This window comes from Cyprinus carpio, chromosome A5 (assembly GCF_018340385.1).
Source record: "Cyprinus carpio isolate SPL01 chromosome A5, ASM1834038v1, whole genome shotgun sequence".
NCBI lineage: Eukaryota > Metazoa > Chordata > Actinopteri > Cypriniformes > Cyprinidae > Cyprinus > Cyprinus carpio.
Genome location: NC_056576.1, coordinates 18,732,781 through 18,803,863, shown reverse-complemented (window position 1 = coordinate 18,803,863; position 71,083 = coordinate 18,732,781). Strand labels below are relative to the sequence as shown.

The following is a 71,083-nucleotide window of genomic DNA, read 5'->3' as shown; positions in this document are numbered from 1 at the left end:
TCTTTTGGCTTCTCTAACTATCACATTAGACAGAAATCAAATGAAAACTAGAGCTGGAGAAACTGCTAGAAATACTGAAAGGTGTTTGTGTCTGATTTCGGTCAGAGGAGAGTCCCAGTGTTGTGAAATAGAGGAAACACACACACACACACACACACACAGAGGACACACACACACACACACAAACACACACACACAAACACACACACACTGAGCAATCCCTCTCACCTCCCCTACAGACAGCACAGACAGTTTTGTCAGACGGCACTCGTTCTCACCATGACGGCCGCGAGACATCACACACACATGGCACATATCTGCCAGCCCGCTCAGTGACATACTGCTTCCACTCACAAAAATCTGAGTGAGAGAGAAGGAAAGAAAGAGAGGAAAATCATCTGTATGAAAGAGTAGGTGGTGCAGAAATATCACTGTGTGGAGCTTTTCATTCATTTCTTTGACAAATGTGCCAGAAGAGCAGTTGGAATGACATTCCCCTGATGATGATTCCCCTGGAGTGACATCTACAGGGTCAGAGGTGAAGTCAGATGGAGATTAGTCACAGCATATGCAGCAAATGACTGTAATGACTGATGTCATATAAATTTGAACAAGTTCAAGGAGACACCAAACAGGTGAATCTTAGTTAGGACACACACTGTAAGGACGTATTTGTGGCATTATGACGCACATGCTTGAACTCCATGTGCATAATGATTCATCAATGGATAGAAACCATTTTAAGGAAATTAGTGATTTCTGTGAGGTTTTGAGATTTCCTATAATAACACAATAGTTCCGTGGTAGTTTTGTGTGTGTGCGTTATAATCCAGGTCACTAGTTTTTCTCTTAAAGAAAAAGTTCATTCAAAAACACAATCTTGGCATCGTTTACACATCTTAATGAAACACAAAAGATGATATTCTCAAATATGTCTGTGTTTTTATCCATACAGTGAAAGTCAGTTTTGGAGCTTTCATTGTATTGACATGAACAGTTTAAAGCTTCAAAATATATATATTTTTTGTATTCTAGAGAAGAAGAAAAGTCAGTTTGGAATAACATGAGGGTGAGTCAAACTTTTACACTGTGACTAGTTTATTTATCATGTCTTTACGTACATGCATCACAGAAGCATTCTTTTTTTTTCCTTTTCTGAAAGTCATGAACATTTCTTCCACATTACCATCTATTTTTTGTTAATAATTTTTCTCTGTGTTTATTTTTGGTCTAACGCAAGTCATAATAAAGTACTTTACCAAGAGAATAAGTAATATTCACATACTAAGAGTGAAAATAATAGTAAATCATGCAATTTACTCCTTTTAAATTGTCAGCATATTGAAGTATTGCTTCAGACCAACAAATGAGACCTCAATGAAACGTCAACCCAACTAGGAACTAGAAATGTACACATCAAATCTTGGGTGTCCCATATTACTCAATATCCTAGATTACCTTAATTCACAATGGTTCCCACACATACTTCTAATTTTAAGTATGAGTTAGACTATTTGTCAGACAAAACAGATATCCATCCTGAATGCTAAAAGAATTAAAAATATAGATACAAACTAATGTCTGTTTGTTGATGCCTGGAACATCATTGCATTGCTATGGAAGCAGTCAAGTGAGGGATCAGCAGCTCTGCACATTAGCAAGAGAAGCATGTCAAAACTGCACAGCGGGAAATCAGTGTGTATATATTTGTCTGTCTGCCTGGGAACAGAATAATAAAAGTCTTGCCTAAAAATAGAAGTAAAAAAGCAATAGAGATTGAACTTACTAATAAACTAATACCATGGCAACACTTAGACTTGCACTTAGAGTCTGCAAAGCAATGGAAACTACATCTGCGGAAACCAAAACAATCTCAAAACAGTATGAATCAAAATCACTGAAAGCAAAAAAAAAAAAAAAAAAAAAAATCAATCTAAAGACAATCTTCTATACTTGAGAAATACTGAACTAATCCTTTACAACCTGTGGTTTTAATATGGAAAAAGAACTGAAATCTCAAGAAATGAGAAAATGAAATATTTTGAATGAAGCAAACATTTTACAGTTAATAACCTTAGATTTTTATTCATCTTTTAAATTTTTGCATTGTGCTATTACAAATGACATTTTAATCCTAAATTCTAATTTCTCTAATGCATTATTTTTATTGTTGATTCTTATCACAGTCATACAAATTACTGTAAAAATACTGTAAATAATTGTTTTGCGATTTTTTTTATTCAAACCAATTTTTAAATAACTAAAAACAGTACATCAAATGTTTCCATGATATATAAATACTATAACATTTATATATTAATTGTTTCTTCATGTTACAGCAATAAGACTCAATTTCTCATAACAAGAGAGTTGGGGAGAGGGGGGTCAATGTTAAACTGTTTTAAAAATGTAAAATACAAAGAATCAAAGGGTTATAATAGTAGATTTTTTTCTTTTAAATTAATATAAAATGTGACCTCGAGACTCCTTCGTGAGATTGTAATTTAACATCCTGAGGCTTAGATTGAACATGAAATTTTCAATCAGTAAATGACTTTGCAGCTGGAAAGTGTGTGAGAGAGAAACTGCTGGGAACCAGTTTGTGCCCCTGGAGCTGTTAAGCTTTGCTGTTTGATGCAGCAACATCTTTTAATGTTCCTGGAAATAATCCGCTAAACTCACCAGAGATGGAAAAAACTAAGCCACAAGTGCCAATATTAACTCCCCAAATATGTATCTTTCTCCTCTACACATCCGTTTTTCAACACAAACTCACCTTGTATCAATAACACCTCTTTTATGATACTGTTCAGAGGGCAGCTGAAATATGCCACTTTCAGGCCAACATAATCAAACAGACGGTTCACCCGTTGAAGAGTCGAAAAAATTGAAAGGGTTTGAAATACTGGCATGAAATACCAGGCATGGTGTGAAACACTGCTAGCAGATACCAAGGATACCTCGGGGTAATTCATGGAATGGTCTGCAGGATTTGACGATTCGCTTAAGAATGCTCAACACTCGTAAATCACATGGGGGGAAAATCTTAGAGCGGTGGATATGAATTATTTTTGCAGTTGAGAATTTTGCAAAGGTTACAGTAGGTATGTCAGGTCTAGAAAGAGTAGACTCAACAGGAATTCAAACAACCCTTTGTGTTTGTGTGTGCACATTCTTGTCTGGATATTTGGAGATTCCTTCAATTTCCACTTATAGCACTCAGAGAGCGAAGGGAAGTTTATCGAGTGTTTGTATGTCTGAGTGAATACACATACATGAGATTCACTGTGTATACCAGCTTGTGATGGATAGAGAAGTTCAGGTTCCGTCTCACCCTACACTGGCTGGTCTGTATTCAGTGCCGGGGGCTCTCTGACAGGCTCATGCATCATCACAGAGCCGCCTCTGTTTGTTTGCTTCTGATGAGCCCTGTGCCCAATGTGTACAGAGCATCCCAACTTTTTCCACTGACAGTGCTGTGCAAAAAGACATTCCTCAAATGACGTCTGTTCAGAATGCTTCATTTCATTTCAAAACTGCCACATTGATCACAATCATTTTTGAGCCAAGGTAGACTTCTGGAGTCAGGCTGCCTTGAGTAGTCTAAATAAGTTGGATTTTTGTGCCGTCAATTGTTCATTATCTGAAAAATATTACGGTATATCAATACTGAAGATCTAGATCTGAGGAAATTGTCACTACAATTGGTAACTATAGCTGCGTCTGAAGTCGGATACTGTCTAGTATAGTCATGTGGGTTGAAACTTCACAACCGTAAAAAAAAAAGGTTTTATAATAGTATTAAATATAAGACATATGTATGAAATTCATATGTCCAGTGTTGTCACTGTCATGTGATCAGCATCAGTTGCGTTGCTTCACTGCCATTCACAACCCCTCTTCTGTGGACGGGATAGTAGTGTCCATTGAATACTCCAGAATCTTGGCAGAAGTGGTAGGTCATGGGAAGGGTTGTGTCAATCTGAAACATGGCGGAAACACTGAATTGTAATATAGAGAATACAACATATCTATAATTTATATAGAGAGATAAGTGAGCAGAAACCATATCTCTTGTAAATTGTAAAGAGTTAATCTCTTTTGAAGGTTTGCTTAACAAAAACATTTTGTTTTGATACCATAGGCTAAATAAGTGTTGAAAAAATGAATAATTTTCATCCTTTTGAATTCAGATGTAGTTGTTTGGGTTTATTGTTCACAATATAATTATTTTGTCTTGCTTCCTGAATGTGTGACGTGATAACGAATGTCCAACTCAGGGTACAAGCTTTCAACATGCACTTGAAGGCAGCCTGACAGAAAGATCATACTTACAAATTGATTTCACAAGAAGAACTTTAAAGTCATAATCATAAGTTGGAAATGAGTTGTTTTCCAAGTTGGGGGCATAACAGTAAGAAAAAATGTTGGAAGCATTGAATGCAGCATCTGTGGTTGAGGTTATTTGAAATGTGTGTGTGTGTGTGTGTGTGTGTGTGTGTGTGTGTGTGTGTGTTTGTCTTCATTTACAATAACACTAGGCTAAGTCATAAAATATGAAGTCTGTACAAGTGATGCCTGAAAAAAAAACCTAAACATACTCTAATTCAGATCTAATGTAAAGTATATTCTAATCTGAACCTTCACTCCCCACATTTCTCACAGACCATGTGAAAATGTTCTTTGCAAACAGAGACTGAACATTTCACACAAGATTTGCACCTTTCTAAGCATAACTTATGGGCAGAGTTTGGACCTCTTCCTTCGTTCAAGCCTTTAGCTTTCGTTTCCTGTGGCCTTTCTCTACTCATCTATGTACTGTAACATTGCTTACTGTCTGTGTAGGTTCTACATTTAAAAAACTTCACAAATGTGTAAAGTTAGTGTCCATGGATACGATCAGAATCTTGGCAGAAGTAATAGATCACCAAAAAATGGCATGATTGGCCAGCTGTGTAATACCAGAAAAAAAGGTTTGAAAGCTTTCACGTAGAGAGATGTTTGTTGATGATATTTCCTGCATATTCATAACCACATGATGTGTATCAACTGTGTCTTCACATGGAGTTTTCTGTCCCTTGTATCATAGCATGTGGCCCCTTAACCTCATAAATAGGTCAGAAGTTCAAACAGGTGAAGGTGGTGTTCTCCACAGGTGTGTTTCAATGAGGTTCATTCAGACATTCACTTCTCCTCTTATTCATTCAGTCTGAGTTCCTTCACTCTGTCAAAATGGAGGTGTTGACAGCCGTTGGGAGAGCAGAACCACCCTCCTCACTCCTCCACTGCCCAAACTTTCAACAACACAACTGTCCTCTGTGAAAGACAAGATCTCCAGGTGTGCAGTAGATATGAGGGGTAATATAAGATGCATGGGTGAAGATGAGGTCCCTGCTTGAGGGAGGATTAGAGGCAAGGCTGGGGTAACCGTTGACGGCAGTTTGCAAGCAATGTTTTGGTTCTGTTCTTGGAAGCTTAAAATATGTTGTTATGACAGCGAGAAACTCAGACTGCATAACATTTTTCATCTTGCAAAACCTGGATCAATCAATGTAATTAATAATAGAAAAATGTTAAGAGTCCATAATAGAGCACTCAGTAATTTTTTGTTAATGTTGTGGCGGCCAGTATGTAATCATTTTGGATTGACACCTAACAGTGTTGATGCAGCAACATGCAAAGACGATAGATTTAGTTAGTTAATCCCATTATATACTTATTATTTTAGTAGTCACCCATAAGTCTTTGATTCATTTTATTAGCCCATGATGTGTGCTGTATCTACAGGCTGCTCCAAGCAAGCAGTTGTCTCTTTAATGCTATTTACAGTTTGTATAAAAGTATACAAAATGTCAAATTAGATTCTAAAAAGACTGTTTCCACTCATGAAAACACTTTTTCCCACATGGAAACGGTGACTCAAGATGCACGAAAGAAAGCAGATTTTCATAATTTTCATTCACGCAAATGATGTTTATAATCTTTTAAAAGGCTCCATGGATATAGTTTTCATGTATTTTGATTGATTACGGACTCAATGAAAGCAATCTTTGAATAGATAAAACAAAACGGAAACAGCTGGCCGAGTAAAAAGCGAAATAAAAAGTTGAAGTTATGCAATACATTACAAATACAAATATATAATAAAAATAATTTTTGACAAGTTCACATATTCATTCCCGAATGTACTGGAATGAAACAGATTTGTCCAAAATAGGGACATGTTTGAATGCATTTAAAATGCCATTTTACTGACTTAAATATTTTGACTTGCAAACAGGTGTGAAGGCCAATCAGAATGCTGCTATTCATCGTCAAATTCATTTGAGACTAAAATATGAGGTGAAACACCATATCTTTTGATCCTATATATTCAAAGTACAGAGCACTGATATATGAAAGTAAATATTAAAATAAATGAGGAAAATCTGTACTATCTGCAGCCAGTGAACATTAAATAAGACCACTGCAATCTCTTCGTTAAGATAATTACTATGATATATTCCAATGCAAATTTCCATCAACATGAGCCTTTAGGTGACCTCTTGAGCAAGCAGAAGCAGACAAATGTCCAGACAATGATGGCAGTATTTATGTGTTCTTTTGGTTGTGGCCTTTCCTGAGAACATCTATTGGAGTGGGCTGCTTGATGGACTTTCCTGTTTCTATTCAATCTTTCTTGATTGAAGGGAAATGAATGAGACTGGGAAACTCGGACTTCCTATCCTTCCTTAGGAACTGTAACCTGTGGAAGCATGTGACTAGGAGTTAGAGTCATAATAATAATTGATGGCCTTCATTGTTTATGGGTTGTAAATCTGACACGTACATTCTCTGAACTCACGGGAACACACTTTTCAAGAAAATGTTTGAGGAGTTGTTTTTAAAAGTAATGCATTTAAATGATTGGTCTACATACTGTATGTTTTAGTTCAGCTTAACCATACTTGTAATCAACTTTTATTTTCTTGTTGGAAATTTCCATTTAATTAAAACAACAATTTTGCTGTGTGAAATCCTGACTTAGTTCTACATCTGACCAAGCCTATACACTTACCTATTTTTGTCACTGTATTAGTCATCTGAATTAGTGGGACAATGGGCTTTATTGTGGAATCCAGATACTAAAATGGATTAAATTTAGTAATTTATATTTACCAATTTCATGAAACTCCTAAAGACTCTTAAATTAAGTCCTGATCCACTGGTTAAAAGCAACGGCAACAATCACACAACACCCTTTAAAAAAATAATGCTTTTTTTCTCTGTTCCTTATAGTAACTTTATCTCACTACACAAAAAACACTTTACATTAAGTTAGAAATTACAGCTGAATAGTTGAGAAACATCTTTCACTTTTGAATTCTTATGAAGTCTCGTGAAACATTATGGTGTGGTCTTAAAAGACGTCTCAAATGAAAACAGAATTGCCTCAATCCTGCACTATTTTAAGCAGAAAATTGAAAATCATAAATGCTCTATGAAAATAACTGGAAAAAAATAAACTCTGAATCAATATCTGAAGGTTGAGTAACACACTAAAGCAGGTGTTCTGTATTCTATACATGTAACTTTTTAATAGAAATAACATGGAAATCTAAATAGTCTCCATGTCACATAATATAGTTCAGTTGAATACAATGAATTTTTAAAAAAATTTATTTTTGTAGCTGTTTTGTTTAGAAACTCGAAAATGAAGGAGACAGTTGCTTTGGAGGTGACACAGCGACTTTGCTTTAATTATTGTGAAAGGAAAGCAAAAGTGAATTTTCTGCATTTTCCTGTCAACTTCACCGAAGGTCAGAAAAATAAATAATTAATTTTACTAATTAATTAACCATTATTCCTACAATAGGGATGGTCTTTATTATAAGAGAGAGAAAGGGGCCGATCTTAACACTGCTGCTATTAAAAAAAGAAGAAGAAGAAAGAAAAAACTACAGTATTAGTATTATTAGTGACACCTGGTGTTGCTATCATACACTACCACCATGATACCAAAATCACAACCACATGTTTCTGTTGTCAGTCCTAAATGTGATTCAGGTGTAAAGATTGGTAGGAATATTAGTGTTTATCTAAGGATTTCTCATTATAAAGAGAGATGGCATAAAGGAAAAGACTTCAGACTCTCTTTCCACACCGTGGCAAATTCAAATGTATGATTTGTGGAATTTGGAAGGCAAAACTTTGACCTCATTTGAGACTGACTCTGAACATTGTCAAATGTGATGCCCTTCGTTAGATCGAATTAGATTCCTGTTATTAAGTCTGGTTTATCCTAATCAATCAAAACTTAGTTCACAAGTTAGTATAGTAAACTGCAGCCATACCAAGAAATATTAAGAGCTAAAGAAGTCATTAAATGTGTGAGCATTTCAATGACATCATTGCCAGGGGGTGAAGACAATGAACGAAACTTAACCAATCTCTATAAAAAGACAACATGGTGTTAAATGTTAGTTGCTTTGTGAGCTAATAACCTCAACCCATTTGATGAGCATCAAAGAAAGAAGGGAAAAAAACTTTGCCATTTACCACACTTGAGGTTGACACAATTGTATGGCAAACTTTGATGGGTGATGAAGATGTAAAAAAGCCACGCCCACCAACAGTTCACTTTTATGTGTCTGTTCATTATGGAAAAATCTACATGAAATTTGTTATAAATCCTAAACTATTTCAGGGGGACCACACATGGAGACGAGAAAATTATGCTTTATACAGTCATTTATTTTTCTTTTTAAAATCCATTTTAGTTCATAAAGCCTCATCATTAATTAACCTATATTAATATTAATAATAACAGTTTTCCACCATATCCTCCTGAGACCCATGCCTCTGTAGTGGACATTATATTTTAGTGAATTTCTCTGAGACCTCTCATGTCACAGTTTTAAGTCTGGATATCATATACAGAGCACATTCAGGGCTTTCCAGAGATACCAAATGACTGGATGTTTCACCATGAACACTCCCACTCCCTGGTTTTTAAAAATGGCTGACATTAATTCAGTGATAAAATTGTACATCCTTATAGAAATATGAGAATATTTTGTAAATATAATTTAAATCGGATTAATTTTCAAATCGTTTGTCATAAATCAACATCTCAGGAAAATGTTATGGTGCTTCAAATCTAAATATGACTTCCTGTTATGAAACAGGACATCATGTCATACATGTCCACTGTAGAGGACACCGGGACTAAAAGCATGTTTACTATGCATTTTGGAAGATGAAATAATTGAATAGGAAAAAGATTATATATCAATATTCTGATGAATATTAGATATTATTATGAAAATCTGGCCAATTACTAGTTCCATTATAAGACTTCTTTTTTCAACATGCTGTCCCAACAGCAAATTAATAAACAAATGTGACCCTGGACCACAAAACTAGTCTTAAGTCGCTGGGGTATATTTTTAGCAATAGCCAATAAAAAACATTGTATGGGTCAAAATTATCAATTTTTCTTTTATGCCAAAAATCATTAGGATATTAAGTAAAGATCTGGTTCCATGAAGATATTTAGTAAATTTCCTACCGTAAATATATCAAAACTTAATTTTTGATCAGTAATATGTATTGCTAAGAACTTTATTTGGACAACTTTAAAGGCGATTCTCTCAGTATTTGGATTTTTTTGCACCCTCAGATTCCAGATTTTCAAATAGTTGTATCTCGGCCAAATATTGTCCTGTCATAACAAACCATACATCAATGGAAAGCTTATTTATTCAGAAAAATTGACACTTAAAACTGGTTTTGTGATCCACGGTTTTTCAAAAATGTTATTTTACCATATATATATATATATATATTTAGTCTAAACAATGTAATGACATGAAAAAATACTAAATTCACAAAGCTTTTTATTTCTGGTTCTCAGGAGGATATGGAAATAAATATATAGATTAGATACTTTAGGCAAATCATGAAAAATGTGATGCTATTGAAAAAACTTTATAGGCCTAGTAACATTTTTCCCATTATTTGCTTATATGTTCCAGCGAAGCAGTGAATCATGTTTCACATTCATACTCAAGCAAGCAATAATCTCATACATTTGAACATATGCTATAAATAGAGATGATCTGAGAACATTAACAAACGCGATTGCAAGACCATGAAATTACTACAATATACATTCCGTGTAAATTGAGCAATTGCACTGTATTGCTACGTGACCAGTGCACATGCTTCCCACTAATAATAAACACATTCATGTGGAATGGTTTTGCGATAAGATGAGCAAGAGGGAAAATTGTAAAGAAAGAAAGAAAGAAAAAAAACTCAGTTTGTACAGAGGTTTAAATGCGTTTATACTTCACACGATCTGAGATGCAGATATATTAAATTGCCATCTAAATGCCGTTGAGTGGCCCAAAAACAACAGCCCACAAGTCAACTGAAATGAAACACTGAAACAGCGAGATGAAAACCCCATGCAATTCTTCATATAGGCACACTACTAGAAAAATAAAGATAAAACCCAGAAGACAGTAAATAAACATGTTTGTTCCTCGGGAATTTCCAATGATTTTTTAGAAGAGAATTTTTTAATTTATGACTAAAATACGACCTGTGTCTAAACCATTGTGATTTTTTTTTTCTTTTTCTAATAAGGATTACACACACAGGACTAGAACTGCCACCAGGATGTGAACCGTCTTAGTAATTGTATTGTTAGCGACATTAAAAAACAAACAAAGCGGCTTTGAAATTCACATTTGAGGTATTCTTTGTAATTTATATTACAGTTAAAACGTGAAAGTGCGCAACCATGTGCACAAATCTGGCGCATATGTTTCAGGTTTGCCTACAAATTGACGTCATAGCTGAGCGGCTATTGGTTGGCGGGGCAGAGCGGTGAGGGGTGAAAGGTTAAAGCCTGGGTTTGGATGATCAAGCGGGGTGCAGAGCATTGAAGCACACTCGCTTTTGTCCGTATTCGCTTGTTCTGTAAGCAGTTGATTTGCTGATAAATCAGCTAACGCATATCTAAGGTAACGAAATTCGTTATTTAACGCGCTTCAATCGTTTTAGATTGTAGTTGGTGTCAGTTCACCCTCAGATAAGTTTGGCGGCTAAGCTAACACAAAGTTTTCGCGGTTCAGTTTGACATCTGATCACGCATCTTAATCAACACAAATCGGTTAATATAAAACAAAAACATTACGTCGTCGTGTTGCATCTCTTTTAAGTGTGTATTCAGAGTAACTTAATGGCTGAGAGACCAGAGGACCTCAATCTTCCCAATGCTGTCATCACGCGCATTATAAAGGAGGCAGTAAGTTAATGTTATTTATTTTATCCATAGAAATGAAAGCGTTACTTAAATTCTCTTTCAGTCACTGTAGTCTATTATATTGTGTTTTTATTATACAAAGCAACTTGTTTTTCTCGTGTTTAGTTGCCAGATGGTGTTAACGTGTCCAAGGAAGCAAGAAAAGCGATATCTCAAGCAGCCAGTATTTTCGTCCTCTATGCAACATCTTGGTTAGTAGCACGTTTCGTTTTGTATGAGAAACTCTATTCTGGCAACCTACCTAAATGTAATCTCTGTGTTGACCCCAGTGCAAACAATTTTGCCATGAAAGCAAAAAGGAAGACTCTGAACGCTGGAGATGTGATGTCAGCTATGGAGGAGATGGAGTTCGAGCGCTTCCTGCAGCCCCTGCGGCAAGCACTTGAAGGTAAAGGCTATGAAGCACTGGAAGGCGTTTATTAAGATGTATAACTATTTCGTGCTGACATGCATATTTATTTTTTTAAACAGCTTACAAGAAAGGTCAGAAAGGCAAGAAGGAGGCATCTGAGCAAAAACGTAAGGAGAAGAAGAACATCACAGATGAGAATGACAAGAGTAGAGATGAAGAGGAGGACGAGCACATGGATGATGAGCAGGAGGGAGAGAATGAAGGAGAGGAAGAGGATGTGGAGAACTGAGATGAAACGGGATTGTTTAATTCAGTGGTTCTCAACTCCAGTCCTCGGGACCCACTGCTCTGCACATTTTGTTTGTCTCCCTTATTTATCGCACCTGATTCATATCATCAGCTCAAATCCATGGAACTGAGTTTCAGATTCAGAAACATTCATGTGCAAGCAGTGTCCCCCTATAGTTGAGAACCACTGGTTTAATTGTTCAATCCGTCCTGGTTTCCATCAACTTTGGCAAATGGCAGTTTCCACATTAACAGTGGGACAAAGACAAGCCTATGGTACTGAATGGGTTTTACTTCATGAAATTGAACAATTGTACAAAAATAACTGGAAACATTCCTGCAGAGAGCTCCTTTGAATTCAGTAAGGTATATTTCAAGAGAAACTGTACATTGTCTCTTCAAACTCACTTTAATCAGTTAGATACAACACATTAGTGGCCGTAGGATTTTGAGCAAATGAATGTACTGTTACCTGGGTCAAGAAATGGGGGAAGACGTGATGTTAATGAATTAGGATGAGAAATAAAAGGTGAGCATCTTGAAGTACTCATTTTGTTAACAAAGTTCAGCTGTTATTAAACATTTTATACTACGCCAGTTTTTACTTTCCAGTTTTAAATGTCAGGCTTTTGTTCTAGGGCAACACATACCTAAGCTTACATACTTTTGTACTGCGTCTTTGAACAACTTGGGAATATTTGAGTAGATTAGCTATTTTTTCAAATAAATGATTTAATGCTTTCATTTTGTAATCAATTTATATGCTTTGGCTTTTTTTTTTTTTTTGCAATAAGACTGTCTTCAGTTGATTGCCCATGTGTAGTTCCAAAATATGGTACCCCACTAAATATAGTAATGTATACTTCTGTAACCAATGAAATTCTGCTGGTCTCTACAGCCTCTGATGCAAAGGTCCCTCATCTTGTCTTAGATGTGTCCTCTAGTATTTTTGCTGTAATTGACAATGCTGCTCATTTACAATCTTTAGCAGAAATTGGGAGTGTTTGTTACCTCGTTATATGAAAAATTATTTTTCAAAGAAATATGAATACAGTTTACATCTTGTTTTTTCAGCATTTTAATTAAGCCACCTGTTTGAGAACCACTGAAAGAAACCACCACATGGACTTGTCATTTTAACAGTTTTATTTTGTCTTGAATCCTCTTACTCCTGGAAGAAAGAAAAAGTACAGATAAAACCAGTGAGTGAGAGACAAAATATATATTTGTTTCCAAAGCATAATGGCACTTAATACTAACCGCTGGGCATTCAATTTTGCCACTGTTGATGTCATCAATGACATCATGGGGAGGGCGACCATCCATGGTGCAGCCCACAGACGGAGCTGTGCCCAGAATCTCTTTAATGGTTCCTGAGAAACAGAGGACAAGATCAGTTTGTACTGTCATCTAAATCAAAATAACTCAATCATACATGGTTACAATACATGTTCCAGGCTTTTTGGCACAGGGTTAACCACTGAGTTAAGTATTCCTGCTTCCTAGAACTGGGTTATTATTAGCCTCCTCTGGACAGTACACAGTCCCTTTTACAGACTAGCACAGTGGCGGGAGGCTGATTGATAAATATTTCTTCCAGAAGCATAAATTCTTAAAATTACATACCACTAAGTTCCCTGGCAATAGATCGTGGCCTCATGACATGGGCAATGTTGATGATTTCATCTAAAGTAACACTTCCAGAGTGCTTAACTACAAAAGAAAAGGGAAAGACGATACAAACATCAGGACATATAGAATATGCTAGTCACAAACTAATAGCATGTACGTTACCTTTCAGAAGTTTGGGGTTGATGAGATTTTTAAATGTTATAAGCAGAAGTATCATGCTTAAAAACTTCTGTAACAAATTTTGCTTTTGAAAACTTGAATGCATCCTGGCTGAATTAAATCTTACTGAAACATTAAGGAGCTAACGTTTTGATCAAACTATTTAGCAGTTATTTGCATATTTCTCTTGCTGTAAGGCATGCTAATGGTGTGTTATTTGGTTTCAAAACTAATGTAAAATTCTAAAAAGTTTTTACTGTCACTTCTGAAGAATTGAACGCATCCTGGCTGAATTAAATTAATTCTTACTGACCACAAACTTCTGAATGACAGTGTGCATCATACAACATTTTGGCCAACAAGAAATGCAATAGAACTTGTTCCAGTCCTTTCGGCACAGAGTCAGCCATTAAGTTGGTCGGCCCTGTTTCCTAGAGCTGGGTCACTTTAAGCCTTCCCTTGGCAGTACACTGTCAATTTTACAGACAAGCACAGTGGCGGGAGGCTTAGTCAATAACCACATAAGACCAGAAAACACAAAGACATGATTCCACCAACACAGTACTGAGGTAAAAAGCTACTTACTGTTCTTGACCTTCTTCCTGTCACGAGGAGGTTCCTTCAGTGCCTTGATGATGAGGGCAGAGGCTGATGGCACCACCTCTATCTGGATCAACAACAAAACCTATAGGCATCTAAAGGCTAGATGACCTCAAGGGACAATACAAAGGCGGAAACACTTCAAGGGCTTACCGCTGCTTGTCTGTTCTGGATGGTCAGCTTCACAGTGATTCGCAGGCCCTTCTAGTCACCGGTGGCCTTTGCGATGTCATCACCAACCTTTTTAGGCGACTGAGGGAAAGAATAGAAAGTTAAAAATGAGCATACAGCATAGAACAGAGTTAACGTGCTGGGACACAAGCGGTTTGTTCCAGGCCTTTCGGCGCAGAGTCAAAAATCAGGTTCAATACAACCCTCCACCAAAATCCACAAAACCACAATCACACACTAGGACAGTGGCAGGGGGCTTATTTATGATCTAGAGAATAGGATCAAACAATATAGACCAAGATCAGGGGGCTCCTGGCGATCGACTGTCCTGCATTGTTTATTCAACCCTAATCAAACACACCCTGCCTTTAGTCAGCCTGAAGACCTTAATTAGTTTCTTCAGGTGTGTTTGATTAGGGTTTGGAGCTGAACTTTGTAGGACAGTCGACGCCAGGAGCAGGGTTGGCCACCCCTGATGCCAGTGAAATATAGACCAAGATGATTATACTTACAAGACCCAAAGGTCCGATTTTGGGGGCCAGTGAGGAAGTGGCACCAACCTCTCCACCTGTGCATCTCATGTACACTGGAAAAAAAAAACAATGAAAAAGAGCTTTTACTAGAATTACTTGTGGATGCTGTAAGATTGGGGGGGGGGGGGGGGGGGGGGGGGGGCTAAAAGACCTAACACACTACTCTGCATTGAGCATTCATTCAAACTGATATTAGTGCAAAATTCTTGGAGGATCAGCTAACAGTTGCTTTGCAAATAACTCTAAAATGACTAATAGATGGTCATACCTGGCTGATGCGAATCAGGCAGACCTGCACAGCATTACATCAAATCTATTCTTTATAGCATGTTCTAGTTGAGTTAAGGAGTACTCCACCCCAAAATAAAATTGTCATTATTCACTTACCCCCATGTCGTTCCAAACTCGTAAAAGCTTTGTTCGTCTTCGGAACACAATTTAAGATGGAATGACATGGGGGTAAGTGATAAATGACAATTTTCATTCTGCGGTGGAGTAACCCTTTAAATACCATACTATAGCAAACATGATGTTGTGGTTCGAGAACACCATGCTAACAGACATCTGTCCCATCAGACATCACACTAAGGGCCCTAAGATTTCTGCGATGCAAAAAAACCCAGACGAAACTGCAGAATCCCGTCATAAAACTTGAATTTACTGAATAACACGCAATTTTCCCATTCTAGATTAATAAATTGAAAGTTTGTCAGTACACCTATCAAAATGCTATGTACTAGTAGCTGTAATATTAGGCCGCAAGAAGATTATTTGTGACCCTGGACCACAAAACCAGTCTTAAGTGTCAATCTTTTGAAATTGAGATTTATACATCTGAAAGCTGAATAAATAAGTTTTCCATTGATGTATGGTTTATTTGGATCGGACAATATTTAGCCGAGATATAACTATTTGAAAATCTGAGGGTGTAAAAAATCTAAATACTGAGAAAATCGCCTTTGAAGTTGTCCAAGTGAATTCTTAGCAATGCACATTACTAATCAAAAATTATGTTTATATATATTAATACAATTACAAAAAAAAATGGCAGAAAAAAAAAAAAAGAAAAAAAAAAAAAAGGATTGCCTTGTACAAATAAGTTACTTAGAGATGCTTTTGATTACAATTTAAGAAAACCATTAAAATGCAATCAAGAAAATTAACGGAAAACAGAATTTGGTAAAAAAAAAAATTATTTGAATTTGAGAAAAAACACACAGGGTCTTTTTTGTTAAACTTTTAGTAAATCGCATATGATTAAAAAAACATCCAAACCTAACAATTACCACCAAAAAAAAAAAAAAAAATATATATATATATATATATATTGTCGTCATATATATATATATATATATATATATAAAAAACGGGGAGGGGGGCGAAATTTGGGGAAAAAATAAAACCTACTTCATAGGGCCCCACATTACTAGTCGGATAGCAAAAAGTGTTCATCACTCAGTTCCCAGCCTAACCCTACGGTACGCACTATTACTAGAACCATAGCTTTTGTAGTGAGGAACTTCCAAAATGTTGTAACTCCCCTAAAGTTTAACTGGTTTAAATATCCAACGTTACATACAGTCTGGATGGGCAAAAACAAGCTAACGTTACACTGCAAATGCTACACTCTGACGTTGCCTGTCACCTTTGCACACTTTTTTGTGCCAAAACATTAAAATTTCCTACTATATACAGACACATACTGACATTACGTGGCACACATAATTCCGTTTTCCTGTTAAACCTTTTCAGCTCACTGTCCAGCCCAAAAGAAATCAAACAAGAGTAGAACTCTACAGCTCCGCGATGACCACGTGCGTGACGCACTACAGCAACACGTGAAGGCGCGCGATCTTCCGAGTGCTGTGAAACTACAGCAAGAACCCGCTAGCTTATAGATTCAAAACGCCACATGTACGGATAAGCTGCAGATAGTATCCCCAGAGATACTACAGAAAGCGTTCAAAATCCACACCTCTAGGTTAACCTACAAATATGGTTGCATGTACACATTCAGCTTAAAATGGTTCAACTAAACTATACGTAAGTTTTTTTGTAGGTTTACCTTTCTAAGTTACTCATTTATTAGTCCCAGCGCGCAGACAAGGTCCCTCAGACCTAATCAGAAATCCGGTTACCGTATTCCAGACATACCGATTTTAATCTCGTTGGGGTCGAATTTAGGAGGCATGCTGTGTCAGATGAAGTTGAGCTCAGCGCGATTAGAATTGGTGAGGGTGTCGGATGAACCCGGATTCGGGACGACCGAAAACCGTTGCACCTTCACCACCACAGCGAAAATAAGAAAGGGCCGAACGCCTACATTTCAAGGAGCCCATGTAGTTGTTCCTGGTGTGTGTGTGTGTGTACACTGCCAGAGAAACAGTACAGAAAAAACGCACAATAAATTCATACTAAAACATTTCAATGATCCCATTTTGTGTGTACACTGCCAGAGAGGGAGTAAGACAATAGGTATGAATTATTATTTTAATATCTAAATAAATAAAACGGACGGACAATTTTTTTTTTTTTTTTTTTTTTTTTTGATCTTGACAAAGCCATTCCAAGGAGCCCATGTTTTGAAAAAATAATTTTGCTAGTTTAGCGTTTAATCGCGTACATTCGTCTTTTCGCGTAAGGTATGTACATTTATTTATGTCGCGCGATATTTGGTTTCAGAATCCATGAAAGTCTAATGAATAATAACGTGCATTTGTATAGTGCTATGTGATTATGATTTGTAATATAACAAACAGATGTTTGTTTGTGTGTTTCTTGTCGTACTTGGCTTTGTTCACGCTGTCCTACTCTGTTTCTGTTTCTTCGGGATTGTCAACACCCCACAGTCAGTCAAGTGTCACAGTAACATCCAGTGGCTTTTGTGGATGTTGTGGGGTTTTGTCTAGAGAGACAAACAAAATATCACTGGCTTCAGGATGTTTCTGTTCTCCAAAAAGAAGAAACCCAGTGAGGATTCCATAAAACGCCTGGAGTACCAGCTGTGCTTGGTGAGTTTCTATTGTAAGTGGCTCTTTTTTTTAGCAACATGTCAGGACTACTGTCATAGTGCACTGCATCACATCTTAACACACATGCCCATGGTTTGTGCAGGCCAAAGAAGCAGGTGCCGATGATATTCTGGACATTTCTGCCTGTGAACTTACAGAGGTGAATTACAGAAGCCCTAAAATCATTATTTACATATCGGTGAAATGCTGATCTAAGACAGAGGATGAATTATTGCTAGATATCTGAGATTCCATCCATATCACAGCAGTTCTCACACAATGCTTGTCTGTAGGTTCCCTCCAGTGCCTTCTCCTTATGTAAAGTCCTCCAGAAGAAAGTGAGTCTTATTTACTTATGTACTTTTTTCCTGAACTTTTGGTGGTTAGACGGGATAGATCTTTCACAGCACTTTCCACTTTAACTGCAGGTCTTAATTCTTCATGGAAATGACCTGAGGTCACTTGTTCCTAAAGGTTGCTGCATTGGTGCCTTAGCGACTTTAAAGGTGAGAGAAATTGATTGATGACAACAGTGCCAAGCAAATAACCATTTTACACTTCTGTCCAGTGACAACATCTCTTTGTGTCAATTCTTGGTGTTGGACCTGCATGAAAATAAGCTCACATCACTTCCTGATGACATTGGGAAGCTTTTGTCCTTACAGGTATATTTATTGTATATGAACAAAGCTGATGTGAATTAATGTTTCTTACGTGGCATTTGAAAAGAGAATACTGTTATTGATGCTGATTCGTAAAAGACCTGTTGACATAATTTCTGCATATACCACTGTGTAGCGGTAGGTAGGTTTATATGTCAACAGTCTGGGGTCACTAAATTTTTTTTAATTAACTTTTTTTTTTCTTCAGCAAGGGTGCATTAAATTGTTTTAAATTGACAGTAAAGACCTCTAGTAAAAAGCAATAAAACGTTCTATTCATCAAAGAATACTGAAAAAAAATGTATCATGGTTTAACAGGAATATTAAGCAGCACAACTATTTTGAACTGACAATAATAAGAAATGTTCCTTGAGCACCAAATCAGCATAGAATGATCAGAGAAGGATCTTGTGACACTGAAAAATGTTTAAAAAAATCTACTTTGTCATCACAGTAATTACTTTTTAAAAATATATTACAATAGAAAACAGTTGTTTTATAATATTTCACGATATTACTGTTTTACTGTATTGTTTTATTAAATACAGCCTTGGTGAGTATAAGAGACTTCTATCACAAACAATTAAAAATATATCCTCTAGAACAAGGAACAGTTTTCTTTAAAGCATTTTTAAGTGATAATTAGTATTCTATTTATTGCTTACATACAGCCTTGATTTCTTCTCTAAGGTTCTGAATGTAGAGAAGAATCGCATAAAACAGCTGCCGGACTCTATAGGGGATCTACGGTATCTACAGACACTTAATGTGAAAGGTTTGTTTTGTGCTTTTTAAAAATGTTTTTGCGCACCAAAATATATTCATTAATATCCGTTTTTATGCATCTTCATTAGAGCACTTCAGTAGAATTATTAACCTGTTTCAGAGAGATTTTGATAGTCATTTGAATGTTCTGTTAAAGAGTTTCGTTTATTTAGACCTTTTAGGCACTATTTTACAATGGTGAAAAAGCCTAAACCATTTAAATTAACAAAATGTTTTGATGGGTATAGAGAACAGACTTACTGTCATTCCTGTGTCTGTGGGACACATGAGCAGCCTGCGTACACTGGACATAAGTGAGAACAGCATTAGAGAATTACCTAAAGAACTGGCCAGTGTTCGCACTTTGGAAGTGAGTATTTTAAATCTGTTTAATATTAAGATGCTGGAGCATATGTGTTCAAGCTCAGATGGCAATGTGACCACTGCAAAGACATTCTCATGTCTGTATGTGTGTGTGTATGTGTGTGTGTGTGTGTGTGTGTGTGTGGAGTGGCAGAGCCTGATCCTGGATGCACAGGTTATGAGCTATCCACCTGTGTCAGTGTGCACCGCCGGCACAGAGGAAGTGCAGCGATACCTCTGCTCAGGTACAGATCTGTTTTCAAAGAAACTGAGCTATATTTTACACAATATTCTTTACTTACAGTCTGATTAGATGCAGACTGATAAATACAGGTTGTGTTCAATACAGATTATGCACAAGATCTGGTTAAATATTATTGTAACCATGTGTGATGGTATAATGCCATTCTGTGCAGCTGGTTTGTTTAGTCATTTCATAATTCATTTTATTGGGATTTAGAGATGGGTCTGGAGTATTGCCCTCCATCTCAGTATCTCCTGCCTGTGCTGGAGCATGATGGAGGGAAGCAGGAGGTGGATTGTGTTGATGGTGAAGAGAAAGCCTGGCAGGTCAGTCATCACTATTTATCAGCCATTTCATACAGTGCCCAAAAATATTGTGTGCCATTTGATCTCTTAATGTAACATTTTCTATCTGACACTGCAGAGCAAATTCATGGACTATGAGAAAAGAAAGGTATGTTTGATTTGGTTTCTTGTTGTTATTGTTGGATCATCCTGTGAAGTAGTATTTATCTCATTCTCTTGGTTTCTCCATTAGGAGCAGAAACAGCTGGAAAAGTTGATCTTTGAGAAAGATCTTGAAGAGAAACAGAGAGAGCACACTCAGCTCTTCCTCCTCAACAACTCCCGCAAAGAGGATGTCTTGCTGTCTGTCAAACTGGTAAACATTTAGATTGTAGAATAGAATTACAAAAACAATCTGTTGTACAATATGCCCGCCTCCGCCCTCCCGCCCCGAAAGAAGTCTGTCTGGTCAGTGCTGCATTTATTTGATTATAATACATTTAAATATAATAAAACAATTATACTGTAAAATATTAACATTTAAAATAACTTTTTTTTTGTATTCTAAAAGAAAGTCTTCAGTGTTCCATGATCCCTCAGAAATAATTCTAAAATGATGATTTGGCGCTCAAGAATAATGTCTTATTATTATCAGTGTTGAAAACAGTTGTGCTGTTTAATATTTTTGTGGCAACTGACTATTTTCCGGATTCTTTGATGAAAAAACAAAACAAAAAACGTTTATTTGAAATAGAAATCTTTTGTAACATTATAAATGTTGTTACTCCCACTTTTGATCAATGTGGTGTATCCTTGCTGAAGTAAAGTTTTAGTTTAAAAAAGTCTTATTGACCCCAAACCTTTGAACAGTAGCTTAAATTAAGCACTGTAGGCTGTACAGTTACTACACTTATCTAGCTAATAAAAACACATTTTCATTTACCATGGCCTTATTATCAGAAAGACCTGTCTCTGTGCTTTTCTGTCTCTCAGGAGCAGCAACGGTTGGAGTTAGGTGTGTCTCAGCAGCAGAAGGCCCAGGAAACAGAGAGGCAGAAAATACTGGATAAAGTACGTCAGGCAGAGAGCAATGTCATGAGTCGCATCTCTGACCTCCTATTTGATAACAAACGGTGAGGGTACAGTGTGAACCACTTTTGAAATACCTTGATTTTTCAGTAGCTCTCATTATCACTTTAATTATGACAAGCCCATTAGTACTGTGTAGTTGAAGGGTCGTTATTTATTGTGCATTTGTGCTCATTTGGTTAAAGCCAGGCAAAGAGCGCCGAGTTTCTGCAAGCTCTGGAGGAAGACCGGTGAGTGGAAATTACGCATGGGTTAAACTCTCTAATGGAATATGAGCTTCTGCCATCAATGCAGCTCTTGCTAAGTGAATTACTTTCTGTCTAATGGCACCACTTAAGAAATCCTCAGTCCAGATTGTGTAAGTGCAAGTACTGAGCTGTTTGGGCACCACTGCTGTGGTGCTGCTGCATTTAGGTATTTTTGGAGATGTCAGAAAGACCTGGAGTGCTACTTTAAGCAGTGGGGTGTTAGTTGTGTATCAAAATCTCTCATTTGTAAGATATACACTACCGTTCATAAGTTTGGGGTTGTTAGAAGTCTCTTACGTTCACCAAAGCCACATTATTTGATCAAAAATATTGTAGTATTATGAAATTATTTTAAATAGATTTTTAATAACATCATACATGTCTTTACTGTCACTTTTGAACTATGAAATGCATCCTACGTAGCTGAAAAATGTAATAATAAAATAAAATAAAAAGTAATAGCAATAATTATTTCATAAAAAAATATTACTGACCCCAAACATTTGTTGTTACAAACAAAATGGTGAAATCTGGGACTTACCTTGATGTTTTTTCTATATAGTAGAGAAAAGAGTAGAGAAACAATTATGAATGTGTTTTTTTTAGTATACGAATGGAACACCTTACTGCCATCACACAGGATGAAGCCAACTCTCTTAGGAAGAAGGAAGTGGCAAGTGAGTTTTAGAAATGACATTTATCATTAAAATTGTGCCATTGTTTTACAGTGATTTCAGATATTTGGTTTTATATTTGGTAGGAAAATCCTTTGGAACTCATGTCCCAGTCCCACTCCCCCCTCCCCTTTTTTTGTCACATCTACTGTCTTTATCAGTAAAAACAAAAGTCTCAAAAGCCCAAATGAAGAATATTTAAAAGAAAGAAACTCAGCTATTTTCAGTGGTACTGAAGACTACATGTTTGCAGGTGCCATGCAGAGGATGCTGTCAGAGAGCTACTCTTTAAGGTTACTGCAGGAGGCCAGGGAAGCCAAGACTCAGATTCTGGTGTCTGAGACCTGCAGGAGGTGCTTCAATTCCCACCAATACATATGGTTTTGGACTCTGTCCAGCACTTTTTTACTCTTGTTTCCACCAGATATTAAAGGCTTAGTTTACCCAAAAAGGAAGATTAGGCTGTTTTACTAACCCCCAGGTCCTTCAGACGAATCCAGACGAAGTTATATAAAAAATTGTCTTTGATCTTTCAAGCTCTATCATTGGGTGTTGCATTGCTTCAGTCCAAAAGAAGTCAAATTAAAAGTGCCCATTGCGTTCATAAAAAAAAAGTGTCTCACATGACTCCGGGGGGTGAACAAAGGCCTCCTGTAGTGAATCAATATGTTTTTGTAAGAAAAATATTCATATTCAAAACGTAATAATCACTTTAATGTAGCTTGCGCCAACAGTTGTATACAGAAGCAGCTCTGGGCAGATGACGTATGAGGTCAGTGTTGCGCATGGGCCAGTGAGTCTTGTGAAAACCAAGGTTTGTTAACAGGAGCAAAGGAAGCAAATTTTCCTTACTTTAGCAAAGGAAAACCAGTCTCCTCTTGGCTTATATCAATATACTCCAACATTCTTTACAAATCCTTGTTTTGTACTTCTAATTAGTGACCGTTGTTTTCTTTTGATCTCTCACCTGCTTTTCCACGCACGTCACTTCTGAGTGGTGCATGCGTAAAAGCTGACCACATACGTCATCCCCCCGAAACTGCTTCCGTGTACAACAGAGAGAGCAAGCTAGATACAAGTGATTATTACGTTTTGTATATGGATATTTTTCTTACAAAAATGCACCGATTCACTACAGGAGGCCTTTGTTCACCCACCGGAGCCATGAGAGACACTTTTTTTTATGGATGGGCGCTTTTTATTCAACTTCTTTTGGACTGATGCATGCAACACCCGCTGAGTGCCATAAAACAGCTTGAAAGATCAAAGACAATTTTTAATATAACTCTGACTGGATTTGTCTGAAAGAAGAAAGTCATATACACCTAGGATGCTTCGGGGGTGAGTAAAACGCAGCCTAATTTTCATTTTTGGGTGAACTAACCCTTTAACGTCCATCTTTGTGATCTGACCTAGGTATTTATATAACATGCATTTCAAATGCGTCTCATATGACCGAGGTATTTGAAATCCGTTTGGATTTCAAAGGGACATTCTCTGACTTTGAAGTTGCTAACTAAGTCATTGTGCTGATGTTACTAAAAAAAAAAAAAAAGAGTATTCATTTTCATTCAACAATGAGTAAACTGTCCTATTATTTCTTGCGTACTAATTTATCTTTTTTCTCTTCATTTAGTTTGGACTATATGGATAAGAAGTTTGACCAAGTGTTGTCCCTGCAGCAGCTAGACAAAAGCAAAGCCATTAGTCAGATCCTTCAAGAGGTAACTATTTAAATCACTAACATACAATGTACATAAATTAAAAACTAGTTTGCACTCCATCCGTCCATTCACTCCACAGGCAAAATACATGAATGAACTACAGCAGATACAGGTGGTGCATAATTGGTCTAGTACGTCTAGAATGATTAACCTTAATTGGCTCTTTGTCTGTAGGAGGAAATGCAGAAGGCTGCCTTTGAAGCCCTCCAACTCCAGAAGGACAGTGTGCATGCTTATATCCGTAATCAGGTATGCTGAATAAAGTTTCCTTTAGAATAGAAGAGCCAATAAGACCCCACATATACAGGGATTTATATCATACTACTGGTTGATTGAAGGAGTTAAACTGTCAATTATTAACATATACACCACCATTCAGAAGTTAAAGAAATCTCTAATGCTCACTAAGGTTGCATTTATTTGATTAAAATGCTGTAAAATAGTAATACAGTTTAAAATAACTGTTTTCTATTTTAATGTATTTAAAACGATCATTTATTTGTGTGTCACAAAGCCACATGGTCCATCAGAAATCATTCTAATATGCAGATTCGGTGCTCAAGAAACATTTCTTATTATCAGTGTTGAAAATTGTGATGTTTCTTATTTTTGTTGTAAAGAAAAACATTTATTTGTAATATTCTAAATGTAAATGTTAATGACCCCAAACTTGGTGGTATAATCATTAACAAAGCTATTCAGTGGGTATTTTTTAATTGGCTTATTTAATGTTAGAGTAAGCAATGTTTCAGATGGTCTTCATCAGATGTAGTCATTCTAGTCATTAATAGCTTTTTTTTTGGTTTCAGTCAGCCCATGCTTCTCACATCCCACCTCTCATTGAATGCATAACCCAAAAGGTGGCTGTTTTATCATGTCTCCATAGGGCCATTCACACCCCTACTGTATGCTTGTATCCATAGATTAAACTCATAGAGGCAGAGTTAATGCAGTTGACAAAGCTGGAGGTTAAGAGGAGGAATTTGGACACTGAGAACCTGCAGGTACGTAGCAGCAGTAGATGATGTGGGTGGTTTCCTGTCAGTGCTTCAGAGTGGAGTAATGATGAGTCTTGTCATCGCACATCACTTCTCTTGCTTGTTTTTACATCTCTCTTTCTCTCTCAGATTTTTTGGTCATTTCATCCCATTCCTGTTTAAATAACATGCTCACACCACCTCTATGAGTTATCACAGCATTCTAGGAGTATGAATTCTTTATGTGGTTTTGTGTGTGTTTTTACTGTATTCACTGTGTGTGTGTGTGTGTGTGTGTGTGGTAGGAGGTGCTGGCTGACCAGAGGACTGCTCTGACTGACCTGCTGCAGCAATTACTCAAACAAAAGGACCAAAGGGAGGAGGAGCTCAGGATGGTTTTGGTGAGTGATTCTGGACCAACTTTCTTGTTTTCTCAAAAGAGAGACTGGAAATCAGATCAGTTAACTGAAACATTTCATATGCTTCAGTCATTGTTGGAAAAATCACATTTAGGTCAAAGATATTGTCTGAAATTATCATCTTAAATTTGGTGTAAATGTGTATTGAAAAATATCATCATAATGTACTTATTAAAGGGGTCATATGATGCTATTTTCAAAGCTCATTATGTGTTAATTATTGCATATCCTCTATGCACAGTCTTTATAAAACGTGTTGATTTCTACAAAGCCCCTCCTTTGAAAAGCGCGGTGTGCCCTTATTGTCCAGCTGAACCAGTGTGTTGTGATTGGCCCAACCTCTCAGGCGTGTGTTGGAAATGTAACACCCCTTACCATAATTTTGAGCTTTAGCTTCCAAAGCAATTATAAGAACAATAATAATGTCGTCAGTTTTGCTATATCACAACAGCGCGTCCTGCTTCAGCTCTACTTGAGCGTCCAGTGTGAAGCAGAACACATAGTGAATCCTGTTTGTCATCTTTTCGCCAGCAGTTATAAGCAGAGAACAGAGGATACTACATTTGTAAAAATAAATCCATCTCTGTCTGCACTTGTGGTCATAAGAACGACTAATAAATATGTGTTCCTCTACACTTTACCAAAGTCCGCATTTGAACAGTCAACAGCAAATTATAAAAAAATTTTTACAGGCTCTGATTTAGAAGTGCTAGATTGTCCTAGCAAAGTTGGAATTGCTCCATTTTTTTTAGAAAGAGCCTTTCTGTACAGCTGGCCATGTTCTCTCCCAGGTTTAGGAAACTTTGCTGCACACACTCGAATATTTGGGTTGTACTTTTCAGGAATTTGTACTGTCCTATTTGTGTGCACTTTCGAAAAGGCCAAAAAAAGTGCTTTTGCTGTCGCATAGAAACACAAAGCATCTCCAAAACATGGCAGCAACAACACTACTGCAATACCTGAAACCACACCTTCTGTCTTTGTGCATCCATTTGAGGTGGCATTATGCAAACATTTCCACATAGTGACGTAGATATGTGAGGGAGAATTCAGTCGAGGTGTTTCCGGCCAGTCTCTTTTAGACATGAAAATTCCTTTTGTGGGAGACTTTGAGCTTTGTAACTTTGCAGATTTTAAACATGCACAAACATCTACAAAACACATTAACAAAAAATAAAACATGAAAACGCACCATATGACCCCTTTAATATCAAAAGAATACAATTTATTTAGCCTTTTAAAAAAGTAAAATTAATTTTTATATAATAGTTCAAATTTTATTGTATTGCCATGCGTTGTGTTTTGCTGCTTAATTCGTTGGACATATTATTATCTGAAAAAAAACCACATTAAATCTAACAGCCTTTAAAAAAAATATTTTATTTTCTGCCAATTTCTGATAAAAAAAAAATAAAGACCAGTTTGAAAAACCCTGCATTATACCTGACTGGTGTGGAAACAATTACTTCAATTTCTGGCATGGTAGTCTCCACTAATTAAACAAGCCAGCAACATAGTATTGAATTTGCGTAGGACTTTGATAAAACAGTTATCAGTACAGATGCTTATGTATGATTATTGCAATTTGTAAGCTATGGTGCTGAGTATTTTTTTTTATTTTTTTTTTTATTTTTTGCTCTTCAGGTGGAGATGGACCAGAAAAGTGAATCCAATCAGCAGAACTACTGGATGATCCAATATCAGAGGCTCCTGGACGCCAAACCTCTGTCTCTGCGGATGCAGGTTAGAGCCTGGGTGTAAATCCTGGGTTTAAATCACAAAATCACGGACACACTGCTGACCTCTCCTTTCTCCACAGGAGGCAGCTGTGGATGGGGATCTGGGGAATCTGCTGTGTAAACTCTCTGCTCAACACTACCTGCCAGTCATAGCTCACCACAGAATCACTGCTGAGGCTTTGCGACACATGACCACCAAAGACCTTAGGAAGGTCTGTCCCCATTCCTTCTGTGTTTTAACACAGAAGTTTTATAGTAGTATTTAATTGTGTCTCTAAGAATTTGTCATCACAGGTTTATGTCCATTAAAATCGTTTCTGTTTTATTACAGTTGGGGATTAATGAGGTTGGCGTGCAGAAAGCTCTTCTCCACTGGGCCAGAGAACGCACTCTGTCTGACCGTAAGAACATGTATTTTCAGTCAAGGACATAATTAGGAGACATTTGTGAATTCTGCTCAGTGTTGTTTTTAAGATTGAGGGTATCAAAACATGTTTGTCCCTTCAGCATTTCCTAAAACAGCAAAAGAGATGCAGGAAGCTGGTCCATCCACTCCAACTGCCCCTCTTCAACAGCAGCTCACTCCTCCACTGACCCCCAACACCCCCCTCACCCCCACTGCCCCAAGTCCTGACAGATTCAGCAGTTCTGAGTGTGTGGTGTGCATGGAACATGAGGTAAGGCAAAAGATTCTTACAATTCTATTCTATATCCAATTTTCAATTCAGTTTGAAAATATTATTTTGTTTGAAAAAGAAATTCTTTGTAATAATGTAAGAGTTTTGCTTTACAGCAGCTTTGAAAGAAACCATGATTTCCTCTCCTGTTCTGTTTTGTGTCACAGTCACAGGTGATCTTCCTGCCGTGTGGCCATGTATGCTGTTGTCAGACTTGCAGCAGTGCCCTGCAGTCCTGCCCTCTGTGCCGTGGCTCTATATCTCAGCGTGTCCGTCTTTACCACGGCTGAAGATGGGGAGCGTCCTTCCATGGTCAGCATCATACATCATGTGTTGTTGTTGTTCCTTCCTCCCATTTGCTGCATGAAATCGTAGTATGTGAACCTTCAAGCACTTTAGAATTTACTGGATTTTTTCTTACACTCCCACTTCAACTAGCCAATCAAAAAGGAACTTATACAGCAAGACATTTGTCCAATGGGAAGTTTTATTGTTCATCATAATCTAGTCACATTCCAAGAAATTAACAGCAAGAAAGTATTTGTTACTCAAACCTAATAGGAATAGATATATTATAATGACTGTTGAGCTTTAGTATCGCCCTTAATGTACCTACTATAAGCACTTGTGCCTCTTCTGTATGTGATGTCAACTCAACCCCCGTCCCCCCACTACATTTTAAATATATGCATGTTCTCTATAGTAAAACTAAATCTTCATATACTCACCACAGTCCGCCCTATGCCCTGCCCTCCATGTTATTCTAGCATCATCGTAGTACAGTAAGATCAAATTTATCACCATTCAGGGACGTTCACACCACGGGTGATAACTGTAATTATAACGTTTTAATCATCATTCTAATTTTATGAGAATTGTCACACCACAGCTATAATGAGAACATCACAGAGGAACTATACAATTAGAATCATTATCACAACAATTTTTTCCAACTGATGAACACCAATCAGAATCTGCCGGACTTTAGCATTTAAAGTGGACACTGACATAACTACAATGCACACTTATAATAAACAGAACGTTGACGTCCGTTGGTGTGGATGCTAATACAGTTATGGTTATAGTTATCTACAATGCACACTTATAATAAACAGAACGTTGGCATCCGTTGATGTGGATGCTAAAATAGTTATGGTTATAGTTATCTTTATCCTTACTGTTCTCTGTGTGAATGGGCCTTTACCCTGCAGTGCCAGTAGAGAGTATTTTAATACTTCAACCAATTATGTTAAAGTAATTTTTAATTTTCATTTCTAATGTAAGATTTACATTTTCAGTATAAATGTGACTCTATGAATACATTTTAATTTACAGAACAGAGCCTTATAAAGACTTCAACATTGAAATATTTTGAACTGACTTTGCAAAAGAGGCTAATCGGAAATTATAGGTTGAAGCTGAAACCTTTCTGAAGGCACTGTACTTGCTATATAATGCTCCAAACATTCATCCTAACAAATGCACTGTCAGTCCTTTTATACTGTCGACTATCCAGTTTCAGGAACTTAAGTATTGCACACACGCAATAGTGTTTCCTAAATCTGTGTACTTCTGTGAACCTCTCTTCATTCAAGTGCTCTTATATGCAAGTCTGCTTCTCACTGAACATGCACAGAATGAAAAAAAGAACTTGATCTGTCTGTAAATAAAACAATATTCATTAAATTTCTTATTTCAAGAAATGAGCTTTAAGTGTTTATCAGCTTGATAAAATCACATCACAAAATTTTAATCCGTGTGCTTTGTGTGATAGTTATGCTTTATGGATCAGACTGGACAAATATTTTATTTGCTGTGCATCTGTCATTTAAGAAAAAGAAAAAAACCGATGAAAGCATCAGAATGCTTAGTATAATGTGTAAAAGGAGTTACTGTAGTATAAACTACCCTCTGATGGCAGGTTATTGTCAATTATATACACACTGTAGTCTTGCTCTTTTATTTTTTTTTGTCATAAGAACTAATAAAGTTTCTGGACATTTTATACAACACAAATGACTTTATCTGTGATGACAAAGTGAGATTGTTAATTTCATTTACAATATATGTGCTGCCATTTCGTGTTTTCCTTTGTTGTCTATATATTCAAAATAAAATGTAATTTTTTTTAGGTTTTATAATTGTACCCAACCAACCACATCCATTGAAGTGCTGCCTATTCATTTTTAAGTGCTGTCACACCTGTCAGACCCCAAAATAAACCCGCTAGACCAGGGATCTCCAACCCTGCTCCTGGAGAGCTACCATCCTGCAGACTTCAGTTCCAACCCTGCTCCAACACACCTGTCTGTAATTATCAAGTAACCCTGATCACCTTGATTAGCTGCTTCAGGTGTGTTTGATTGGGGTTGGAGCTGAAATCTGCAGGACAGTAGCTCTTCAGGAGCAGGGTTGGAGACCCCTGCGCTAGACAATATGCTCTAGTGTCCTTTTATAATTAAAAGGTGTATTTTTGCAACAGCATGACTGTTTAGATTTTATTTTTAAATTAAATATCATAATTGTTAGATTTCCCATTTACTTATTACTCTTTACCTAGTGTCATATTTAGTTACATGTTCACTACATCAATATTAGTCCTCAATTCCAGATACGTCTGAAATGTCAAGCCCAGAAAGTTGATTAGATTAGTCTTGATTTTGCAATATTTTATAATTATAAATAAAACCCAAATACTAAATTAGATAATTTTCTGAAAGATAAATCATCAAACATACTTGAGTAAATATTACATTTATGTGTATCTAGTTAACTTTACTTGACTTGCAACCTTGCTAGTCATATCCTGTCAGGATGCCGTTATGAATCAGAGTTCTTTTAGTTCAATGACTGAAGAACTGGCTGCTTTGTATCATTGGGAAAGGATCAGCTGCCCATTGATTGGACATTATTTATCCTCCTTAACTGTGATTAGACAGTATCAATTCCCTTTTAGGGTCTCAATATATGAACAAATGGCTATGGTTGAACAGACTGCAATATACAGATGTTCTGATCTACATATTGTTCTGTTAACATAAATACTTCCTTTTTAATGTTGGCCTTTTCCTTCTATTTCATTTCATTTCAAAAACTCTTCAGTAGACAAGCACTCTTCCACTTTATCTTCATCTACGTCTGATTCAAGCTCCCAAGGTTCTGAAAATCAGACATCAGCAAGAACAGAAACCATTATCTACATGCTCATCAAACCTTGATCTGATTGGCTGGACAGTACCTTGATGGTGTTTTGGCGAATCTCGAGCACTATGTGTCCACTGTAAGATTCCTGCAAGTCAAAACTCTGTCCTGAGAGACGGATATACTCCATTCATCACTTGTTTCACCTGCACAAGAAATACCATCTCAGTTTCAGGTTTAGACTTTACTATAGAAAAAGAGCTTTTTTAACCCTCACCTAAACAGCCAACTGTCTCAAACTGCTGTATGTAGCATCTCCTGCTGTCTTCTCTGATGCTGTTCTTCCTGCGCTCCCGCTGTACCTGCCACTTCCTCTTCCTGTCTGACAGGATCTGACAAATAAAACAGTATGATGCTTGAATACACTTACTGAAGTTTTAATCAGACAGGTTAAAGCCTTTTGTACACACTCATATCATACACACCTGATCCAGATTCTCCTTTTCAGCCCTCCGATCTTGCATCATCTCATCCATGTTTTATATAATGGCTTCCATCTCTTTGCAATTCTGCTTCTCTGCCCTCCACTGCTGCTCAGACTGTTCTCCTTGCTTCACAAGCTCTGCAAAACACACATTTTCTAGACACTCTTCCACACTTTATATCAGTGTCCATCAACAATGATGAAACGTTCCATAATTCTTATTCATGAACAACTAAGTCATGGGGTCTTTGAATATTGTTGTGAAAAATGCGGGACTTGGAGTCAAAAAGGTTAAGAACCGCTACTTTAGAAAAATCTTATTTTAATGTGCTAAATTTGGATTTTTGTCCCATTCAAAACCACCACAGTCAAAAAGTACCACAGATGTTAAGTAGAGTTCAAACTTGAATGAAACGTTGGGATCACCTTCCACCTCTGCCTCCAGAAGGCTGATCTGAGCACAGTGATTGTGTTTGTCCTCCCTGTATCTCTGTCACCCTCTGCTGGAGATTCAGCACATCCTGCTGCAGAGGATACGCGTGTGTAGTGGAGGAACACAATGCCCCAGATAAATGAACCTGAAAGTGAGAGAAAAGAGGTGTTTTAAGACTTTTTTCTAACCACACCATTAACCAGGACACATCTACAATACGGAAGAAGAACTAATTAAAAAAAAATCATACTGCACAAATATACCTTGCAGGTCAGTTGGTCCGTCCTGTGTGCCACCTTTTCGATAGCCAGCTGAATTTTTGCATTATGTTGGTGAGCGTCATCAAGACTGATGCGATATATATTTAATAAAAAATGTTTGCATTTAGTGAAAAACATTTAGTGACAGCATGCATTAAAATAAAATGACACATTTCAGCAAGTACTGTACAGAGGTAATAGGCTCAGATCTTACTTTGATATGGAATTTGATGGAATGGGGAGATTGAGGTAAATGAGTCCAGCTGTGTTGGAAAATAAGGATTTTGTCTGAAGAAATATGGCTGTTAATTGAAAAAAAAACCTCTATTATTATTGTTATTATTATCATTACTATTGCAACACTATTTTCTCTTTTAATATATTTTAAAATTCCATTTATTCTGGTTCTGCAAAGCTGAATTTTCAGCAGTCATTACTCTAGTCTTCAGTGTCACAGGATGCTTCAGAAATCATTCTAATAATGCTGATTTGGTGCTCAAGAAAAAATTCTAATTATCACTGTTTAAAACACTGCTGCTTAATATTTTTCTGGAAACCATGATACATTTTGATGAATAGAAAGTTCAAAAGAACTGCATTTATTTGAAATATAATTTTTTGTTACAATGACAAACACTACTCACCTAAAAAAGCCTTGAGTAGTGTTTGAGTCCGCTTGTGGTGGCACTGCTTCTGGTTTCTGAGCATCTTTAGGCTGATATGACGCTACCACAAAGACCAGGACGTGAAAACAAAGATCCGGTCAGCTCTAATATTAGGAAAACTGGATGGAAAATCCTCCCATCCCTGTAAGAAAAGGCAACATAAGACCTTGACGGCACACAGCTGACAGAACCAACGTTTTTTTGCTATACATTTTTTTAATTTTTATTTTAAAGGATCATTGTGGTCACGGTTTTATGATCAAGAGCTGCTCACCCTCAGAGCTGTGACTAATCAACAGGAATGTGCACAGTAAGAATGTGCTCAACTACAAATTAAGAAGTTAAAAAACAAACAAACAAAAAAAAATCTGTACATTTAGGAAAAGTATTGAAGTATTGTAAATGATTCCACTCAGCATCATTTACTAAGAAGAAACTTTAAATATGCTTTAAATATTTTAACATTTAATCTTTATATTTTGATACAATGTAATTAAATGTGAATACCAAAATACCAAATAACAATTACAAAGTTGAAAATAATCACCTGTCCTAGAGAGTGTTTCTGTAAAAGCCTTCCCGAATAGACCACCTCCACCGTGTCCCCAACATCAACAGCTTGACCTTCTCCTAGGACCGTCCTGAGTGACCAGAGAGTCTGAAGAAGCCTCGCTGTTCCACCGGGCCACGCACACCTGAAAGAAACAGGCTCAGGGGTCATTTCACCGAATACACAGTCAATCTGTAAAATTAAAAAATGTTTGCATTATAACAGTTTTGCAGAACCCTGGAGCTTTGGAGTAAATAAGAGGCACACTTTGAGAAACAGAATAGTTTATTCCAAAACCAGAATTTTCTTTAAATGCATCAATCTTTCTAAAACAATTCAGCTTAAGTATTACCTCCTTACAGAACTCAGGCCAGGACTTTATGAGTCAAACATTAAAGACCAGTTTTTTACCTGGTCATCATAGAAAGTGACATAATTGCAGGGCTGAACCTGTGGACAGGTATAAAGAGCTGATGAGTGCTATATATAATGAAACAATAAAGTTATAATCTCATTTACTTGATCAATCATGCATAGAACAATAAGTGATGCTGTAAAATTCATGTTTTTTGAATGGTAATCCAGACCACAAGAAATGTTACTCATTTCTTATAACAAGGCACAGAGTCCATAGTTGAGTATCTATAACATTCATCTTGTACAATATACACACAAATTACATTTATTAAAAGCATGTTAATGTGCAAATTTACAACACTGAACAAAGTACAAATGAAACAAATGCTTTGCAAATGTCACTTGTTACATGTTACATTGTTATAATTATGTTACATTATGGCATTAAAACTTCTTTTTTTTTTTTTTTTTTGTATGATTACAATGAAGAGTCACAGGTTCACAGCACATACTGGGTATGTTTTCTGTACTGAGAACTCATTACAAAGACAACAATAAATCAGAAATACCTGTTGACAAACCTAATTGATTATTGAACAAACTGAATGCCAAAACACATAATTATACAAAAAGTAAAAATTGTCATTTAGTGTTAAGGCTCATTAAAGACCGTGGTCGAATAGAGTCCAGACTGGCCTAGACTAGTCAAATGCTAAATAAATAACCCTTCTTAAAGTTCCTGTCCTTTTGAGTGCTGTTGTAAATGCAAATGTCTTGACTGAACTGGTCAAAGATCAAGTCTAATTACATAATCATCTTTAAAGCTTGGCTTTGGGCGTCTGTTCTAGGAGGGTCTTGATGTCTAACAGAGCGTCCTCTAGAGCTTGGGCCAGACGTGCTGCGTTAGTGTCCTGGCAGCTGTTGAAAGCAGAGACTGCAAAGTTAATGTGGGTATCCATGGGATTGTAGCACACACCATAACCGTCTGAAACCACTGGGCCGAAGCACATCACACAGTTGGTTTTAGCTGGCACCTGGGAGAGTAGAGTGGAAATATTAAATGTACAATTTAATCTTATGTAAAATGCAAACAAGTGTTTATTAACATGCACTTGAGTTTCACTTGTTACCTCTGACCCTAGACCAGAGACAGTACCTGGCTGGTGGAGAGGTTGAAGTGCAGTGCCACAGCATATGAGGTATCCATGAATATCTCTGGCAGGGCTGCCAGGTCCTCAATAGCCTGCAATTTCAGTCCAAGCAAATGTCTGTCGATGGCTTGACCTCGGATGGCCTACGCATCCACACATGGGATAAAGAATATGGAATTTATTTGGTGCAGATCAATAACGACTGACACATGTACTAACAGCAGAAACACAATGGTGATCAACTGCACATCACTAGCATACATTTACTCACCATGTCTGCGTAAGCTCTGTGTGCTTTAACTGCTTTGTCTAGCAGAGCCACTTTCTCTATGTTCTGTCAATCAAAATGAGATTGTTACATTTTCTTTCATGCTGAATCAAATTTACAAATGCACTTGGAAAATAATAGGATGATTTTGAGATTGATCATCAAAAAGACAAGCTACAAAGTGAAACATTTATATAGTATTTACAGTGATTATGTAAACTACTGTTCAAACGTTTGGGGTTGAAAGAAGTCTCTTATGCTCAAATAATTCTTTGAAATAGAATTTTTATAACAACGTCTTTACTGTCACTTATGATCAAATTCATGCCGACTAAATAAAAATATGAATTTCTAGAGATGACCATACATGTTTGGCAGGGTCATCCATGGCCTTGACGAATTTATCAGAGTCAATGGACATTGAGCGTATAGTGTCGGTTCGGCCCAGTCTGAACATGCGGAGGGAAGCGCTCTCATAGGTGGGACAACAGCGCTTGTGAATCCTGAAACAATGAGTCTGTGTATCAGCTGAAAGCTAAACTGATCATTAACTTCCTAATTCCAACAGAAGGATGTTACAGTTAAGAAATAAATAAAGCAAATACCATTAATGGCAGTGCTGGTGAAGTTTACCTGTAGTACGCCAACTGGAGAGCCATCTGAATAAAGGCATCAGGGCTCATCTTCTGTGACTTTGGGAAATCTTTGCCAAAATGGGAAAACACACTGACTTTCATGTCCAAGTCATGTACCATGCTGCAGAAGAGAAAAAAAAAACTCAAACTTTCAACATTTAACATACTGCCATGTTGTTTGCTCAAAAAAACAATCAATCAAAATTTTGGGAATGCAAAGAGTTAGTGGAATATCTCAATTTTTTTTACATGTTCATGTTTTGTTTGGCCTCCTCAATGTCCATTTTGATCTCTGGCGTGATGTTGAAATGAAGCTTCTGAGGCATACGCAGCGGCACCATTGGGGTACGGACCATCTCTGACTTCTTCCTGTACAAATATGCGGTAACTCTTAGGTGCGTTAGCCATGCTTACAATCTAGCCATGGGAAAACAGCTTCTCCACTGTTAATCTTACATGTATTCCACCACATGGTCGATCAGTGACACGATTGGAGGGCCCTCAGCGGGGGCGTGTTCATAGATCAGCCCACATGTCCCATCCTCTCCAATAATAAACTAAAAACAGTATTAATCATAATGAAATCAGGATCTTATGCTTGATACATTTCTAACATTTCATGTGTCAACATCAGTGATTGGGCTTTTTTTCTTAGTGCGAGCCCACACACATCAACACCTGCAATGTTTTGTCGAACCAGCGATTTCCGCTGTTCCACCTGCTTCCCCCTCCATGCAGCATCTGAACTCCAGCACGTGTGCGGTACATGTCATCAGACGCATGCGGCATGGGAGCATCCAGACAGACTGTGAAGATACTCTTCTGAATGGCTCTCACAGACTCCTGATTTGTTTTATCTGAAAGTGACACAAAATCAATTAAGAATCACTCTAAATTGAACCATAACCCTACATTTAATTTCTTTTAATGAACTGAAAGCCTGTAGAACAGCATTTATTTCAAATAGATTTATTTCAAATTAAAAATCTCTGATCAATTTAATGTGTCCTGGCTGAATATATGTATCAATTTCTTTCAATAAAATAAAAAACGCTTGTAATCCCAAACTTTTGAACTGTAGTGTACATTATATATAGCTTATCAAAGTTTTAGCTCCTAGCACTGAAGACACTCATATGTCTAGCTAAAAATAAGAAGTGCTGGCAGTGGCCACCCTTGATGAGGTTGTCGTAAGCTTTGCCCCAGCTGTTGCGGTGGTTGGAGGTGAGGATGCCAATAGGCTCTTTGTTGGTCTGTAAAGAGGAGTTCCAGATCTTCTCCAGCTGAATGTAGATCTGGTCTACAGTCAGTGGCGTGCCGTCGCTGTTGTATACATCCAGCACAAAGAACTGCATAATGAGAAAAAAAGAACAAGAAAAAAAGTCGTTTCACCATCAAGTAGTAAGCTGCATGGTACAAACAGATCACAGGATGCAGGAAAGTATTAAATGCAAAACTTAAGATTTGTTTTTCTTTTTGTACATTTTTTCAATTCACCTACCATTGGTGGTTACATTTTGACCAAGGACTGACCTGAAAGTTGTGCACTACAGTGATATGTGTGGGAGGTCTCTTGTCCAAAGTGTAGTTCACCACAGTGTCCCTCTTTGTTCCTGGGATCCGGCAGGACGAGAGCACCTGATAGTACTGGTTCATACAGAGTGGCTTTCCACCCAGATACTCCACTGGCAATGTTTCACTAATCAAAAAGGAAAGACACGTCTGACTGGACCATCTCATGAATTTAATCAACAGTAATAGTCATGGTTATCTCAAACATATACAGAGAACTGAATGGCTTATGACTTCGCAGGGAAAGTAAGGAATGTGTCACTCACTTGTCAATCATGCTCTTGAAATCTAAAACTCCAGCGATTAATTTAGCAGCATATCTGTGAGGGAAAAAATACAGTCATTCTGAACATGCTTGACACCAACATACTGCCAATGAATTATTCTACTATAAATACAGTAGCTCCTGCTGTACCATGTGCCTTTGGCTTGTATGACTTATGATATTGTCAGAACACATCTTACTGCTGATCTGTGGCCAGTTTTAGCAGTCATATGTGAAAGCTGTCATTATAGTTAATGTTACTACAGCACTTTACTGAGAGCAACAGTTCTTACTCTCTGAATTGCAAAGCTCAACTTGGCAAAAGAGGGTTAGTCTGTATAAAGGTCACCATAGAGGGAACAGAAAACCACTGCCTCACTCCGCAGTAATGCCACTATGAGTCACTGCCTGTGGATTTAATTCATGTGAATGACCGCTGAATAATATTTACAAAGTATTAAAGTTCCTTTAACTGACACTAGCAACACCAAGGTCATGGTTTTGATTCCCAGGGAGCACAAATACTTGAACATGCAATAAAATAACCAGTATTTTTTACCCTACTGGTAATTTTTATTATTATTTTTTTTTTATAAGCTTACATTAAACTTTTGTAAGTTTTATGCTTTTAAACAACAACAACCACAACAAAACTTTCCAACAATATTTAGAAAAATAAACTAAATTCTTAATATATGAAATATATCTAAAAACAAATTGTATTATATTTATTTTCACAAGTTTGCTTTTCATATTTTAGATATTTCACTGGAAAACCTATGGACATAAAATATAGGTATATGTTAAAATACATACATTTTATTTTTTAAGGAAAATATATAAATAAATAAATTTAAAAACATAATAATAAAGTGTATGACTTTAATCAGGGTCATAAATATATATAAATATATTTATGTTAAAATACAAATATATTTTAAAATAAAATATATCCATAATTCAAAATAAAAAGTTTTTCATTGCATGACTTTAATCAGTTTCAAAGCTATCTATCTATCTATGTAAAATATAAAATTGTAATTCTATGTAAAATATATTAATAAAATTTTTTAAATAAATTACATTTAGCATTTTAAGCAAAATGTATGAACAAATAATCAAAGTAATACATAAAAAATAAATAATTGTATGACTTTAATCAATTACTATTAAGAACTGTGTAGGCAAATAACAACACACTTTTAGTTCTAAAGCACAAAGTTTGACCAACTAAAAGACGTGTGTTAAAAGTTGTCTATTCCTAACACATTCTTATATGAATCCACACTGGTCTGACCTCATCTGGCCTTGGCGATCACTGAACTCCATACGGGGAAGGACGACCCCAGGACTAGAATGGACAACAACAGGCATCCGGTAGTCTAGGTAAGCTGTCTGTAACCACCAGTCAGAGAGCTAGCAGTGGAAATGATAGAGAGACAATGCAACATAAGAAGAAGCCCTTTAAAAGAGCTAGTCTGGCCGATCACACAGGGCTTTCCCATTTAAGCGTCACCTAACAAGTTATTACCCAGTTCTCCATCTTCTTCCCTCGCTGTTCCAGACCCTTCTGAAGTCTCTCCCCAACACCGCCCGGCTTCTGAAACTCCTCCAGCAGTTTCCGGGTGTGATTCAGCTCCTCCGGGTCCACGATGGGCGTCAGGGCAGCCAGATAGCGTTCGCATGTTTGCTGCAGTGGTGGCACTGGAAGCTTAGGCAGACCCTCCTGGTGGGCCAGGTAGCGACCAGCGATCCGTGTCACTGACACTGGCTTTACCAGGCAGGAGGGCTTCACCATGCCAGCCTTGACCTAAAAATTTTATTATATCTCAGATAATAAAGAGACATAGATCATACAGAACTTTTTTTATAATATGATACGATGGCATTGGTCTCTGTCAATATGTTTTGAAGATTTTATCATATGAGTACCCAAAAGTGCAATTTTACTTTACACAAATGCACATTAACAAGCTAATAGAGTTATAAATAACTGGAAATGTTATCTGTAGCACTCAAACATAAAACACATGAGTCAGCATTTGGGCTGTCATTAAAAAAACTAAAGAGCTTTATTAGAGACCATTTACACGTTCACACGATGTGTTAAGTACCTGCATAAGTATTAAAGCAACTGTCAGTGAACACTGTTTCTATCACTGCCATGAACTGTCTGCACTTCCTGCTCTCCTTAGCGCTACCGCTACCTACCCACAAACATTCTGTGAGTGTCAGTAATACACGCCTCTCTGGCTGACCGCTAACGTTACCCTTGTTTATGTCAAATAAAATATCAGACTATGTTTACAAACTCGGCCATATGCTTTGGTTACTCACCATCGTCCTGGCAAGAATACCCAACATAACTGAAGTTCACTAAAACGCCCCCAAATCAAGCCTAGGAGGAGGGACGGAAACGATCAGTTGCGGTCAGAGTCCATCGAGCGAGAGCGCGCCATACTGTTATGCTGCTCCGCGTCACCGCTAGACGGCGCGCGCGCGTCACGAAAACACTCCAAGCCCAGCTCCCCGTCGCGTCATTATTCTGCCGAATGATCGATTGTTCTCAATAATCTGAAAGACATTTTATTGATGAAAATAAAGGAGGTAAAATCTTTTATCTAGCAATTAGTTAAAAAACAAATTGCAAGACTCCAAGGTCCAAAATTTAATATCCCAATACTGTTATTGTTCCATAACAACGCGATACTATAATGTACTTATATTGTATGTATACTGCATGTACATACTAAATAATAATACATCACAAATAACAAAAATTATCATTTCTAAATATTAAATTACAAGAAATACACTGATAATTATAACATAGTTAAGAATACGTCTTTTGATTCCTTAAAATTAAAATCATCAAATAAAAGTCTACGCATGTTACAAATCATACGATAGTCTCAGTAACATTTTCTCGCAGCAATTTACACTCGCCGATCAAGTCTAAAATTGTTTAACGCGAAACTGCGGGTGAGAGTTGAAGGGTCGTGTTTTCATGTTCCCAGTAAAATGGCGGAGACTGAGCAGTCGTCAGGTATCTCACATCAATCAAATCTTCCTTTAAACACGGAGAATTCAAAAGCGACGGTACCGGTGATATACCTGCAGATTATATATGTTGTCGTTCAACACCTGAGGTGGGAAATGGACGTGCATATGTGCAGGAATTACGCTTAACTGTGGGTTCATCGCGCCTCATGTAACGTTAATGAATCGTCTGACAGCTCTGCGCTGTTGCGCATATTTACTTTATTACGCATTTTCTGTGAACAGACGACTCGATATGATTATTTATTTGCAGTATTAGTGTTCTTCCAATGCTGTTTAAAATATATTTAAGTCAGAGTAATGAACATAGCGGAGGAACACATTTAGTTTCAATCTTAACAGTTAGTTGGTTAACCTATCTGTGCCATAGAAAAGTGTCAGATTTAGAAATAGTGTGTCGCTTGTTGTAGTATTCTGATGTTTGTGTATAATGAGAAATAAGAAAGTTTCTTTTCTAATGTCTGGGAACAAACTTTGCATATAAATGTTATTTATTATTTTTGGTAAGAAACCTAGGAGCATGTCCTCTTTAGGACAGTAACATGGGTTCATATGTTTTCTGATCAGAACCAGCTGACGTTTAGACTCAGACTTCTGTAATATAAGAAAGAAACCCCGTTGTGTAAGGAGATTATCATAAGGGTGTGTGGATGAAGTAGAACCACAGAACGTTGTGTGCAGACATTGTTTTATGTTTATTTTGATAAAGCTCTTACTAAAACCTCTTTAATCCTTATTGTCAGATTACCATACAACTGCTGGGAATTATAACCTTATGTTTTGATGATGATTGGTATTACTTTTACATTTTTGGGGGTCTGGATAAATGATTCTTTTCGGAAGTGCCATGTCCTTCAACAGTATGTGAAAATAAAATATAACCAGTTTGTTAAATTATATTAAATTTATAAAGAGTTTAGAATCGCAGAATCCACTTTTAACTAAGTTGCTATTGGGTCTCATTAGTTTCATTAATAGTATTGTTATAATTTTAATTTGACACTAAAATTGGATGTGTCCATCATATTTTTCATCCCTTGCACAGGCTCTTCCCATGAGGATGGCAAGCCTCCCAATCCTGTCGATTTCAACTTCATGGTGCCAAAGAAGGAGATCAGCATGGTGCCTGATATGGGCAAATGGAAAAGATCACAGGTATGTTGTACCACCCACTATGAGAGCAGTTTATCTGCTACTTTGAGAAATGGAAAAATAGCTAATTTTCGGTCTCTTTCTCCAGTATCTCTGGAGTTAAAGATAATGATAGGAATCTGTATTGTTTGAGACTTTTTCTTGTGTGGCTAGTTGGTGTTAGACTCATTAGAAATTAAAATGTAAATACAAATATGAACATTTCTGGCCTATAAAAAGCTGTTTTATTGTTATATTGAGGGCAGTCTTAACATTCATTAACCCCCACATTGCTTGCATTTGAGCATGTTTCTGTTTTGTGTAAGTAGGCATATGCTGACTACATAGGATTCATTCTGACCCTGAATGAGGGGGTGAAGGGAAAGAAACTTACATGTGAATACCAGGTGTCTGAGGTGGGTCACTGTCCTGCTTTTCTCTATACTGCTGTATGTTGATCTGTATGTAATAGATTAAGTAATTGGTGAATATGTTTTGATCATAATAACGCAGGTTCATGGATCAGCTCATAGAAGTGTGCTTTTATGCTTTTCTCTGCTATTAGACCGTGGAGAAGCTGCTTGCTATGTTGGGAACATTAGATCGCTGGATCGATGAGACACCACCAGTAGACCAGCCTTCTCGCTTCGGCAATAAAGCTTACCGCACATGGTATGCTAAACTAGACCAGGTAAGCGTCTGTATGAAATCAAAATGGGCTTCTACGTATATGACCAGTGTTTACCGTTATACTGCTTTAATTTGCTTTGGAATCAGTTCTTAGCCAAGCATCGCCAGTAACTTTAAGCATACAGTGCCTTCAGAAAATATTCACCATCCTTTTGATTATTTCTTCTTCTGTTGTGTTTCTCCAAATTAAAACGGAATTTTTCAGTGCAGTATTTGAAGAAGGAAATTGGTTTAGGTGAATACTTTTTTATGGCAATGTGTCATTTCTGTGCTGTTCGTTTGAGGTGAAATGATGTAAGAGTGTTTTGTGTGTGCAGGAGGCAGAGGCTTTGGTCACAGCCGTTCTGCCGTCAGAGCGTCATGATGCTGCTCCAGAGATCGCAGTCTACCTGAAAGAGTCTGTGGGCAACTCCACCAGGATTGACTATGGCACAGGTCTGTGTGGGGATACACAAGAATAAATGTTTATTTTATTTATTAAATGTTTGTGCATGCATGTTTCTCCGTAGTTGTCTTTGAAGAGAAATTATATATTTTTTCACACTTACTCCATAATAAATTCAACTGTCACATCAGAGAGAATAATAAACGCAAAACATGAACTACTCATTCGGATTTTTACTTTTAAAACATCAGCTATATGGATTCTTTTCACAGACTGTCATGATGTGTTTGCACAGTTAAGTTTTTTTTTTTTTGTATTTTAGTTTTTGTAAAAAGTGTATGTACATTTATAACACTATTCTTTGCGTCTTGTTACATTGGAATTAAATTAAGGCTGGAATACACTACACAATTTTTAAAATCTGAACAGATTTTTAAAAAACTGGGCATCATACTCTTACCGACTTTTGTAATAGTCACAGAGAAAAAACTGGCCAACATACACTAAATGACTGAGGATTATACATTACCAGACTTTAAAGTTGTTCTGATCATAACAAACTCATGCAGAAAGATATGACTTTTGAGTGTTTCAAATACAGCAGCTGAGGAAATGATGGCAAATTTGACATCTTTCTCTCTTCCGACCAGTGAAATCAATCTCTCAATATTTTTCCTCTTTTGTAGTCAGAGAGGCATGATCATGGATTTTTTTTCTTTTGTTATTGGAGCAAATGTGAAAAATCATATTAGCTGTAGATTCTGTTTTATGACTATAGATGTTAACCGAACTATGATGACTTAAGATTCAGAGAACTCTGGGACTGTGAAAAGGGTCCATTATATACTCATTATAGAATATCCAAGTGTATAGTTAATGTTGTTCTTCTGAATAATCACTAGAGGGTGCTGTTGAAACACAAAACATTTGGATGCTTTGAGAGCTTCACATACCTCAGACACTGAACGATTACAAACTTTAAGTACACAGTTCTTGTTTCAAACAAAGTCTGCCATTGTGAGAATAATTAAAAGTTTATAAGAGTCAGTTATTTGTTAAGTTACACTGGTCATGCTATGTTTTTTTTGGTGTGTGTAGTGTAGCCAGCAATGACGATGCAAACAGAATTGCCTTGCCATTATTTTGTGGTACAGTGTCATTTAATCTCATCACATTCAATTCAGTGTATAAGCTCACCAATTAGGTAAAATGCTGTGGTGCTCTAGATTTAGCTTTGCAGGAGCTGCTGGCTGCATTATTTAGCATAAGAAGTAACATGTTTCTGTGTGCAGGTCATGAGGCGGCATTTGCTGCGTTCCTCTGCTGTCTTTGTAAGGTGGGAGCTCTGCGCATGGAGGACCAGCTGGCCATCATATTTAAAGTTTTTGACAAGTTAGTGCATCTTCTTATTGCTTGACTTCTTATTTTGAATACTTTGAATCTATTTTAGGGTTGCATTTTGTGGTTGATGGTGTAAAGCTGTGGAGAACTCATCTGCATCAAGCATTATGATCTGATTGGCATAGGTATCTGCAAGTGATGCGCAAACTGCAGAAGACGTATAGGATGGAGCCGGCAGGGAGTCAGGGTGTGTGGGGTCTTGACGATTTTCAGTTCCTTCCCTTTATATGGGGGAGCTCACAGCTTATAGGTAAGGACTCCTCCTTTGTTGCCTATTTTGGCTCTAATTCTGTAATGTTTATATTTGTATTTGATTTTGGTTTTATTACAGTTTTAAATAGTTTTAGTTAACATAAAAAACACTGTACCTAGAGCAGGGGTGGCCACCGTCAGTCCTGGAGAGCCACAGTCCTGCAGAGTTTTGCTCCAACCTTGATTAAAACTCACCTGCCTGTAGCTTCCTAGTAACCCTTAGAACTTGATTAGCTGGTTCAGGTGTGTTTGATTAGGGTTGGAGCTGAACTCTGCAGGACTGTGGCTCTCCAGGACCGACGGTGGCCACCCCTGACCTAGAGCTAATAAATTAATTTTTAAATGGCTGGATCCAGGTTCATTGTTGCTTGCAGTGGCAAACATGGAGACACCTAGTGGTCACACTGTGTAACTTGTTCATCTATTGTGTGTAGACCACCCAACCCTGGAGCCCAGACACTTTGTGGAGGAGAAGGTCGTAAACGAGTACCACCAAGACTACATGTTTCTGGAGTGCATTAAATTCATCAATGAGGTGTGTGTCATCTGGCATCTACTTACTGGCATGGATAGACCGCTTTTCCTTTCATTTTTATTTAGTTGGGAGGATGAAATTTAGATCACGCACAAACAAATACTCCTAAGTTCCATTCATGTAAATACTTACAATACATAGTTTAAAACTCTCTCTCTCTTTCTCAGGGAGGTTGTGTTTGGACTCCACTCGTATGAGTCATTTCCTTCCTTTCCTGCATGTTGTTGTGAATCACTCCTAAGGCCCCTAGAGCCCACCCCCTCCTTTCTCTTTCCTCTCTCTCTCTCTCTCTCTCTCTCGCTCTCATTTCCTTCTCTTCATTCCTCTTTGAGGGGCTAGTGGGTCTCTGGAAAGTCCAGCTTAACGAGAGTAGTGTGTGTGTGTGTGTGTGTGTGTGTGTGTGTGGAGTAAAGCCACACAGCGCTGCCATTCATAAAGTGCTCTTTCCCAAGGGCAGCCCACAAGCCCCTCTCTCATAAACTCTCATGAATAGACTTCATAATACAGTGACATGATGATGACTGTCAAATTACTAATACTACAGAAGAGTTAGTAGTCTTTTGTTAATATTCATATAATTTTATTATGTTTATTTACTTCACACATACAGACTACCGATCGAAAGTTTGGGGTCAGATTTTTTTAAATGAATACCTTTATTCAGCAAGAATGCATTAAATTAATCACAAGTGTCAGTTAATATATTAATATTATTTCAGATAAATGCTGTTCTTTTGATATTTCTATTCATCAAAGAATCCTGGGGGGGGGGGTATCAATGTTTCAGCATGTTAAAATGATTTCTGAAGGATCATGTGACACTGAAGACTGAAGTAATTGCTGCTAACAATTCAGCTTTGCCATCACAGGATTAAATTACATTTTAAAAAATATTTAAATAGAAAACACCTCTTTTAATTTTTTATAGTATTTCACAATATTATTGTTTTTACTGTATTTTTGATCAAATAAATGCAGTCTTGTTGAACATAAGAGACTTCTTTCAAATATATTTAAAAAATCTTACCCACAGCAAACTTTTGAACAGTAGTGTATTTTTGATTTCCTCAGCAATCAGAAACATTTATTATATAAACTCTGTGAATTTAGCTTAATTTCTTTTTAGTTTAGTAGTGTTGCCACTATTTTGCTAATATTAGTGCTACATTTTATGTTCATTTCTTTTATAGTAACCTTTCTATTTCTACATCTATTTTAAAGAACCACTTTCATAAGTATTGTTAATATTGGTATTTGATTGTTGTTGTTTCACTTATTTTTTTTACTTTTTCTGATCTGTGGTCAACACAAACATAAGATTTTTGTTTTTATCTGAGCAACTTTCCACTGGCAGTTAAAAGTGAAATATCTTATTCAAAGTAGAATTGTTTGGTTTCAAATTGTTCCATTAAATCTAGCTTTAATGCTGATTGCACTGTGTATCTTAAGCTTACTATCATCTTAATCACTACATATTTTTCCTCTTTTAGATGAAAACAGGCCCTTTTGCTGAACACTCGAATCAGCTTTGGAACATCAGCGCTGTTCCTTCTTGGTCCAAAGTCAATCAAGGTCTCGTAAGAATGTATAAAGCGGAAGTAAGTATCATGGTATTTTAAACACTTTTACATGTCAGGAGAAAAACTTGTGATAGTGACTCCTTATATAGACTATGTACATGGACAATTGGTAGTTTGTGCACTAAATCCTGCTTTATCATAACTGAAACAAATCAATAAACACACTTTTCAGAGAGCAGAATTGCAGGCTACCCACTCACATAGTCAACATGTGACATTTATAAATGTGTCATTTTAACTGCCAAGCCGTGGATTCAGTCTGTGAAGTTTCAAGACCAGAGCTGAAAGAGTTAACTGAGCAAGCATGTGTTTGAGGGGAAGAACCGGGTGCCCCACCCCCTCCTCCAAAGCCCACATCCTGTGTTGTTGAGAAGAAGGCTGTGCTCCCTCCCCCTTCTCTCCCTTCAGCGCAAAGCGAAGCTGAGGGGCCAGTCTGTCTGCAAATTCCCCTCCTCCTTCCCTCTCTCTCTCTCACCCTGTCTGTCTTTCCCCACCCCCGTATATATCACACTCTCGTTCTCTCTTTGCCTGCCTCAGCCAGGAACTCTGTTACTGATGTCTTTCAAGTTAAATTAAAGTTTTTTTTTCTGAATATGAAAGCTATTCATATTGATGTTTTATATATGTTTATATGATGTTTTTACATTTGATTTAATACTGTATCTTAGCGACATTTAAATGTGCTTTTTGTCTCATTTTGACTTTTTTTTTCTACATTGTTGTAGAAAAATACATGCTGATAGGTTCCTGCTTCAAGTTTCCATTGACCTTGTGTAGTTTGAGGATCCTGTACACTTAAAGAGTTTTCGACAGTCGTAGACTTTTATTCAGCAGGAATGCATTTAAAATGATCAGAAGTGACCGTCAAGATATTTATAGTGTTACAAAAATTTCTTTCAAATAAATGCTGTTTTTTTTGAATGTCCCATTTGTCAAAGAATCCCGGAAAAATCTTTTTCATAAAGATATTAAGCACCACAACTGTTTCCAACATTGATAATGATAAGAAATGTTTCTTAAGCACCAGATTAGCATAAAATAAAGATCTCCCAACAAACGAATAAATTAAAATATATTAAAAAGAGTAATAGAAGAATAAAAATATACAATAACATCAACAAAATACATTTTAAAATATATTAAACTAGAAAAAGTTGTTTTAAATTGTAAAAATATGTCTGTTTTGGGTCAAATAATTGCAGCCTCAGTGAGCATCTTCTTTCAAAAACATAAAAAATAGTAGTGTATGTGGGTATATAACCTCTGTATATAGTCTTATTCTGTTTGGACAGCGTAGCATTAGACATTTTGAAAGCTAGCAAATCTATTCTCTTGCTGTAAAGTTGATTGATACTAGCAAACTCTTTCTCTGTCATCCTCTCACAGTGTCTAGAAAAATTTCCCGTCATCCAGCATTTCAAGTTTGGCAGTCTGCTCTCCATCCAGCCAGTCAAACCATGAGAGACAAGAAAAAGAATTTGCACCTCACCAACTTTGGACAAAACCGCTTCAGTCCCAGTTAACAAACCTAAATATGCATTCTCATCACCAGAGGGGCTTGGTCTTACTCCTGAAGATCCGCTTTCCTGGAGAGTTCAGTCCCAAACCTGCTCTAATACATCCAAGTAAACCTGAAGACCTAGATTATCTGGTTCAGGAGTATTTGAGTTGAGCTGAACTAAACTCTGCAGGACAGTAGATATAAACAAACAGCCCTGCTCTTCACAATCTACTAGTTGTGCATATGACATCCCACTTCTGATATTCCTCTTAAGTGAAGCAATTAGTCTGAATGGTTTTATTTATCTATTCCCTGCATTGCAGGAAGTTGAACTGCTACTTAGACACCTGCAGTGAGCATTCTCAATGCAGTTATCCACATACATTTTCATCTGTATTGGCATTTATATATATTTATGTGTATATAAAGAAAGATGAATGGTTGAAGGCTTGGTTTTGGTTTAATGGATTCTATTTCCTGTGTGCAAAGATCTGAAGCCAATGAACAATAATGCGTGTTTGTGTGTGGTGGGGGGGTGTTTGTGGGTTTATGGAGCATCAGTGTCTCAAAAGGCACTTGTAGTGAACTTCTTGCTGTTCAGCTATCAAAGATTGCTGAGGCATGTGTTCGTAGTGAGTGGTTTTGATAAGTGTCATTTTTATCTATGTAAGGCATTAATAAGTTGTCAACCACTCTAGTTTTACATTTTCGGCTGTGCTTGTTTCTTTCATATTCACTTCACTGAAAATCAGATGAGTAAAATACCAAAAAGATCTTTATAGTTTCTGAACAGCCACATGTAGCTAATACCACGGTCTTCTGTTTGCTAAATTAAAGCAATGAATTTGCATCAAGAAGTTAAGTATATTTCATTTCTAAACTTCATTCTGTATAAATGAATGGTTTCAGTTCTCTTCAGAACCAACACAGAAGGGGTAACATTTAAAGAACAGGGTACAGTCTTCACGTTAAAATTACTGAAATATTGGTGTAAAGCTTTAGTTACACAAATGCAGTAATTCTTCATCCTGTTAGAATCCACTTTTACAACGGCAGAAATATCATTCACAGTGTAAGTTTTATATATTTCTGCACATTATCGCGAGCACTTTAGATTGATGATTAGTCCTGGATTGAGAATAAAATCATTTTATAATAAGAGTCACATTAAAACAGGCCTTTAAGTCCTGTTTTAAAGAATTCTGTCTAACAGAACTAACAGATGGGATGCTTTTCCGAAATGCTTTTTAGGCCTAAATAGATTGTTGAAACCCTTGGCACCAATGGTCTCTACAATCTATTTAGGATTACAATGATTTTGGGAATTGCAACCAGCCCTTTAATTAAGATATATAAATTAAAATTACCTTATTGATTATTATAACTAAGGATTTGCTTAAACTGTTTGTTGCAGCCATCCTCATTTTTTTAAGTGTAGTCTCAATTTCAAAAGAATAACCATTGTCACAATCATTACTGTCTTACAACTGGCTTTTTGAGTTTCAGTGTGTTTAATAAAAATGTTGATTTTTGATATTGAATGGAACTATTTAATAATGGGACATAACACTTACTGTTTATGTGCCCTATAACCACCAAATTGCGTTTTAAGTTAATTAATCAGTACGTTGTGTCACTTCTAATTGTACAGAGATTTAAAGAATTAACATTTTGTGAATCAGGTTTCTATTCCTCATCACAATATACAGTTCACAGAAATTTCAAGTAGTTCCAACAGTTTGCTGTTACGTGACATGCTATAATTCATCTAAAACTGTATATAATTCAAATAAAAAGTTCCATTGCCTCATAAAGGGAACGGTATGTAGGCCAACTGTCAAATATATATATAATTTTTTTTAAGTTTATGATTTCAGAGTCAAATGGTCATTACATTTACAGCTAAAATTGTGATGCTGAATAATATGATTAATAATAAAAGCTTTCCATGCGCTTTCTAAATGGGATCTCTAGAACAAGATGGTTTCGATGTTTGTTTTTGTTTTGTTTTTTTTAATCTACACAGTGCTCAACAAGACCTACATGCAGGCCAGGACAATTCACTTTCTGTAGTTTCAGTTGAGTCATTTTCAGTTTTTGCCATATTCGGTTTCTGCCCAGTCACTGTAGTCCAGCCGCCCCATTGTGCAGCTTGCTGAGTAATTGACATCGAATTTACCCCCAGCACCCATCCGCCTCCCCCGTTTCTGTTCAATTGTATTCAGACGCAGGCTCCACTGCTGAGTTCAACAGGCGCAGCTGAGATAAGATAAGATTACAGTCGTGCCTTTTGTCTTCATTAACATTTAATGTAACCAGTGAGCCCCTTTCACAAAGCTGCTCATTTTGGAAGGTGTAAACAGAAATGTATTTGGTATATGTATCACGTCCACCGATTAGCGAAACGTTCTAGGCTATCTGTGTCGAATGTTTTGTGTGCGTGTAGAATTGACGGCGCGCGCATCCTTCCGTCATGTAAAATGAGAAAATCTGCATTCGTTTCGCGCGCGCGCTCACCATGGTAGCGTTTACCACGTTGGCCACGCGGAGGAGCTCGCAACACATCACAGACCATGTTGTGCATCGCCTGTCAAAAATTTAACGAATATACAAGCGGTACTTTATGTAAAATAGATTTGGTAACGCTATCTTAGACAACTTTCCCCTAAAATCATCCTATTCAGAATAAAACAAACGAGAGTCTCGGATATAAAGTTTTACGATCATTATATAGACGATATTAACCTTGTTGAATCATTTAGTTATTTCACTGACGTGTTGTCGCAACACAAACCAAGCTCAATGCAACCGTACGACGTATCTGCACGGTTTTAAACGCTTCTTCACACAACATACCGCGCGAACGAATTACCTGCGTTTTTAGCGATATTAAAACATGCGCGCGGCAGCTCGTCGAAAATAGCCGTGACAACGACTTGATAACCGCCTATGTGTGTTGGAGGTTGATGTGTCGGGCGTACTGCGGTATCTCAGATTGAGAGAAGTCGAGAGGTTTCGGCTGGAGATGAGAGAGGACAGGGAGGGGAGGGGAGGGGTGGAGGGGGTTGAAGGGAGAAGCAGATTCGAGGTCAGCCCGAGGTGCCGCTACATAGGCGCTCTAATACCTTCATTCATTGATTTTGAAGAACACCACCATGTGGCATACAGCAGAGATAACACAGTCTGCAAGTTTAGCGGGAGTTTCTGGCTAAAAATGTGCGCGCTCCTTAAAACCAGTGCCCACCAATAGGACGTGACGCGTGTGACAGGCTTGCTTTTAGGGGACTGATCCTTGCTTCAAAACTCTCGTTTTGAATGTAGGCTTTATTAAATGATAGGCTACACTCGGTTTTATTCTTTTTATGGTGTGCATATATTTATCTTTTCCATTCCATTCCATTCTTTGTTCTATTCTTGGCCTGCAGGTGATGGTTTAATATCCCGCAGGTAATGGCATATATGTAAAAGTAGATTTCAGATGATCCAAACCAATGCTGAGGATATTAATTTAGGAACTTAAATGCACAGTTATGGCCATTTTGGAGCCACTGGGATGTAGAAATGTTTGCCATTTATCTCTGTAGGCTAGAAATCTAACATTTTCTGTTACAGTCAGGTATGGAAAATTTGGGAAATATAATGAATATGACCTATTGTTGTGGATATGGCAGATGAGACGTGCTGAGGAACCTTTCTGTTGTGTTGCTGTTTTGAGTCAAGCTCAATATCATGAGGCCTGAATTTTAAGGCCGCTATAATGAACACTTGGCTTATCAAAAAAGAGGCAATGCGAATTAGGTTTCATTTTTTTATTAAGGTTATAAATTTTAAACAAATACTTTCTAAAACAGTTTTACCCGGTGATATACAATTTAATATGCACAAAAATACAAGAATACCAACAAAATATGGAGAATACGTCTGAAAACGTCTTTAATTCAGTACACATAGTGCTTATATAATGTGAGGACGTATGGCTAATTTATGAAATTGCCTTTTTATAACAAAAGGTCTGAGTTTGTAGAAAATAAAATCAAACCCACAAAACCAAGCTAATGCTGGCATCATGAATTACTGTGAAGGCTTAAACTTTTCTGAGAGTAAGGGGGCGGGAAATGGATAACGCTAGAGACTGGATAGTCAACAAAAATACCTGGCGGATTCAATCACGGCGTGCATTGTGGGAGTTGTAGTGTTAATTAATGGCCCCAACGTTCAGTGTTGATGAGGTGACTGGCGTAGGCGAACTACAAACACACTCAGAGGAACTGGAGCTGTAGGTCAGTGCAGTCAACAGAACGCACCAGTCCTCGCCACTTTCACCAGCACATTTCAGAAAACAGAAAACAACAAACTCCGACAGGGAGGGGGTTCAAATATTGCACCTTCATTAGCCTACTTGATTGCCTTGAATGATATTACAGAATGTAGTCTGTGTACGCCAGTCCTCTTTCTGTAGCTCTACGTTAACGACAGCACGAGCTCAGAGAGTCTTGTTGTTGTAGCCTACTAGCAAACTGGTAGTTGTTCCGACATTAATATATCAGAAAATATGACAAGGCTGCTTAAAGTGTTATGTACTGTGAGAGACATAAGCGTGCAGTGGGTAGGCTTCTTCGTTTGCAGCCTGTTATTCCCAACATTACATGGGTTGTAATGTCATTTTACAATACATCTTTGTGAAAGTTCCTGGGAAGGGAGAGAAAAAAAAAAGAAACAATCCACGAGCGAAACATTCAGAGACTTTGTGGCCATAGCTAGCAGTCTGCGTTGGGTTTAAGGCAACGAAATTCAACTTCGTTTTAAAACGTTTGTTGTAATATCGACATTTGTTTTAAAGGATACATCACAAGTGGTAGGCTACAACCACTGTCCGCCTCCCCCACTAAACGAAACCAAAATCAAACCAAAATAAAAACGCTTAAATAACTTTGCTGCAAAAATAAAAGTCAATTTGTCTTAGACTTTGTACAATTTCATAAAGTATCTGTATTCGCATTAACCACAGAGTCAAAAGGCTACAATAGCTCTCGTCCAAGCCCCTAAACTCGCCAGGGCTTGTTTGCTACAGAACTGTCCGTTTAAGGCTTGCTCCAAGTCCGCTTGTCTGCTCACCAGTCCCGAAAACCCCGAGCCGAAGATCGAGATGAGGTTGGAAATGTTCGACGTGTCTAAGGGCTCCGTGCACGCGTATGAAGAGTCCTCGAATTTCGCTCTTTTGTACGGCGTAAAATCCGGTACCTCCTCGATCTCGGACACGTAGTACCCAAAGTCAAGCTTGCGTTTCTTGGCCGGGCTCTGCGCGCCCTGGCAGCACTGTTGGAGCGAAGCGCAGCAGTCCTGATGCAAATACCCGTTCTCTACTGTGGTAACGACATGCGTGTCCAAATCGAGCACTGTAGTTTTGTTGCAGTGCATGTTGTTTACCGGCGAAAAGTCACAGTTGGACACGGGATAGGCTTCCGCGCAGCAGCTGCGGTAGAACGAGGGGTCCGGCGATTTGCAGACCTCTTCGTTTTGGAGAGCTAGGGGCACCGAGCAGGCGCTGCTGGGCTGGATGTGCTGCACCGAAGGAGCCTGGTGACTGACGGGCAGGAGCGCGCCGCAGAGGCTCGCCGACTCGTTCGCGCTGCCGCAGCAGTCCCCAGTCTGCTCCTCGCAGTCCTCCACCAGATCGAGCGGGTTCAGCTCCTGGATCTCGTTGCAGACGGTCATCACCTCCTCGTACTGCTGCATCCTGTAGATTTCGGCGTACTTCTCGTTCATGTAGACTTGCCTGGCGTTCCTCAGTACATAGGAGACCAGCAGGTTTTTGTGCAGCTTGATTCCTCCTCTCTGCGTGCGGGAGTTGTGGATTTTCCGTAAAGATATCGAGATGAGACTTTGTGCATCCACTGCACACTCCATGGAACTGATCATGGTCGGGCTCGTGATGTTTTCCCACCTCTCCGACGAAGGAAACAAACTTTCTTTCAGTCTGAATCACGAGATTTCGTTCGGGGACGAAGGCTTAAGTCAGCTCTGTGGAAAAACATTGAACGCGGTCGCTCCTGCCTCGATGTGTGAGCGTAGGCAATCATTAGCTTGCGTTTGCTGCCATAGTATATATATGGCGAAGAACTTTCCGCCCACTTTGGCTCCGGCCAATAAGGGACTGAAAATATCGTTGAGTGACAAGCAAATCCCACCCAGAAGTTTTGATCTCGTCCAATCACAGAGAGGCGGTTCTTCTGTGCTATTCAAATTCCAAACTGACTTTACCAAACTGGAATGTTCTCATGAGGCGCACTGTACATCGGAGTTCGGAGTGCGTGCTCCTGTCATGTGTGCTGGAGAGACTGCTTGAAAGATCTGACACAAATTCACTAAAAATCATTTGTTTATTAAGTTAAAACGTACTAAGCACTGCAAGCTTAATACAGCTGACACTCTGTATGAGTAATTATAACCACGCCGTTTTAAGAGTCATTCAAAATGAATTAAAATTTTTGGTAATAAAATTTTTTAAAACAATTTTCTCATTTACAATTTAGGTTAAAAACCGTACCAGCACATGGAACATTACACTACTGATTATAAAATATCTGAGTAAATATAAATATTTTATGTATTTTTATTTTACATAAATGATATAGCCAACAGGTAGCCTAGGCTGTATGAGAAAAAAACATAAATTCAATGGAGGATTCAAACTCAAAGACAGCAAATGTAATTTAAACTATATTAGTATATATACATCGCATATACACTAGTCTTGAATCTATTGCATTATGTTTCTCTAATATAGGATATAATATTAGATTATATTATAGGTTTATACAGACAGTTCAGACTCTGTATGCAAGAACATTTTAGTTCTGATTGAAGACGTTGTGGACAACACTGATATAATTTTCAGTCAAAAAAGGAAAAGATGACAAATAAAGTTAGCAAGTATTTATTTCAGAACAGATATTCACAGATATATTCATTTACCCTTTTGGACTGTCAGAGAGATGTTCATTTCATCCAAGGGTTCTAAGCTCAGAGTCAACAAATGACATCTATTTTTAAACCGCTATACTGGGTTCCAGGAGAGAAACAATTGTACAAACTTCCACAAAGGACCGTGTCATATAATTAAATCACCTTTATAGAATGTTTCAACCCAAACCTTTTACCTTTGACTCAATAATATGCTAGAAGAATACATCTGAATGACCTCTATATACTTCAGTCAGCATCTGCCCAATGTGAAAAAACAGTTAAATCGTGTTAAATCGATTAGTATTTTCTAAATATTAGATTTGGTTCTGTGAAAGTGAAACATTTGCTGCATTTTCTAATTGCTCAATGTGATAGATCACAGCAGTGTTTGAGTGAATCATGCAGATATTCCTGATCAACTCGCTCTCTCTCCCACACACACACACACACACACACACACACACACACACACACACACACACACACACACACAACCTCAGATCTCCAGTGAGTGCTAACGCTTACAGCTCTGCATCTTAACAAAGTCAGGAACACCCAAATCTTCACAATGTTTTGGAAGTAGAAAAATTAATAAACAAGTAACCAACACACACTATCATACATAAATGATGAAAAGAGCACATTACAGTCATGTGTTAAAACAGTGGAACAACAAAAAGAAGTAAAGACACTAACCATTTACAATTTCAAGTGAAGTTTATGTCTTATATCTTGTATCTGATGGAATCTTTACAATGAAGAAGTGATATTTATATACACATTTAGAGCACAGTTTAGTTGTGTTTGACAGTGGGTTTTGTCATGCAACATTGGTTTCAGAAAAGCTATCCATGAGGTACAGTATGATACACAATAGTTTTCAGAAGAGATTTAGAAAATGAGCTCTCATTTCATAATAAAAACTACTGTAATGCAGTACTAAATTATAAGATATATCTTGCACTAAAGAAATACATGCAGGCATATTCAGTTTTTCAATAGTGAAAAGCTAATCAATCTGCAGAGTCAATTTTGTTCTTTCATGCAACACATTTGTGCAGCAGTGCATCCATCCACTCCATACTATTTGGACACTTAAGACACATTTAAAATGTATGAATGTCATTGTATTAGAAAACAAAATATCAAACCAAATGGCATCTGCAATTGATACTAGACTGTTTCTCCAATCTAACTTTTCTTTTTCTTTTCTTTTTTGGCAAGTACTTTTAATCATCTAATCTCAGGGTGATTTTGGTTGATATTTGAAGTCAGTTCTTCTCAATTTCATACAGGTGTCCAAGCAGAGTAACCATGGGTGTAGTTTATCACGTTAACCATTTGTGACTTTAAAGATTTTCAAATAAGCAGGCTTTCTACCTTTGAAAGAACAGCTGAATGATATCCCGTTGCTTTCCAACTATGCCCAAAAAAGTTTAAGGCACATCAGAATTCTTCACAGATATCTAGTGACTGCAGACTATTAGTACTAATGCAGGCTAATTTTGTCTAATGGGCCTCTAAACATAGAACTGAATAAAAATGCTTCACCTCTCTTTTAGTGTCATACCATTCTATTAGGTTACCGTAACAGTATCTTCAGAGGTGACCATTTTTACACTAACCTTCTCTATCTATCTATCTATCTATCTATCTATCTATCTATCTATCTATCTATCTATCTATCTATCTATCTATCTATCTATCTATCTATCATCTTGAGAATGATATGCTGACATTACTTACATGTTGGGGTCAGTTTCAATATTTGGATCTGCAAACCCTAAATGAGGGTTGCTACTAATCATGAGGAATAAGTAGCTTTTTAAACAGTCTCTAAGGGCACTATAGGCTTCTTGCTTTTAACTTTTACAGATTTTTCAACTACAAATTGCTAGGCATTCTCACATTTTTTTCAAAGAATACTCACATTTTGTTCCAAACGGGTGTGGCAAGAGTGTCACATTCAGTGACTGAAGGTGGTGTAAATGGCCCTATAAAACACTTGTTGGATAATGAATGGAGATTTCAAGATCAATCAATTCAGGTTTCATCATAATTTAAAATTTAAATGTTTTTTTTTTTATCCTATTGAATAAATATAAAATAAACTCATGTTATTTGCTCATAGATCATATTGAATGAAAGCAAAGAAAAGTATGGGCAGTATTTTTTTTATCAGTTCTTTTTCAGACAAAAAGTTATGCTTTATTTCTGCTTCACTGGAATAAAGTCTTATCCATTTATGAAATATCCATCAAAAGAACTAAATAATTTTATTTATTGACAGACTAACTTAAAACTAGCTTAACTTAAAATGTGTCATTTTTAACTTTAAAATTTCAATCCATCAACACCAGTAAATGTCAAGTGAGCTAAAAAAAATAAATAATATAAAATAATATTTTAAAAGTAAGTCGAATTCTGGTGCTGGGTGCTGGACAAACTCTCAGAGAGGACTGATTCAGATCTTAGTTTAGTTAATTTATAAATAAATGAATAATATGAAAATAATATAAAATGAAGCAACTATCTACTTCTATAATAACATATATGAAGACTGTGAGAACAATCGTTGGATTTGTATTACAGCTTAAAAAAATGACATTTGGAAACACTTGCTAATTTCTCACCTGAATCTGACCTCAACATCTTCATCTTGGTCGCACATGGACATTTACTCGAAAGACTTCAGATCAAGTTTCAAGATTCAGATCAAGAAGCCTTCTTGCATCTTCCTGTAGAACACCAGAAGTTATAGGTGAGTTTGAGCAGAATGTAATATAGAATCTTGTAACTGTTTTTACAGTCACATAAAACATTTATTTAGAATGTATGTTCTGTTCTATGTCCTATAGTCTCATATGTTAGTAAACAGAAAAAGCATAAACACTACCCCAACGACAGAAGGGAAAATATTTATTTGATCCCATGCTGATTTTGTAAGTTTGCTCACTTACAAAAAAATGAAGGAGCTGTAGGTTTATTTTAATGTATAGAGACAGAATACCAAATCAAAAATCCAGAAAAAAACACATTATATAAAGGTTAGAAATTGATTTGCATTTCAGTGAGTGAAATAAGTATTTGATCCACAAGCAAAACATGACTTAGTACTTGGTGCAGAAACCCTTGTTGGCAAACACAGAGGTAAGATGTCTTTTGTTGTAGTTGGTCACCAGGTTTGCATACATCTCGGGAGGGATTTTGATCCACTCCTCTTTACAGATTCTCTTGAAATCATTAAGGTCTCTTGGCTGTCGTTTGGCAACTTGAAGTTTCAGCTCCCTCCACAGATTTTCTATGGGATTGAGGTCTGGAGACTGGAGGGCCACTCCATGACCTTAATGTGCTTCTTCTTGAGCCACTCCTTTGTTGCCTTGGTGGTATGTTTTGGGTCATTGTCATGCTGGAAGACCCATCCATGACCCATCTTCAGTGTTCTGGCTGAGGGAAGGAGGTTCTCATCCAAGATTTTACAGTACATGGCTCCATCCATTTGCCCCTCAATTTGGTGAAATCGTCCTATACCCTTAGCAGAAAAACAGCCACAAAGCATAATGTTTCCACCTCTGTGCTTGACTGTAGGGATGGTGTTCTTGGGGTTATAGTCAGCATTTCTCTCCCTCCAAACACGGTGAGTCAAGTTAATGCCAAAGAGCTCAATTTTAGTCTCATCTGACCACAGCACTTTCTCCCAAGCCTTCTTTGAATCATTAAGATGTTCTTTGGCAAACTTTAAACAGGCCTGTACATGTGCCTTCTTGAGCGGTGGGACCTTGCGGGTGCTGCAGGATTTCAGTGCATAGCGGTGTAATGTGTTACCAATGGTTTGCTTGGTGACTGTGGTCCTAACTGCCTTAAGATCATTAACAAGCTCCTCCTGTGTAGTTTGGGGCTGATCCCTCACCTTTCTCATGATCATCCTTACCCCATGAGGCGAGATCTTGCACTGAGCTCCAGACCGAGGTCGACTGATGGTTGTTTTGTATTTATTCCATTTCCGAATAATCACACCAACAGTTGTCTCCTTCTCACCAAGCTTCTTGCTGATGGTCTTGTAGGCCATTCAAGCCTGGTGTGGATCTACAATCTTGTCTCTGTCATCCTTTGAGAGCTCTTTGGTCTTGCTCATGGTGGTGGGAGAGGTTGGAATGGAAGATACAGATTGTGTGGACAGGTGTCTTATACACCTCACGAGCTGACATTAGGAGTAACTTCAGGACTAATCTGTGTTCCACATGGGCACATAACCAGTCTGTGGGAGCCAGAATTCTTGCTGGTTGGTAGGGGATCAAATACTTATTTCACTCACTGAAATTCAAATCAATTTCAAATCTTTATATATGCCTAATGTGTTTTTTTTCTGGATTTTTTTGGTCAGTATTCTGTCTCTATCCATTAAAATAAACCTACCATAAAAATTACAGACCCTTCATTTCTTTGTAAGTAGGCAAACTTACAAAATCAGCAGGGGATCAAATACATATTTCCCCCACCGTATCTCTCAAGTTGTAATAGAGGTCAGTGGCTATAAACTTCCATCAACAGGAAGAAAATTAATTATCTTCTAAAAGCTTAGGATGGAATATAGGATTTACTGTTTTCTTGTTAGTTGAAGTGATCACCTCGTTCTTATTGTCTATCATAAGAGATATGATTGCTCCATACCTCAATAACATCCTTCAGTGGGATCAAAACAAAGATTACAAGAACATGCAACAACAATGGAAGCATCTTAAAAATGATATTTGCTGATTTAAATAACTTAGTATGAATGTCATGCATGGGAAGTCCCTTTAATTTTAATAAAAAAATCACTAATCTAAGTTATTTTATTTATTTATTTATTGGTCTTTTACCACGAAGATTTGCGTTTGACATTTGTAGCCTATAAATATAAGAACATTTCAACCATATAATTTGGACTGCGGAAATACACTTTAATATTGTCATAACCCACTTAACCTTTTCAACACCTTAATTCTTTTAATCATTGCACAAGCTCACGTAAGGAAATTTTCTGTTCCCTGCTGCGTCGTCAGATATGAAAAACTAAAATACAGGCCAATCAGAATTCAAAACTAACATTTTCAATGAGCGTAATTCTAAATTAAAGTGAGAAAACTACATTCCCCGGTCTTGAGGCGTCACTAAAGTACTTTTATCAAAGGAGGAGCATTGTGGGATTTGAAGTGTGATTTGCGTTGCTCAGGACACTCGCGGGCATTCCGGTGGCAGGAGGACTAGTGGGTGAAACATCAGGGCGGAGCTTTCCCCGCTTGGCAGATGGATGCCTTGTGAACTTAAAGGCAAAGTAATCAACTTAACATAAATCGCAAGATGCAATTTCACAGGGTCGGACGCCACCATACGTTCTAAACTGTAGTAGACATTTTTTTGACAATAGTAGGCTACTACAGCGTGACTGACAAAGCTGCTGAGATAAATACACATCCTGACATATCTCAAAAGGCACAAATGAATAAACCACGAGGCAAGTGCATTGATCTGTAACATATTTTCTTAATCGAACTCTGGTAGATTAAATGTACCGGTATGACGCGATGGTGCTTTGTACGGTAATGTTTCTGTCTGGAGTTTGAACATTCTGTTTAATCATACGAAAGCGAGTTAAGTTTGTTGGTGCTTTGTTAAGGCTTCATTTAGCCACGTTTTCACGCGCGCTTTCAAGAGAATATTGACGATTCGTGTCCTTGACAAAAACAAATAAAACGTAAAAGTAGCCTATATGTCTCGGTTTGCAAGTTAGATTATTAGCCTACTGATATTTTTTTTAAAATAAGAAAGTAGGATAATCTGTGCATTCTTGTGGGAGAAAGTTTTCAAGACAATTATTCAGTCTTTTAGTTTTGCGCTAGCTGCAGAATTATATCACCCATAAACACGACTGCTCTCATGTCCCTTCTGCGTTTGTCTGTTGCGCAACTGACTTTGCATTTTTTATGCGTCCAGAGCAGGAGCACCATTCAGCGACATTTTACCATAATAAGCCTGCATAGCCTATATTCATGTACCATTTTGACTTATCCTTTGCTGAAGTATTTTTAGCCCCGGTCCACAAATTGTTTTTTATTTCCCCTTTAAGAGCACGAACTGTGTTGGGAGGGAGGTGTCAAGCCCAGAGGCTGAATTTCGGCCAATTAAAGTCGTCGACCCCCTTTGCAATACGTCAGCCCGCTAAGGGAGGGCTCTGAGCGTGAGCGATGTGTGCGGTTTCCAAGGCAACCACTTGTCCTGACCTCCCCATCCCCATCCTCCTCAGGCAAGATTGGTTTCCATGGAAATGATTGTATCTCCCCGCATGTTTCTATTCCCGTAAAGCAAGCTGAGCGAACGGTCGGAAAGTAGCCTGCTTTCCTCCTAAGTCTGTCGGACAATTTCTATCTGCATTAGTTCTGCAGGAAAATGTGAAATGAAAAAAAAAAAAACGCGATATATATATATATATAGGGTAGGGTAAAACCAAATGTGATTATTTTCACTAACACAAATAAGCTATTTTCCAATTATATATAAATAAATACAGAGCTGCAAGCATTAAATAATTGTAAGATACACAGGTTTGAAATTGTCATCTCTTTGGGTTGGCTACTGCTGTTCTCATATGGCAACAAACAGCCTACACAGAACACCTTTAATGATCTAATTCATTAAAAATGAAGAGCCCTGCTTAAGATGCAGCCTAGTTTTTCAGTTGAATCAACGACTTTCTTAAGAAATGTTTGAGAGTTGATGTCATATGTGACAAATGAGCCTCTCCTGTCTGAGCCTTTCTAGCTCTTCTGGAATTTCAGCTTCCTGTAACCTGTTGAGACTCATCTGCATGCCATGGACTGAGGGTGTGTTCACCAAAGGGATGGGGGTGGGTGGGTGGGGAGGGGAGCTGGAGAGATACAGAGAATGAAAGAAAGAGGGAGCTGTATCTCTCCCTCACACAGGTACACACACACACACACACACACACACACACACACTCTTTTTCTTGCTCTTTTTATCTCCAACACAAGCACAAACACACACACATGCACAGTATTTAGGTATTTGCGCATATTTTCGATAAAGAACACAGACTATCTTTAAGAAAATAATTGTATTTAATTTAATTTGATTTCATTTTGATTCAAACTACACTCAAAGTTTAGTAGTACTAGGTTAACCCAGCTATGGAGTGTGCTGTAGTGGTTTCTTCTAATAACATAAGGTGTTTACTTTTTCATCTTCTGCTCCATCTATAAAGTTACTCTTGATATTTTGTTGCTATGCAGTTATGATTGTGTATTAGATTATATGCATCAAAATATGTTATCACATTAAGTGTTGATCCCCAAGATCCCCAAGGTCCTTTGCTATTTTGTTTATTTATTAATGACCTTCCCAAAATTGGTTTACATTCCTCTATTCAGCTTTATGCAGATGACGCTGTTATTTACTCTTCTCATTATGATATTTTATATATTCAGCCCTCTCTGCAGTTAGACTTTAACTCATATAGAATGTATTTATTTTATTTTAAAAAATTTAAATGAAAATTTAAATTATTTTAATTGTCCCTCTTATTTAAAACAGTTTTTGGTTGCATCTATATCTTCTTACCCCCTTAGGCAAATGCAGTATCCGTATTTTCTTGTTCCTAGAATCTTCACTGAAGTCGGCCGTAAGTCATTTCAATATAAAGCTCCTTTTGATTGGAACAATCTCTCTTCTTCTCTTAGATCAATTACATCATTTCATCTCTTCAAGATAAATTTATTATCTCACTTGAAAATAACTTGCTTATGTTTTTAAATTTAGGTTTATTTTAGGTAAATTTAGGTTTATTTTTTCTATCATTTTTTCTATTATATTTAGATAAATTACTTATATTTATTATTTATTTATCAGTTTATTTATTATTTTTTTAGGGTGCTTGCATATTTGGATTTTCATGCTTGAATGAAAATGTATGTTTTCTTGTGTGTATATGTTTTTGTTTGTTTAATAGTTGTAGACTGCGGATGGATGATTAGGGAAGTGAGCTGTTGTTTGTCTTTTTATTGTTTTTATTGTTTTGTATATTACTTATGTGTTGTGTTTTGTATTTTTTTTTATGTATGTGCTATTGGGTCCCCCTTAGAAAATGAGATGGAGAATCTCAAGGGGTTTTTTCCTTTACTAAAATTCAAAATTCAAAATTCAAATTCAAATATCTGTCAAACACATATCAAATTTAATTTAAGAGCTGTTAATACATTCCATGGAGTAAGAATATTTACAAAATGTAGAAATTTCTCTATAATATATATATATATTTACACATTTTTTTGAGCATAGGCTACACCTCATAAAGTTTGTATCCTTTATTTAAGAATTTAGAAACAAACCGAGAAAAAAAATCTGCCTTTCTGTTTTTTAATGACTAGAAATAGGGTTTTCTTTGGCTCTGTCCTTGATCTGGTAATCAATTCCATTGATTTCAACACGAATGGCAGCCTTGGTTCAGACCAAAGTATAAATAATGACCCCAAGGGTTTTAAAAATACACCAAGACTTTGTAGTGTTTTACTCTAGGTAAAATATCACCTGGATTAAATTAATATTAGATTATCTTAAACACGACTGTAGTTCACAGTGCCAGGAATTATTCTCCTCACTACCCTCTTCAGTCGAAGGGGGGTGCATTTTTGATGGCTTCTAGGTGGATATGGACATCGAGGTGCGCGCGCACGGACTCATGCACGCTGCCATAGGTAAACGTTTCCACACGTGGAACACATCCAATATAACAGTATAATGTAAACAAGCAAACAAAACCAAAACATACTCTATGTGTTTAATGTTTCATATTAACGTCAAATGTTTAAGAGTAACATGTATAACAGTTAAAATGCTATTTTAGGTGAATAACATGTTTTTTCGTAAACGACCAACAAGCAAACATATCGTGAAAATGGTTCTTGAAGTAAAAATCGTTCTTAATAATATGCTTTCTATAGGGAAACACAAGTTAAATGTTCCACGTGCCAGGATTCATGTTTTACTTGCGTGCATACTCCTCCTTCCAGCTCAACAGAGCGTGCGCGGGCTCGCCCACGTGCGCGCGCTGCAGGGTGACAGCGGAAGACAGAGGTTGCGTTTGCAGCACGCATTATAGATGCGTTGGAATGAGCGAATTTGTGGCAAAAAAACAACAACATTAAACTCCAAACCATAATTCATAACATTCAGTTTATACAGAAATTAGAGCACCCGTGAAAGTGTCAGTTATATGGCCGTTTTCAAGAGTGTAGCCGGTGCCCTATTTTTATCTTTCAGCTTGTGTGCGTCACGAATCCAGTGGCTGCGGTGACACTTAGCGTTGATTTCGAGGTTCGCCTACTAATGCTCTCCTGCAGAGGGCCCATTTCTCCTTGAAGTGCTTAGACCGCTGTGTGTGTATGTGTGAGTGAAATATTAGAACTAACAATTTCTTCTGAAAATACGAGCATCAAATCAGCTCTTCCAGTAATGACATGCTCAAACGGGCAGCAGGAAAAAAATGACATCTAAAAGATATTAACAGTCAGCAGGTTATTTATTAAACATAAAAAAGTAGTTTAAAGTTGATCACATGTAAATAAATGGCTATTTAATAAATTTTTAATTGCATTTGTGTCATACATGTGTGTAAGAAGACCGTATGAAGAACAATCTCATGCCAATTTAGATTTTTCATTTGTAGCCTACAGACTCTGCATGCCTTGAACGTTTTAGCAGTGCAGCATTCTTCTTTGTTTCTCATATGATCTTTGTGTCTTCTCATACATATAGGTTACACACACAAGCTCAAACGTACAGGACTATGATTGGAACGCAAAACAAACATGTCCTGCTCTCCTTCAGAAGCTTGCAGTGTTGGTTGCTGCTGGATGCGTTGTGTGCCGCTGTAGGGAGTGTCTCTGTACTGAGGAAATTCTTCTCAGGAAGTGGCGTATAGGTTGGTTACATGTGCAGTCCACTCTTCATACACTCCCTCTACTGGTGTCCACTAGGTCACTCTCCCGGTCAGAATTAAATGGTTTCAACCTTACAGAACCTGTTGGAGGGGGGATTGAGAGAGTGTTTGTATAGCCAACAGTTGGTTGAATGTGAAATTATCTATAGTTTTAGACACATTGACCTGTTTTTTTGACCTTCCTTGCATTGATTTTTATTATTTTTTTTAAATTAAACTATTTTGAAATAATATTTTTAATATAATTTATTTTTAAAAATAGCTTTGACACCTCATCAGTTTCATGCAAATATTTGAGAGAGGACTGAAATGTTAAATTTGTCCAGTGCAAAAGAAGCATTTCCTGTTCAGAGTTTTGTAAGCCAAAAGGATTAACAAGACACATTTGTCTGCTGAGAGAAGTAGAGAGAGGAAGACATAAAGAAAGAGAGGGGAGGGGGTCAAAAGCAAACACACAGTTGTGATTCAGACATATTTTTTCCTGCAAATTTTTTGTAAATTTGGGTCTTTCTTTTGTTAGCAGAAATAGATACTGAAAATATTATATATTTAACAGGTAATCTGTAGAGCTACACATGTGTGTGTGTTTTAAAACACTGGAGTTTTGGATAAAAAAGCGAGACATGGTCTTAGTCTTAGAGTTGGTGGAATCAGGTCAAAGAATTCCAGAACCATGTTCGGGAAATATGGAACACCCGGAATTCCAGGGGTGGGGCCATAGCGAGAGAGAGAGCACTCCATAAACAAATACTCAGGCAAATGTTAATCGAACACACATGCTCTCTCTCACGAAGAAGAGGGGGAGAAAAGGGAGGGAGCGGGTACTTTCCAAGTCTCCTAGAGAAAATCTCCCTGAGTTTGCAAAGTTCTTGTTAACAATGTGCGCCTAGTTCTGTTCTGCGAAGAGTGCAAAACTCTGCCATACTTGAAACACATTTCATTTATGCTTTATACTTTTTAACAACCATCCCCTTTAGGTCTTCTGACTGATCCACATCTAAATAAAACTTAATTTGAGAGAGAAAAATTGCTGTTTTAAACATATTTGTCAAACTGTGAACTGAAGCCCAGACCTCGTCGGAAATAGACAGAGTTGCGTGCACATTGTTGCCTTGGTGTAAAGTCACTAATGCTCAATCAGGTGAAGCACTGTTTTTATCCTAAATGACTGCTGAAATTAAATGTCAATATCCAAAGCAATTTGCTCAGAGCTTGTGACTGTATATAGAGCTCTAGTGTGGGTTGCCTGAATCTAGGGCAGAGAGTAAGTACTCCACTGAAGTCAGCACTTAATGTAGCACTAGTAAGCGCTCTTATTCTCGTATGAGGACCGACAATCAAAACTGTGCTATATTAGAGCTGCTGTCTATCTTTTTTTTTTAATAAATGCCCATAAAGCCTGTTTGAATATTTGAAGCATGAAATATTTCATCACAAATAATAAACTCAGTATGTTATTTGGATAAAATATATTCCCCAAAGCAGAGTTGAATTTTTTTATAAATCATTTCCAACATATTAAAAATGTTAAGGCTGCCATTTTTATTCTTCTTATTTTAATTATTAAAAGGATAGTTAAAACAGAAATTAAAATTTAACACATTCTCATCACTTTCTTTCTTCTGTGGAATACAAAAGAATTTGAAAATTTTAAAACGTTCTTTTTTTGTAATATTTTTTAAAACAAAAAATGTCTTTAAGGCAATCATGCCAATAACACAGTTTGAAGCAGAGTGAAAACAGAGGTTTTGAGTGCTTTACAATTTTGAGGTCAGTAAGAGTATTAATTATTTATTTATTTGAAAGAAATTATTGATTTAATTAAGCATTGAATGTTTTTTCATTAAAGAATTCTGAAAAAAAAAAAATCACGGTTTCCATAAAAATATTAAGCAGCACAAATGTTTTCAGTGTTGATAACAATAAGAAATATTTCTTAAACAGATCAGCATATTAGAATGATTTCTGAAGGATCATGTGACATTGAAGACTGGAGTAATGATGCTGAAAATTCAGCTTTGCTATCACTGTAAAAAGTTACATTTGAAAATATATTAAAATAGAAAGTTATTCTAAATTGTAATAATATTTCATAATATTACAGTTTGTACTATATTTTTTATCAAATAAATGGAAAAATCCTGAACACAACAGATTTGAAAATTAAATCAGCGAAGAAAATCCTGCAGACCCCAGATTCTTGAAACTTCTGTGAGTTTACAGCTTTTAAGAGTTAGATAGTACACGTTCCACCTTTTCCAATAGCATGATACCAATAGTGGTTTTGAAAATTAGGTCAGCGAAGTCCGTCTTGGATATGCTGAAGAATGAAAATTACTACCATGAAGTGTTCCAGAGCAATTTCAGGAGAAAGTTCTGAAAGACTGCATTCAGAAATGTCTCAGAACCTTATGATGAAGCTCTATGCAAGCGTGTGCATGTAAGTTTGTGAGTTTGTGCATTTCGTGTACATGCATGTGCTTGTGTTTGCGCTAGTGTCTGTGTGCTGTGTGCAGCTCCTCCGATCCTCAGCTCACAGGGTGTGGATGAGCTGTTTGAACTCGGTGGTTAAGCTGGTAGACTGAGATGAATGCAAGAGGAGCTCAGTCTCCTCTTTGAAGTTTGACACGGGGGTTTACCCCTCCCACCAGGAGGGGCTTCAGCGGAGAGACAGAGAGTGAGAGAGGGGGAGAGAGAAAAAATTTACTCTTGTTTTTTGTGAGAAACACTAGAGGTCCAGCTTGACTCTTAAATTGTCAGAAGGCTTCTGCTTGTTTTAATTACTTTCTCAGAGAATAGCTACTCTACTATGTGTTCTCCTAGTGTCTTAGTATTATAAAACTTTTCAAAGCCAGATGTTGAAAAGCTCTAAGCATTAATTGTTCAAAGTCATTGTCTATCAAAGTCCCTTTTAAAGAAATTAGCTCATTACTTGAAGACCTCCCACTCTCGGTGTCTCTCTCACACACATATAAGCATGCTGTGTCATGTCTGGGAGACACCTAAAAGGGAGGCCTGGCCAGGTGTGCAGCTGTGACTGAAGATGATACAGGTATGAGCAAGCCCTTGACAGATTCAGCAACAGACTCAAGGACTCTGCTCTGGCTTGTTATCCCTCATCTCTCTCTACTTTTTCATGTTTTTTAAATATGCTGCTATATCTCTTACATTTTTCAATTTCTAAAAAAATTCTAAAATAGTGATATACTGTTCCACACAAATGAAATATTTTGACAAATTATGAGTAGAATTCATAATTGTTAGTGCCGTCCCCCCAACCATATAATTTATAGATTTTTTTAGTCTCTATTTCCCTGTTTTTTTTTTCAAGCCAGATTCGACCTTGTGTCGTCCATATGTCCATTAGAGTTCAATGTGTGAAAGCATGAACCACTAAGCCACAGTTCTAGACATAATGCAAATTTTTTATCAATAAAGTAAGTAAATAAATGATTTAATAAAGTAAGTAAATAAATGATTTATATTTACCATACCGTTCAAAAGTTTGGATGCAAAATGCAGTAAAAACTGTAAAATAAAAAATTTTTCTTATTAAATTTTCTATTTTCAGTATTTTTTAAAATGTCATTTTTTCCTGGATTTTGTTGTATTTTCAGCAGCCATTACTCTAGTTTCCAGGGTCACATGATCCTTCACAAATCATTCTAATATGCTAATTTAGCATTTCTTATTATCAATGTTGAAAAAACATTCATGCTGCTTATTGTTTTTGTAGAAACTGATACTTTTTTTTAGGATTCTTTAAAAAGTGGAATGCTCAAAAGAGCAGTGTTTATTTGAAATACTGGAGAAATCTTCTGTAACAAAAATATTTTTAATGTCACTTTTGATCAGTTTAATGTATCATAACTGTATAAAAGTATTAATTTCTTTAAACAAAAACAACAAAACTAGTTTTTATTTATAAAATAACTTTAAAGTCATCATATCCTGTAGCTCCGGTAGAAAGTAGATTCCCACCACTTGGTCTAAAAAAATTTACACATCGAACACACTGTCAGTTTGCTTTGGATAAAAACATTTACATTAGCACCTTTACTCAGAAAGATCAAACGCATTGTTTTGGGTTGCAGTACCTGACCAACAACTACCAGCATTGTTTCTGGAGCTCTGCCACACCTTCACCTAGCCCAGAGCTCTATGGGTCACTCTATCCCACTGTCCCCATAGAAGACAAAGGCTTGCTCAGGATCCTTCATTGTATGACACATGGTATAATAGGTCTCAGTTTTCTTGTTAGATTTTGGAGGTGTGGCTTTAGAGGATGTTTTTTGCCAACAGACAGCATTAGCACATCTAAAAACAATAGCTGACAGCCGTTGTCATCTAGTGTGTTCGAATGTCTGTTTGTCTATTCAAAGATGCCTTTAAATAGCCAATTATACTGAGCATTTGCTTTCTGAAAATCGTGATTGTCTGAAGCCAAGACAGTATAACAAGCCATTTGGAAACATTACATATCCATTTGTGTGCTATAAGGGTCTTAGTAAACTAAGTGAATCAATAGTTTAGGCATCTGTGCATGTTGTTTTTAATGTAATCTCCACTGTAATTTTTTGTTTTTCTGAGTAAATAAGTTTACTGTGTTTTCCCATGACATTCGTCTGTATATAGATGTTTCTGTGTGTGTTCAGGGACACGTCAGGTGTTTACACACACAGACACACACACACACACACACACAATGTAGATGCAGTGACTTTGGTGCCTCCAGTGGCAGGTTTATGACAATGTCTTTTAAACTGTGACCCACACTAACATACTGCTTTGAAGGAAGTTAGATTAGGTTTTGCCTCCTGCTGTAAAAATTATATACAGACAATCTTGAAATTGTCTTCTATAATGAGAAAATAGAAAACAAATATCATATTTTTACTTTTTTATATAAATGTCACTCATCTATATATATATTAGAATGTGTATGTTGCATCTGTAGTGTTAATAATCTGCATATTTGTATTTATAGGGTTGTAGTCTTTTTAACAATCCAACAGTCAAATATGTTGAATTGTGTACCTTGTCTCAGTGAATGCAGTGTGTATGTAGAATGATTGGACTTCTGGTCCTTTATGATATGACTGATATTCAAACTGTATGAGCACAGAAGAGTAACACACGAGTGTTGTTTTCTAAAAATTCAATCAGAAAGTGACAAATGAACACTCATATACAGTATATGCTGGTGTAAGTAATGCAATAATGATCATTAAAATATCTACAGTTTAGATTTTGGAGTCATCTTTCATATTCAATTATGTGTACAAATGTACTTTATGCAATGATAAATATATAGAGTTTATACACTTATCGTTCACATGTACTATGTGTTCATGGTTAATAGAAGAGATGAGTATAAGAAATATTTTTCAAACAAACCACATTTATGCTAACAATGTGGGGAAATAATATTTAAAAAACAACAAGCCATTTTCAGGAAAATATTAATTTCATGAATGAGCTGTTTCGGTCAAAAAAAACAAAAAACTTGTGGAAATATATTGCAGTTAAACAGTGTGCGTGCCGTGTGTGTGTAAAAAACACATTTTAAAAATACATATTATATGTATAAAAGATTATCCCATCCTATTGGTAAATACAGCATTCCAGCTGTGTAATATTTCTCGTATATTACCTTGTTTTTATAAAAATGTATTCTTAATATTTTTATATTTAAAAAAAAAAAAAAAAAAAGCAATAAGACCCTTTAGATTTTAGACTGTGTTGTATTAATTGAAATTAATAATTTCTGTGTCATGCCTAATAATACCCATTAGCCATGACTGTATTCTCGATAACTAAACCTCTAGTACCTTATTGGTTAATAGCGTACATATTGGAGTATACAGTTTTGTACTTTATCA

General features: G+C 36.9%; 5 protein-coding genes, 2 non-coding genes and 1 pseudogene across 9 annotated transcripts; 3 read left to right on the top strand and 5 right to left on the bottom strand.

Moving 5' to 3' along the window:
• The first annotated feature begins 10,878 nt into the window (after window positions 1-10,878).
• Window positions 10,879-12,698, top strand: LOC122145040 (DNA polymerase epsilon subunit 3-like). Its single transcript, XM_042756302.1, has 6 exons — window positions 10,879-11,012; window positions 11,211-11,296; window positions 11,420-11,505; window positions 11,584-11,702; window positions 11,786-11,969; window positions 12,145-12,698. Exons 2-5 carry the CDS (start codon window positions 11,231-11,233, stop codon window positions 11,953-11,955), a joined length of 441 nt encoding a protein of 146 aa, XP_042612236.1. The 5' UTR covers window positions 10,879-11,012; window positions 11,211-11,230; the 3' UTR covers window positions 11,956-11,969; window positions 12,145-12,698.
• A 316-nt stretch (window positions 12,699-13,014) lies between these two features.
• LOC109061970 lies at window positions 13,015-17,364 on the bottom strand (annotated as a pseudogene).
• On the bottom strand, window positions 13,401-13,527 carry LOC122145215. The gene has a single exon (XR_006160167.1). It is a non-coding gene; the product is annotated as a small nucleolar RNA SNORA65 (small nucleolar RNA).
• Window positions 14,121-14,247, bottom strand: LOC122145214. The gene has a single exon (XR_006160166.1). It is a non-coding gene; the product is annotated as a small nucleolar RNA SNORA65 (small nucleolar RNA).
• Window positions 17,365-17,595: 231 nt separating the features above from the next.
• Window positions 17,596-30,157, top strand: LOC109061964 (E3 ubiquitin-protein ligase LRSAM1). Of its 2 annotated transcripts, XM_042756299.1 has the most exons (25): window positions 17,596-17,691; window positions 17,899-18,060; window positions 18,164-18,220; window positions 18,354-18,398; window positions 18,489-18,566; window positions 18,657-18,725; window positions 19,413-19,497; window positions 19,736-19,857; window positions 20,005-20,095; window positions 20,311-20,420; window positions 20,518-20,547; window positions 20,632-20,754; window positions 21,372-21,511; window positions 21,653-21,697; window positions 22,322-22,392; window positions 22,643-22,742; window positions 24,026-24,113; window positions 24,288-24,362; window positions 25,037-25,117; window positions 25,396-25,491; window positions 27,154-27,252; window positions 27,329-27,460; window positions 27,580-27,649; window positions 27,756-27,925; window positions 28,093-30,157. In XM_042756299.1, exons 2-25 carry the CDS (start codon window positions 17,989-17,991, stop codon window positions 28,213-28,215), a joined length of 2,172 nt encoding a protein of 723 aa, XP_042612233.1. In that variant the 5' UTR covers window positions 17,596-17,691; window positions 17,899-17,988; the 3' UTR covers window positions 28,216-30,157. The 2 variants fall into 2 exon arrangements, with proteins under 2 accessions (XP_042612233.1, XP_042612234.1); XM_042756300.1 differs by lacking the exon at window positions 25,037-25,117.
• Window positions 30,158-33,725: 3,568 nt separating this feature from the next.
• Window positions 33,726-40,199, bottom strand: LOC109061963 (carnitine O-acetyltransferase-like). Of its 2 annotated transcripts, none has more exons than XM_019079042.2 (14): window positions 40,044-40,199; window positions 39,238-39,516; window positions 39,004-39,122; window positions 37,708-37,761; window positions 37,403-37,568; window positions 37,044-37,218; window positions 36,548-36,726; window positions 36,326-36,426; window positions 36,119-36,238; window positions 35,868-35,990; window positions 35,602-35,737; window positions 35,238-35,300; window positions 34,972-35,109; window positions 33,726-34,849 (listed from the first exon to the last, which is right to left on the bottom strand). In XM_019079042.2, exons 1-14 carry the CDS (start codon window positions 40,068-40,070, stop codon window positions 34,634-34,636), a joined length of 1,896 nt encoding a protein of 631 aa, XP_018934587.1. In that variant the 5' UTR covers window positions 40,071-40,199; the 3' UTR covers window positions 33,726-34,633. The 2 variants fall into 2 exon arrangements, with proteins under 2 accessions (XP_018934587.1, XP_042612232.1); XM_042756298.1 differs by having other exon boundaries at window positions 39,238-39,534; window positions 40,044-40,182.
• A 406-nt stretch (window positions 40,200-40,605) lies between these two features.
• On the top strand, window positions 40,606-48,687 carry LOC109061962 (serine/threonine-protein phosphatase 2A activator-like). The gene is made up of 10 exons (XM_019079040.2): window positions 40,606-40,752; window positions 41,812-41,921; window positions 42,227-42,313; window positions 42,463-42,588; window positions 42,905-43,022; window positions 44,265-44,364; window positions 44,499-44,623; window positions 45,060-45,160; window positions 46,651-46,758; window positions 48,127-48,687. Exons 1-10 carry the CDS (start codon window positions 40,728-40,730, stop codon window positions 48,199-48,201), a joined length of 975 nt encoding a protein of 324 aa, XP_018934585.2. The 5' UTR covers window positions 40,606-40,727; the 3' UTR covers window positions 48,202-48,687.
• A 3,348-nt stretch (window positions 48,688-52,035) lies between these two features.
• On the bottom strand, window positions 52,036-54,341 carry LOC109074891 (immediate early response 5-like). Its single transcript, XM_019090897.2, has one exon. The coding sequence runs from the start codon at window positions 54,158-54,160 to the stop codon at window positions 53,252-53,254; it is 909 nt and encodes a 302-aa protein (XP_018946442.1). The 5' UTR covers window positions 54,161-54,341; the 3' UTR covers window positions 52,036-53,251.
• Between the last annotated feature and the right edge of the window lie 16,742 nt (window positions 54,342-71,083).

Bases quoted from the DNA above. Each gene is read 5' to 3' on its own strand.
- LOC109074891 (XM_019090897.2), bottom strand. From the start codon at position 54,160: ATGATCAGTTCCATGGAGTGTGCAGTGGATGCACAAAGTCTCATCTCG.
- LOC109061964 (XM_042756299.1), top strand. From the start codon at position 17,989: ATGTTTCTGTTCTCCAAAAAGAAGAAACCCAGTGAGGATTCCATAAAA. The intron at 22,743-24,025 runs GTGCTTCAATTC...CTCTTCATTTAG, and splicing joins GTGTCTGAGACCTGCAGGAG to TTTGGACTATATGGATAAGA. The intron at 27,926-28,092 runs GTAAGGCAAAAG...TTTGTGTCACAG, and splicing joins TGGTGTGCATGGAACATGAG to TCACAGGTGATCTTCCTGCC.
- LOC122145040 (XM_042756302.1), top strand. From the start codon at position 11,231: ATGGCTGAGAGACCAGAGGACCTCAATCTTCCCAATGCTGTCATCACG. The intron at 11,297-11,419 runs GTAAGTTAATGT...TCTCGTGTTTAG, and splicing joins CGCGCATTATAAAGGAGGCA to TTGCCAGATGGTGTTAACGT. The intron at 11,506-11,583 runs GTTAGTAGCACG...TGTTGACCCCAG, and splicing joins GTCCTCTATGCAACATCTTG to TGCAAACAATTTTGCCATGA.
- LOC109061962 (XM_019079040.2), top strand. From the start codon at position 40,728: ATGGCGGAGACTGAGCAGTCGTCAG. The intron at 42,314-42,462 runs GTGGGTCACTGT...CTCTGCTATTAG, and splicing joins GTGAATACCAGGTGTCTGAG to ACCGTGGAGAAGCTGCTTGC. The intron at 42,589-42,904 runs GTAAGCGTCTGT...TTGTGTGTGCAG, and splicing joins GGTATGCTAAACTAGACCAG to GAGGCAGAGGCTTTGGTCAC.
- LOC109061963 (XM_019079042.2), bottom strand. From the start codon at position 40,070: ATGTTGGGTATTCTTGCCAGGACGATG. The intron at 37,219-37,402 runs GTCAGTCCTTGG...CTCATTATGCAG, and splicing joins CTGTAGTGCACAACTTTCAG to TTCTTTGTGCTGGATGTATA. The intron at 36,427-36,547 runs GTGTTGATGTGT...TACTGTTTTTAG, and splicing joins GGTTCGACAAAACATTGCAG to TTTATTATTGGAGAGGATGG.